The following is a 59,909-nucleotide window of genomic DNA, read 5'->3' as shown; positions in this document are numbered from 1 at the left end:
CAAGGAGATTTTGAGTGATTATATTTAATACAAATGAAGGTAGATTGTGTCTAATTCTGTCCCTTCTTCTAACAATCCTCTGTACAAAAAGCATATTGTTCAGGGCAGGGGGGAAAAGGCAGTTTGGATACACCATAACACAGAATTCAGATTTGCTTGTGCATCATACCTGGATTATTGGTAAGGTCTGTGATGGCACATATTTGGAGTGGAAGCAGCTATGGAAGAGCAGGAAGGTAGATGTAAAAATTAACCCATAATATGAATAGTGAGAAAATTCCCATTTTTAAATCTTTTTTAATGATGATTATTCCATTGTGTGATGAAAGGGAGTTGGCTTTTTTTTTTTCCCCACTATAATTGAGCAGTTGAACAAAAGTGATGGATTATTTGACACTTTTAAGTGTTTTAAGTCGTTCGGAATTCTTACAAACAGAAATCCCCTAGCTTAAGTGAAAGCTATGAATTTAGTGCAAATGCTGCATTGTTGTGTCACATGCGGATGATTGATAGTTCCTTTTGATCTTACAAACTGACTGTGCACAGCTGTGACTACGCAGCTGTCAGCTGTTCTTACAAGGCTAAAACAGAGGGCCAAAGAATGACTGGGTGTAAAACTGAGGTCTGTATTTAAGAGACAGTCTTTGCAAAGATGAAGGAATGACAGATGGGTAGAAATTCCTACTTTTCTGTTTCCACTTTGCCAGTTCTCCTGTTGCCAGCTAAGCAGGCATTTGGATAGAGTCTTGGCAATGTGATGCCCAACAGTCTCCCCTGTGGAACACTGTATATATTGCCTGCTATACTTTCTAAATGAATTCACGTAAGTCAAGGCTTGGGTCTAGGTCACATAATCCAAGTCTTCTAGCTCTGAACAGCATACAAGTCAGGACAACTGTTTCAAGGCTACGTTGTGATTGACAGCTGCTCTTGTGGTGCAGCACGGACACAGGTTGAAACAAGTAAGCCTAATGTGGCTTTAGAACATTGCACATGCCTTAAAAAGGCATGAACATCTTGGGGGTGTTCACGTCTCGTGAAGGATATACAGGCTACTGAGATTGTTTATAGGCCTCTACCATTGAGGTAAACAAAAGTGATGCTTCTGCTAGTTAATAAAGTTTTGTAGCTGTTGTCTCTGTAGGGTAGGCATGAGGTAGTGCCTCTCCAGAAAACATTTGCGTAGAAGGCATGATTTTGGATTGTTAAGACTGAAAGAATTGAGATAGTCTATGGATTTAAAATAACTAATTATTTTGGGAAAATGGTGTATAGTCTTTTAAAAGTGGCACGTACCAAGAATGGTTTGATTCACTCTGCATGTTGAAGTTTCACGGTAAGTAAATGCCAGTTTTATGAAACTAAATGAAGGACAGCATTATTTTCTCTCTCCTCTATGCTGTTGAAAGTTCTCTGTTGGACAGACCTAGTTTACACCTCTCTATTACCTCCACCTTAAGAGTCATATATCATGAAGTATGTTTCCATTTTGAACAGTTTGGGGTTTTTTCCCAGACCCTCTATTTTATTTTAAAAGATATTTTTTGAATCTTTGCACATAAAGATTGTGGAGAAAATCCTTCTCAGCTGGCCCCCTTCCCTTCAAAGTCTATTAAACCAACCACCATTTCTTTCACTGTAGGTCCCCTTTCTTTTATCTGCAGTCCACTACGGAGCTGCTCCACCAATCTAGCTGAAAATACACCTCCTCCCGAAAGATTTTACTAGTCCAATTATTATACTGGCATTTCTAGCACATTTAGACTGAAGTGTAACATCAAGTTAGAGAAAACCAAACATGTAATCTAGGTCTCAATACACTGGCATCTGGACACAGCTCTTCCCGTAAAACACAGAACTGTGTCACCTCAAGCCATCTACCTTTTCTTGGGCTCCCACTTCTAGTTAGGGCATTTGCATTTATCCCGGGTGAAATGTACCAGCCTGTATCACAACTGCTTTGAATTTTCGTTTCACACTTGTAGAGGGCTCTTGTTGCTGGGTTGTTTTGTTTGGGTTGGGTTTTTTTTGCTATTTTTCTTCCATGAACACCCTTAACATTAAAAATAGAGTCTGACTAAGGACATCTGACTTGCTGCTGATACTGTATGCAGTGAGGGAGTTCTCTGCTTGAGATGCTTGTAGTGCAGTACTCATTCCCTGCCACTTCCCCTCCCACTGCAGTTACAGCAAATGGGATAACGTCACGAAGTCATACACAGCTTTCATTTCACAGTATCGCTGCTACTAACCAAGGGCATTATTTGAAATCTTGAAATTTTGCTGCAGAGGTACATGAGTCCTATCCTCACCAGCGATTACACCTCCTCTTCATAGTGCTTTAAAGTGTTTAAAAGTTGTCAGGTTTTGATTGCTTCATCATTCACTGAGGTCAAGGACAGCAGATATTTGGAAAGCGCATGCAGCTACAACATGCCTGAGCTAATGTGGTTTGTGACCTACTTCTGTCTCTGAATTCTTCAGGCTAGAAATACACAGAATTCATGTTTGAAATTTATTTCTTATGGCACTAGAACAAATTCAGTGACTGGATGCCATATACTCAATGAAGTCATTCTACAGTGATGATGGGGATTAAATTGACATGTCTGTACCCAGTGCTTTGTTTTAAGCATGCTAGTTTCAAGATACTGTGAATTCTAGCACCAACAAAGACGACTGGTATGTAATAACAGCATCTGCAGAAAAGAAGACGTGCTTCCCCTGCTGTGGTCAGTCATGTATGCCATATGATCCAGTCTGTAACTCCACAAACTGCATTTCCAACAATTTTTTTAAGTATTATTCCATCTGAAAAAGATGCAGAAAATAATTTTTGTCATCACCACAAATACTGATACTACGTAGCTTTTGTTTTAAAAGAGAAGCCATTAATCTAATATGTTGGTAAGAAAAAGATGTATACATTCAAAGGAAAAAAATAACACGCAGTTGTCAAATATAACCACCTTAAACAAATAAACAAATCTTTCTCAGTGTCCTGAATTAAGTGGACTGACTGAGAGCAATCTTAATATGCAATAATGGTACTGTGCCATTCATAAACTGCAGCTGTGTTCAACACCACCTTTACTGTAATGTCAGAGCAGCATTTCTCAAGGTGATGTCAATGGTAGCCCATTAAGCACCATGAATTGCTTTACAAAGTAACTAAGAAATGACCAACATTGCAGAAATCTAAAGGGGAAAAAAAACAGTGTGAAGAAGTAAATTTTAATTAAGTTTTAGCTTATTTTTATTTAGTTGTATATGAAGCTGTGGTAATACCAAATAAACATTTCTTAGTGTTTTTTCCTAAAAGCATTTGATTGTTCTTCAATTTAAACTCTGCCAGAACACTGTCCTTCAGAAGGAGATTTATGTTCATCCCCTTTTGGTATATTCAAACCTACGTGTCCCAGAAGGAAAAGGCTATGCATGTTTCCTGATAAAACCAAACAGCAATAAGCATGATTCGTAACGTGGTTTAGTGAGGACCATGTTTCATGCAATGGTCAGATCATAAGCGTGCCCTGCATACCGCATGCCCGCATGGAGACACGAATATAATGAAATCTAGCCTGTCCACAGTTCATATTGTGCATACAGTCACAGAGGATTAAATTACATAAACAGTTCTTGAAGCCTTTTTCAGCTTTAAGACCTTCTTCTCCACAGTACCAGGGACAGAGACCACAGCCCGGTATTTTGGGAAACACAACCCCACCACTGTGGGATCTGATTGTCATGCAGAGGGTGTGCGGGTGAAATGCTTGTAGGCAAGGCTACAAAGGTGGATGACCTGCCCACCTCCCTCCTTCCCTCCCCTACAGCCTACTTCTGTCTTGCTGAATGCAAGTGACAACAGCTGACAGAACAAGATTCTGCCACTGCGGCTGATGCACAGATTTAAGCACTGACAACCTGGACAAGAGGACAACTCCCAACGTAACAGCAGCTCTAACACTTTAGAGGTGGCTTTTCTCAATGGGAAGCCATTTAATAGACACACAGGTGTGTGTGTGCAATGGCGATTTACAAGAAAAACACTGTGCAAAGAAAGAACACCACAGGAAATCCATTACCAAGCTAATGTTAACAAGAGAACAGTTGGTTGCCAAACAACAAAAAAGGTCTAACTAATTATTTGTAATAGATTACCTCTTAGAGAGGTAAACTTCACTCTATCAGTCAGCTTGATGATGATCGGGACACAACCCTCCAAAAATCTGTCTTTAGCACTGGACAAATATTGCATCAAAAGTTTCCTTCATAGCTTGACACACCTCGTTTATATAACCTTTTTTTTTTTTTTTTTTAGCTGAGGAGCTTTTTCAGTCATGTTTGTGAGGCACTGCCAAATCGCTGACTTCCTACCGGACATCTGCAGTCACATTTTCAAAAGCTGCTACTGCTGAGGCCACACAGTTGTATTGTTCATATTTTCTGTAGTACTTTGTACAGTGTATTCACTTCTGACATAATGAGAGCCAAGACAGAAGACAGCAAAACTGCCCATCATTCAAAAGACTGAACAGACAACTTGTTAATCAGTGCCAAATGGAACCCTGATTCTTTCTGAAGTTTCTCCATAACTCTTAACTCTTCCAAGCTTTCATGAACTTCCCTGGCAATATTACTGTGTTGCACTGGATCTCAGCACCCTCCTCTTCATTATTTCATTGTGGGGACCTGGATAACAGAATCACAGAATGTTAGGGGTTGGAAGGGACCTCGAAAGATCATCTAGTCCAACCCCCCTGCCAGAGCACGACCACCTAGAGTAGGTCACACAGGAACACGCCCAAGCAGGTTTTGAATGTCTCCAGAGAAGGAGACTCCACAACCTCTCTGGGCAGCCTGTTCCAGCGCTCTGCCACCCTCCCAGTGAAAAAGATTTTCCTTATGTTAATGTGGAACCTCCTGTGCTCCAGCTGGCACCCGTTGCCCCTTGTCCTATTATTTGCCATCACCAAGAAGAGCCCGGCTCCATCCTCCTAGCACTCGCCCTTTACGTATTTATAAACATTAATGTGGTCACCCCTCAGTCTCCTCTTCTCCAAGCTAAACAGACCCAGCTCCCTCAGCCTTTCATCATAAGGGAGATGTTCCACCCCCTTCATCATCTTTGGGGCTCTGCACTGGACTCTTTCCAGCAGCTCGCTGTCCTTCTTGAACTGAGGGCCCAGAACTGGACACATTATTCCAGAGGCGGTCTCACCAGGGCAGAGTAGAGGGGGAGGAGAACCTCTCTCGACCTACTGACCACACCTCTTCTAATACACCCCAGGATGCCATTGGCCTTCTTGACCACGAGGGCACATTGCTGGCTCATGGCCGTCCTGCTGTCCACCAGGACCCCCAGGCCCCTTTCCCCTACGCTACTCTCCAACAGGTCAGTCCCCAACCTAGACTGGTACATGGGGTTGTTCTTTCCCAGATGCAAGACTCTACACTGGCCTTTGTTGTATTTCATTAAATTTCTCCCTGCCCAGCTCTCCAGCCTGTCCAGGTCTCACTGAATGGCAGCACAGCCTTCTGGTGTGTCAGCCACTCCTCCTAGTTTTGGTGGAGCAGAAAAAATTGTAAGAACATGGATTAATACTGAATAAATACCTGCAGTTCTTTGTCCTGCATAATTGCTCCATGAAGTTTAACTGGTGAGTGTAACAGTGCACAAAGTGTGCCCTGTGAAATTCAGTGACCAAATGGTTGAGGCTGGCAGGGACCTCTGGATGTCATCTGGTCCAACCCCCTCCTCCAGCAGGGCCATTTAGACATGGGTGAAGACTCCACCACGTCTCTGGACAACCTGTGCCAGTGCTTGGTCACCCTCATAGGGGCAAAGGGTTTCCTGATGTCCTGCGTTTTAGTGCATGCCCATTGCCTCCAGTTCTGTCACTGAGTACCACTGAAAAGAGCCTGGCTCCATCCCCTTTGCATCATTATTTATACATGCTGATAAGATGTAACCCCCTGAGCCTTCTCTTCTGCAGGCTGAACAGTCCCAGCTCTCTCAGCCTTTCCTCCTATGAGAGGTGCTCCAGTTCCTTCATAACATTGGTGGCACTCCACTGGACTCTTTCCATTGTGTCCATGTCTGTCTTGTCCTGGGGAACCTGGAACTGAACCCAGACTACAGGTGCGGCCTCACCAGTGCTGAGTAGAGGGGAAGGATCACCTCCCCTGACCTTCTGGCAACCCTCCTAACGCAGCCCAGGATGCCATTCACCTTCTTTTTCACGAGAGCACATTGCTGGCTCATATTCAACTTGGTGTACACCAGTGTGATAGGTAGAGACACGGACAATTTAAAGTGTCAAAATCCAATGCGAATTTTATTATATTAGCAAGCGAACAAGAGCAAAGGCAGCGCTGGGCGGCCGGGGAGTCTGCGCTCCGCCAACGGCTCGCAACTTCCCGCCTCGTGTAAGCACATTATATACAGTCTCATTTCCTGCATTCGTGATGTCGCAATCAGGTCGATACTCTGCGCATGTTCCTTCTGTTGCTGGGGGGGGGTCTTTCTCTGCCTCCTGGTGATCCTAAGGATGAAGGCTGAAGGTCTTCCTCGTTGCCCTGTGGGTGGACTTATGCAAGAATGTGACTACTCAACCCCCTCAGCTACGGGTCCTGTTGACTTATGCAAGAATGTCCTTCGGTTGGGCTATCAAGCCTTGCGGGCACATAAATCTTCCATCCATACCTTCCCATACAGGTTTAATGAACAAAGCACAATATGTTACTTATTACACCAGGACCTGCATGGCCTTTTCTGCTACGCAGCTTGCCAGTTGGGTAGCCCCCACCATGTACTGCAGCCTGGGGTTGGTCCCTCCCAGGTGCAGAGCTTTGCACTTCGCCTTGCTGAACTTCATGTTCCTCTCAACCCACTGCCCCAGCGTGTCCAGCTCCCTCTGGGTGGCAGCACGAGCACCTGGCGTATCAGACCCTCCTCCCGGTTCAGTGTCACCAGCAAACTTGCTGAGGGTGCACTCTTGCCCCATCATCCAGATCATTAATGACGTTAAACAGGACAGGACCCAGTATGACCCCTGGGGCGCACTGCTAGTTACTGGCCTCCAACTAGACTCAGTGTCACCACCCTCTGGGTTCACCTTTTATTAGCGCTTGTCCATCCGGGGTACGCGCCCTAGCACAGACCGCGTGCTGCACGAGCCCGGCCACCCGCACACGGGTGACCCGCAGAGCTGGCTGTGGCCCCCAGCCCTCCCACCGTTCTCTCCAGGTGCTGCCCAAGGCACACGGGAACGGCGCTCTCCAGCACGCAGGAAGGTCATTTGTGACTGACGAGAGACACCTGCCAATCCGTCATCTTGAGTTGCACCTTGGCGTGCCCGTCGCATGTCACCCTCGGCGCGGTTTCTCAGTTGGCACACGCAGCCCCTCTCAGGCGGCGCAGCCTGCGCCCCCAACATGCAGCGCGCCACCGCAGCTATTTCTCCGCACTGGGTCATTCTCGCGTAACGTCTCCGGTACTGACTGAGCTGCTTCCGCCTTCACAGACCCGGGCGCCGCCGGGCCCGCCTCCGAGCCCAGAGGCCCCGCTCCTCAGCCCCGCCCGCCCCACGCTCCCGCCGCAAAGGCGGAGTGCACGACGGAGGCTGCGCGCGTGGCCCTGCGGTGTATACGTAGCGCTTCCTTACAGGGCGATACGCTTTAAAGACAGCGCTGTCGACCAGTGGAATTCTTGCATCTAGGAATCGGGGGCGGGATTTCCTGGCGAAGGGGCAGAGGGGTGAGGCTGGTGTGGGTCGGCGGCGGTAGCGGCGCTGGTGCTGTCGTTGTTATGGCTGCTGCTGCCGCCGTATCTCCGGCTGATAAGGAGAGGTAAGGTGGGCCGTGCTCTCCGAGGCAGCGGCAGGCCTAACTGCTGCCCTCACGTCGGAGGCTGCCGGCACGGCCTCGGGGCGGTGGCGGGGCGGGCGGCTGCCTCCGCTCCCGGTGCCGGGCTGGCAGCCCGGGCGGCGGAAGGGCAGGCCAGCTCGGGGCGGCGGGAGGTGGGCCAGGCCTGCGCCCCTGATGACATTTCCAGGTACGCACGATAATTTCGTCGTGGCGTGTATAACGTGGCCGCGCGGCGAAGCTGGTGGAGCAGGGGTGCTGAGCTTCCCCGGCCGGTCCCCGTCGCGGTGAACCGGGGCTGGTTCCCAGAGGCGGCAGTCCGTGTGCGATGCAGCAAGGCGAGGGACCGGCAGCGGGGGCTTATGTTGGGCCGGGGTCACACAGGGCGGTTATTACGATGCTCGTGTTGAAGTGGGAGGTTGAGATTCGGCAGTTCCTGATTCCGGGGTGCTTGAAGCTGTGCCGTTCTGTCATTCTTTTGACGTATCGTGTCATTTAAAGCTCAGAAAAGGCAAAAGGAGCAAGAGGTGGTGGTGGTCAGTGTAGTACGTTGATGGCTGTGAGCATCAGTAATGAGGCTGAAAATTGCCTCTGCAGAGTCTGCCACTTGGGCAGAAGTGTTCCTTGGCTTGTGAAGGGGACTGTAGCTAATGGGAGAAAATACCAGTGAAAAGGTAATTAGGGGGAGAAGAGTAATAAGAGTTGAAATGACTGAGGCTAGTTTTAGAGGCAGCAAGACATGTTTCCTGGGAAGCAGTAAAGATCAGTGATCCTTGTCAGTCTCCAACTAACAGAACATTAGCCTGCTCCAGATTATTTGCTCACTTTCTGCTTCTCTGTTTTGTTATGCTGTCATCACTGGTTATTCAAATGTAGGCATTCTTCAACCTCTCCTTGTAGGCCTCAGCTAGTTGTTTTTTTAATTGTTTAATAAGTATAATTGAGGTTCCATCACTCCCGTCCCCTGTATGTGCTTGACACATTTAAATCTACTGAAAAGTCTTAAGCAAATGTCTAAGTATAGTTTTTTAGAGGCTTTATAACTTACCCAAATCTGTGTTCTTCTCTGTGTGAACAGGGAGGAAAAAAGAAAAAAAAAAAAAAGATAAATCCTTAGTGAAAAAAACCTGCTTCTTGTTTCTGTCAAGAACTTAGTCAGCAGTTAGTGTACTACAACCTCTTCAAGAAACCTTCTTTAATTCTTTTCAGGGAAATATGTATGTTTCCTTCTAGTTCATGAAATGGGTCATTCTTTCAGCCTTCTTTTTTTCTCAAGATCGATAGCGCCATCCTTTGTACACACAGTGCCACAAAAAGCAGTGTCATGCAGGGAACATTTTAGCCAAATGGTCATGCAGTGCCCTGGATAACTCAAAATGGGCTAAGCTGCTATGGGAACATCTGTGTTGTAGCCATGAGATTTATTTTTTCTTTTACTAGGAAAATAGCGCATAAGCAATTACAGTGTTGTTACTATTCAGTTAAACTCACTGTTTTCTCTTTTTAGATTCATCTGCATTTATCCAGCATATTTGAATAACAAGAAGACCATAGCAGAAGGAAGAAGGATACCTATAGAAAAAGTAATTTTGTGGGTGGCAGGGAAATATGATGTTTTGTTTTGCTACGCAGTAGTGTGTTGAGAGTTGGAAAATAAATATCAGAGCTGTTGATCTTTCCTATTCCTCATGGAAAGTAGCTCGACTACTGGAAATTACAGTGTATTTGAAGATAACACAGTGTCAGCATGTGAATTTGGTAGCAGGGCACTGGGTTTAAGTGTCTGCTTTCATGTAAGCAGTACTTTTGGCAAGCAAGTGAAGTCTTGAGAAACTTTATGCACTCAACCTCCTACATAAGGAGTTTGCCAAACTTGAAAGTGACGCAGAAAGGAATAGCTAGCTAATAATTGTGTTTTGGTGACTGACTATATATGTGTATATTCTATGCCCTGTCAGAGAGAACATGCATATGGCACATAGACATGGTAATTGCTGTTGCTTTTCTCTCTAGGAACACTTTTTGATCTTCTCACTCCCTTATAATATTTTTAACAAGCAGTGCTGGGAATATAAAGGGCTTTTCTCACTGCTTAGGTTTGGGGTGTTTTTCTGATAATAGTTAAAAATAAAATCTTTCTTGAGCATGCAATTTGCCAATCAAAGATCCATCCTTTGGGAGGAATCTGCTGCCCTGTGCTGAGAAAGTTTCTACTCTTTTCTCTTTCAATCCTTGCTATAAGTTTGCTGTTGCTGATTCATGGCTTTGAGGGTTTTTTTTTCTAAATATAATAAATGTTATTTCATTTGAATTACTTTTCCTAAACAATTCTTTTACTTCGTTTCCCTGTCCTAATTAATTGTCTCATCTGTTTCCTGTTTTCGTGGTGTCTTAGCTTTTTTAATGTTTTCTAGACCATAGGAGCACTCACAGATGAACTTCTGCAGTAGATTTGTCATTATTTGAATGATTCTTCTCTTTCCTCATCTGCTTTTTCTGGTTATAGAGTATAGGGTGGGAAACTGCTAACTATTCCTGTATAGGTAGTTGATAATTGAAAAATAATTAACTGCAACACATTGTTTCAACAGGCTGTTGAAAATCCCACATCTACAGAAATCCAAGATGTATGTGCAGCAGTTGGATTTAATGTTCTATTAGAGGTAATTTAAAAAAAAATAACAAACACAAACTTTGTATCATATATCTGTTCTTCTTTCATTATATGTTTTCTTATAGACAGGATAAGTTACAATTGAGAAGGTTTTGTTATCAGCCAAGATACTTGCTTGCTTTGAGAAATAACTGACCATAATGACGAAGTGAATGTTGGAAAACTGTATGTAAGGCAGGAATGCCACTTCTAAGCTTATAAAAAGATGACTTTTTAACTGTGCTTCTGAGAAGACTATCCTAGATGCTTAAAAGTGTGTCAGAATAAAAGCTAATTTTGTAAGCTGCAACTCTGAAAATTAAGTTTTAAAAAGGCATATTGTTAATGAAAGGTGATTACCTTTTGGAATGAGTGTCCTATAGGAACAGGATTCTACTGCTTGGGATGTTCGGAGTCCTTTGGAGTTACATTTTAGCCGGAGAATGTTCATTTTTTTACTGCAATACCTGCTTGCTCTTTAAGTAGTTTAAGTTGGTTACTTTTTTCTTAGGGAGTGAGTCTGGGTTTCTAATGACACGATGTTTTGCAATTTGTTTTCTGAAGTAATTATTCATTTAAAATACAGTTGAATTTTTAAGAGTTCAGGTCCTTATTGAAGAGTGTGACTGGTATGGTAATACCAATACAAAATCACTTTGATTTTCGGAAGTCGTCAAATATATTCCTGTTTATGCACACCAGCCTGTGAAATAGCCAGTACCACTAAGAAACCTGTGACATTTTAACAAAAATGAAGGCTGTGAGTATCCAAAAGCAGTGGGCCTGAGACTCTAGCCTGTGACTCTAGGTGTCCAGAAGGGTTTGTGGCTGTAGAGATGAAACAAAAACCTGTGTGATGGCTTACATCTGTTCAGAATTCCAGGCTGCTAAGACTTAGATCAATTGCCTGACAAATTTTGCAGAAAATTATTCAAGTACTTTTATAATAAGTTTCTCTTCTTGTATGATAGAAGAATAAGATGTATCCTAGAGAGTGGAACAGAGATGTGCAGTACAGAGGTAGAGTACGAATCCAGCTCAAACAAGATGATGGCAACCCATGTCTACCTCAGTTTCCAACACGTGAGTAGAGTACCTGGGTTAGGCACTTCAGCTGTTAATAAAACAGAGAGACTTTGTTTATTATGTTATGTTACCAGCTTGTTTAACCAGTTTTACTTTTACAACTTTACATTAACTCTCTTTGCCTGTATAAGTCAACCAAATCAAGTTGGGGTGTGAGCATTGAGCAGAGTTTGTAAAATGCTGTTGTCTTTACTGCTGCTGGTTTTTCAGCAGCTGCACTGAAGGGGATTGTGAGTAATGTTGTGTGATATGTTGAACAAAGCAGCTATTCAGTCTTGGCTTACTGTTTTGTTGACACATAAAACAGAGGATTTGGTATTAAAATGGCTAAATTCCACCTTTTTCTTAGGTTACATACATCAGCTAGGCATCAGTATGGTACCAAATTGATAAAATCCAATGCTGAGTTCAGTTGAGTTTTCTGCTGGCTGTTTTCATAAAACGAAGCAGCTTCCTTTAATGAAATAACAGGAATAGTTCACCTTGAACGACAAGTAATTTAGTTGTTTGCATTTTTCCTGAAAATTAATTAGTGTGTAAGAAGGAAGCAAATATACATCTGAAGAAGTATATACCTTAAGGAAAGAGCAAGAAGAATACTAAATCTAGAGGAGCATGAGAGTGCTGATGGTCAGAAGATGATGTAAAACCATACTCCTGCTGGAAGACAGCAGTGCCTTTCTAAAAATGCTTGTTGCTTTTGTCTGGTTGTTCTGTCCCAGATACTTTAGGCCATTAAGAGGTGAAGGAAAAGAGTAACAGGAAGGATGTAGCTACTTTGGAGATTGTCAGGTTATGTGCGTGTTCCAGTGTGCTCTGACATTTATCAGTCCTGCACTTTTTTAAAATTTAAAAAAAAAAAAAAAAATTGAGTTTTTCACAGACTCCTAGCTACATAGGGGAAGGAAGCAGAATTCCTAGGCTTTATGTCTGCTTTAATGCAGTCTAAAGTAGGGTTGTGTTGTGGTTTAGGCCCACCCAGACAGCAACTAAACATCATGCATCCTCATGCTCACTCCTACCCCCTGCCCCAGTGGGGTGGGGAGGAGAAAATATAACAAAAGGCTTAAGGGTCGAGACAAAGGACAGGGAGGGCTCACTCACCAACTGTGAACACTGGCAAAAAGACAGGTTCAACTTGCGGATAATGACATCTATTTAATTTAAACAACAGCACAAGCACCAATTTACCAATCAAATCGGAGTGGTATAGTGAGAAATACAACCAGATGTTAAAAACACCACCCCCCCCCGACCCCTCCGGTCTCCCCAGGCTCAGCTCTGCTCCCTCTTCCCCCCCAGCAGCGCAGGGGGCAGGGAATGGGGGTCACAGTCCGGCCGGCACAACGTGTCCCCGCTGCTCCTTCCCCCTCAGGGAGAGGGGCCCTCGCAGCCCTCCCCTGCCCCACCGCGGGGTCCCTCTCCCGGCAGACAGCCCTCCAGGGACTGCCCCAACGCGAGTCCTTCCCGCGGGGCCGCAGCTCCCCAGAACCCCCCAGCGCGGGGCCCTCCCGGGGCTGCCGCCCTCCCACCGACGGGCGGCTCCAGCGCGGCCGCAGCCGCGCTCTGCTCCGGGCCCGGTCCCTGCTCCTCCGGCCCGGGGCCCTCCGCGGGCTGCAGGGCGACCTCTGGGCCACCGCTGGGCTGCAGGGGCTCAGCCGCCACCCCACCGCGGGCCGCAGGGGACCCTCTGCTCTGGCACAGCTGCCCCTCTCCTGCCTCACTGACCGGGGGTCTGTATGCTTGTTTGTCCCCCGTCTCTCCTCCACTCCAAGGCTAGCCCAACAAGTTTTTCTCTTCTTAAATATGCTATTGCTGATTGGTGTTGATTGGCCTGGCCTTGGCGAGAGGTGGGTCCAATTTGGAGCTGGCGGAGCTTCTAGAAGCTTCTTATAGGAGCCAGCTCTGTAGCCCACTCCCCTATTACCAAAATCCCACCAGACACACACTGGACACAGGCTGGAGTTTCTAACTTTGAAAATGATGCAAGTGTTCTTAACGTAGTAGACATGCACTGTTTTCTCCCTGTATTTTTAGGTAAATCAGTGATGCTGTATGCTGCAGAAACCATCCCCAAACTGAAAACAAGAACACAAAAGATGGGAGGTAGTGATCAAAGTCTTCAACAAGGAGAGGGAGGCAAGAAAGGTAAAGGGAAGAAAAAGAAGTGAGCTCACATCTGGAGTAATTGTTACATTGTATAGTTGTACTTAGGACAAATGTGGATGGACGTGTTACTTGGTGCCATTTTGAAGTGAAAGATACAAGCAAAAAATAAACAGGTGAAGCTGAATAGAACTGGCTGCTTTTCTTGGGACTGGAATGCATGTAGCTGCCTTGCATCTGTGTAACAATAAATCTGCCTTCACACACAACCTGCAAGTCTGAAGCTAGCATCCACTTTTAAAAGTAGAAGACCTAAGCAAATGGGGCAGGTGGGAGACTTACTCTTTCCACGAGAAATATGCAGCTTCTGATAAATAAATATTCTTATGCAGGCTAGATATCAGAAAACTGGTTGCCTTAGTAAACATTTATCTATGCTAGTGAAGTGATTGTCTTAATTCTGGAGGGTCTTTGTCACTAACACAAAAATGTAAATCAAAATTATGGCTCTGTACGCTTCCCTTGCTAATAATCGTTCACAATTGTCAAATATACTAATAAAGGTGATGTTAATTTTAAAAAATGTAATCTTACAGAATAGTTTTTCCAGCAGTATTAATTTTTCCTCCATAACTTGTTGTAAAGAAGGCAGTGATGTATATTGTAATAGTAACATCATACAGTTTTAAGAAAGTTTGAAACAAATAGCTCCCTTTTGTGTCTTCTGTAACATGGGTTACTCTATCCTGTTTGGGGTTCTTGTTTGAGAGCTTATGAAACGTACCTTTGTATTATACCTGTCAAATACTATTTCAGATGTCTGAGGCTTGTGAGCCATTGCCATTAGCTGTGGCAGAGCTGGTCACATTCTGCTTCTCCTCAAGAGGGGTACTGCATGCTCGGGCAAATTGGGATGGCCACCACGGTGCTGCACGCAGGCCCTGCCCCAGTTGGAGCGGCAGCTGGTCCCGGGGTCCCTCAGGCCTGGGGTGCTGGGTGCCTTCGCTGAGGGCTGCAGGAGTTGTGTGTGCGCTGTGAGCTCGGGGTGCGGCTAAGGAGTTAACACCCCCACTCCTTATCCTCAGCTCTGCCCAACCTACCACAGAGCAGAAACATGGCTGCGCAGAGCAATGCTCAACGTTACAGTGCTTATCTGACCCGCTGTCTCCACAAGTTCTGCCTGGGCTGCATTGTGCGATGGGCAGAGAGGAACATGTTGTGCCCCCTTTGCAGGCCATCAACGCCATCATTTACTCTGTGTGGTCAGAGGAAGATTTTTTTTGGAGGTCTTTCTTAAAGAGCCCTCAGATCAGTTGGTTGCTGACCACCAGGACGAGCAGGGGGCTGTGGAGCCAGTGCCCAGGGCTTATGTGGCTGGGCAGGCCTGTTGCAGGACTCTTTGGAGTTCCTCGAGCCCCTGCTGCCCTGGCTGAACGAGGAGCTCTCGGTGCTGTACTGGGGCCGCTGGTGGGAGGTGGCTGCAGCACAGGGCACCATCCTCCTAAATCTGTGCTGCCACAGGCAGGACGAGGAGGCCCTGGTCTGGGAGCTGCAGCCATTCCTGCAAGACTAGACAGTGACTTTTGTGTCACTCATCACTGTCGCCGCAGACCAGTACAGCCAGCAGATCTTGTGACAGCTGGACTTCCCAGGCTCCCATGCTGCTAAGGAGCAAAACAAGCCCTCAGCCACCCCTGGCCCTGCCGCCTCTCCAGGGGGAACTCCTGCCCCCAACCCCAGAGCACAAGAGGATCCCCACAAGGACCTGGGGCAGGCGGTGGCAGGTCCCTCTGCTGCTGGCCAGGACAGGGACTGCTCTCCTAGGGAACCGCAGCGCCCTGTGAAAAGGAGGGCCAGCGGCTCCCAGGGCTCTTCATCACACAAGAGGCCATGCTGCTGACAACACTAGGGTGCCTCAGAAGCCGGTGAAAGCAGGGCCTGGCCAGCAGCTGGGGTATGCGCAGGCCCCCAAGGGGACTTGGAGGTGCTTGTTAATGAGTGAATTAAGAAAGAAAATAAAACTATAAACCTCAGGAGAAGTCTTAGTCTCTCACTACAAGTAGTGCAGCTGGCATAGCCATTGCTGCCACTCGTGATGCTTTCTCCTCCTCCTGGTGCTGTACACACCTCCCCCCTCAAGTGTCTGCTGCAGCTTCCACACTGTTTATCATAGCTTGCCCTTAGGCCCGTGTCTTGGTTTGAAAAGACAGGTGTCTGTGGAGGAAGGCAGGAGCCTCCCTTGAAATGGAAAGTGCAACCCCCTTCCCTCCAAATTATTATAATTTTGAAATTAACGGGCATTCAGGCAAAGATATGGGGAATAGGAATAACAGTTCTTTACTAACATATATATATATATAACACAAGGCAGGGAAAAACAAACAACCCACTGGTTTACACTGACAGAGTCAGAAATACAACCTGACACCCTGTTAGGGTGGCAGTAGCAGTCCGATAAGATGCTGGCTGCAGTCCTCCTGAAGTGATGGATGTAGTGCTGTTGAAGTAGCTATCAGGTAAAAGAGTCTGGTCTTCCTCCGAAGGTCCAGTGGTAGGTAGGTAGCTCTTGTCCTCTGGAACTCCAGTGGGGGGAAAAGCTCCTCTGGGAATCCAGTGGAAGAAAGGCTGCTAGGGTGTTCAAAATCTCCGTTTTTATTTGGCATGGACTGCTTGGCTCCTTCCCCCCCCTCCCCGGGCGGAGCATCTCACAATGGGATGGGGAGTCGTGAGGCAGTTCCTTGACGGGCCATTAACAGGAGATAGCCCAGGAGCGAGTTATCGATGGGTCAGGCGATAAGGCATTGTTGTGCCCATTAACAGGAGATAGTCCAGAGGGGGGAGGCAGGGAGCACCGCCCCACCTGGTCTCAACAGCTCCTGAAGATGGTAATAGAATATTTTTTTTTCCTTTTGGCACATTTTACACTGTAACCCAGGACAGCCCGGTTGCAGCAATACCCATAGGCAGCGCTGGCACCAGCGAGGGGCAGCAGCTCCTCATCCTCAGCTCTCCCCAACCTGCCGCAGGATGCAAGCATGGACACGGGGACAGAGCGGCACTGCTGCGCTCCTTCAGATGGCGTCACCCACGTGATGCCCTATCACGATCAGTTCTGCCTGGGCTGCATCCTGCGCTGGAACTGACCAGAGCAGAGTGCCCCACTCTGAGGAAGACTGGTAGAGACTGTCAGGTTTTCTGTGCAGAGAGAAAACGAGTATTGACAGCATGTCCTCACATTCCCTGAACGGTTGGCAGATGCCAGCAGCAGGGCAGGAAGAGCTCCCAGCTGCCCAGCCCAAAGCAGCCCCCATCGCCCTGTGGCATCCCCTCCATCTTCTCCACAGGAGATACTGTCCCCAGCTGAGCAGGGGGAGGTGGCAGCGAAGGTCCCTCTGCCCAGGGCTGCAGCTGCAGCCCCTCCATCAGGACCATGATCACTCACCCAGGGGGTCCTGGCGCCACCCAAAGAGGAGTGACAAGTAGTAAATTTAGCAGCAGACAGCAGCTGAGTAGTACACAGCAGATCTGCAAGGCTTGAGGAGTCACCCAAAACTACAGACCAAACACCCAGTTCCTGAGGACGTTTCTGCAGTTTCTTCCATCTTGGCCAAAACCAGCCTCTACTCTGTAGAGCACCAGTCACAACAGGGGCAGAAAGTGGTGGCATCGCCATGCAGAGGCACAAATCACCCTGTTACCAGCCTGCAGGCATCACTGTCTCCATACTCTTAATTCCTCCCCAAGACACCTCCAGCTGATGGTGAGTGCCTTTGCCAAACCATCGCTGCCCAAATCACTACCGGCTTGGCTTTTGTTTCAGTATGAAGTGTCTCATTCCTCTAAAATGGACCTTTTTGTAAGACTTGTCTTATAAACAGTGTTGATGCTGGGGCAGTGCACTCCAGATAGGCACACACTAACATTTCAGAAGATCAGGACAGGACTGACCTGGACAGGCTGGAGAGCTGGGCAGAGAGGAACCTAATGAGGTTCAATAAGGGCAAGTGTAGGGTCCTGCACCTGGGAAGGAATAACCCCACGCACCAGTACAGGCTCCGGCTGGAGGTCGACCTGCTGGAGAGCAGCTCTGCAGAGAAGGACCTGGGAGTTCTGGTGCACAGCAAGTTGGCCATGAGCCAGTCATGTGCCCTTATGGTCAAGAAGGCCAATAGTATCCCGGGCTGCATTAAGAAGAGTGTGGCCAGGACATCAAGGGAGGTTCTCCTCCCCCTCTGCCCTGCCCTGGTGAGGCCAGATCTGGTGTACTGTGTGGAGTTCTGGGCTTCCCAGTTCAAGAGACAGGGAACTACTGGAAACAGTCCAGTGGAGGGCTATGAGGAAGATTAGGGGGTTGAAGCATCTCTCTTATGAGGAAAGGCTGAGGGACCTGGGGCTCTTTAGCCTGGAGAAGAGAAGACTGAGAGGTGACCTTATCAACGCTTATAAATATCTAAAGGGTGGGAAGGGGCCAGGCTCTTTTCAGTGGTGCCCAGTGCCAGGACAAGGGGCAACAGGCACAAACTGGAGCACAGGAAGTTCCACCTTAACATGAGTAAAAACTTTGAAGGTAACAGAGCACTGGAACAGGCTGCCCAGAGAGGTTGTGGAGTCTCCTTCTCTGGAGATATTCAAAACCCACCCGAATGCATTCCTGTGTGACCTGCTCTAGGTGAACCTGCTTTAGGAGGAGGGTTGAACTAGGTGATCTCCAGAGGTCCCTTCCAACCCCAACCATCCTGCGATTCTGTGATCAGAAGCTCAAGAAATGGCTTCTACATGCCCGTGCCTTTCTCTTGGTTGTGCAGCAGAGGGAAGCACGAGGCCTGTGGTGCAACGAACATGCCTTTCCCCCATCCTTGAGAAACCAATGCAGAAACAGAAAAGAGATCACTTTTTAAGGACAGAGCATTCTTCCACCGAACCATATAGAGCCAACAAAATTAGTGGAAAATCAAGTATGTGAGGCAGGAAATATGTGTCATAAATTTATGGCAAATTTGAATAGCTGGCAGTTAGTACTGGTGTTGGGTTTTGCTGGGAGGGGGGGGGGGGGGTGTGTGGCGGTGGTTTGTCCCTGTAATGCTGTGTCTTAGACAATAGCTTAATTGCATGTAGCATGACTGATCTGATGCTGAGAAACAATACCGGGCAGAGGAGTTTTGGTCTGCAATAACTTCTTCTTTACTGCAATGCTGTTAGGATTTCCCCACGTCTCACTGCTGAGGAAACTAGCTGTCATCTGTGCAAAGCCACTGAACACAGTCTTTTATACGTGGGAACCTTGTCAGTAAACTCAGCTATCGACAGATATCGATGACATAAGAGGAGTAATGTTGGGCAGTTTTCCATTCCTCATATTGGAAGAAAATGTTGTGCTTGGAGTATTGGCAAAGTGCAAAATTGATAGAAAAGTTCAGGAAAACAATTTTTTGTATCAAAATGGAAGCTCCATCTTGTTAGTGTGACATATTTGTTATGACATCAGTTTAGACATGTACAGTGAGGTAAGGCAAGGCTTCTTTCAAATGACTAGGTTGAAACTAGTAAGACCAGTCAGGAGAAAGAGAATGAACATGATGGAAGGAGAACAAAAATGAGCCGGCAGTGTGCCCAGGTGGCTAAGAAGGCCAAGAGCACCCTGGCCTGTATCAGAAAGAGGGTGGCCAGCAGCAGTAGGGAAGTGATTGTGCCTCTGGACTTAGCGCTGGTGAGGCCACACCCCGAATCCTGTGTGCAGTTTTGGGCCCCTCACTGCAAGAAGGACGTTGAGGGGCTGGAGCGTGTCCAGAGAAGGGCAACGAAGCTGGTGAAGGGCCTGGAGAACAGGTCTTATGAGGAGAGGCTGAGGGAACCGGGGTTGTTTAGCCTGGAGAAGAGGAGGCTGAGGGGAGACCTTATCGCTCTCTCCACTCCTGAAAGGAGGCTGTAGTGAGGTGGGAGCCGTCTTTTCTCCCAAGTAACAAGTGATAGGACAGGAGGAAATGGCCTCAAGTTGTGCCAGGGGAAGTTTAGGTTGGACACCCGGAAAAATTCCTTCCCCGAAAGGGTTGTCAAGCATTGGGACAGGCTGCACAGGGAAGTGGGGGAGTCACCATCCCTGGAAGTCTCTAAAAGACATGCAGGTGTGTCACTCGGGGACAGGGTGTGGCGGTGGACTCGACAGCCTTAGGTCAACGGTTGGCCTGGGCGCCTTTAAAGGTCTTGTCCACCTGAATGATGGTGTTCTGAGCGCTGTGCGAGCACCGGGCCCTGCGCCTCAGCCCGCGAGCGCCATCTTGTGGGCAGCCGGCCGTTAGCCGCCAGGAGCTGTTCCCGCTTCGCTTCACCGCGAGAGGTGTCCGGCGCGCCGGAGCCAATCAGGACGGCCGACGCGAGCTGCACGCGTGCCCCGCACCGGTCGGAGCAGCGGGCGGTTGCGGGGCCCCTCAGATCGATCGGGCCCGTCAGGCCCCTCAGGCCCCGCAAAGCACTCAGATCCGTCAGGCCCCGTCAGTACTTCTTCAGGGCAGTGGTAGGGAGACTTGTCGCTGCCAGCAGGAACAGAAAAGATCCAGCACCAAGACCTTTCTAGGACTCGCCAGCCTGAGGGCAGCGCAGGGAGACTGGGCAGTCACACCAAGTGGCCACGATGCAGGCTTTCTGATTCATTAGACTGCTTGCCTGCCAGATGTTTTGTGGGCCAGGCAGTAATTCACCGACTTTGTTACTGCCCGCAGCTCTGAGTTGGACTGAGGCTACCAAAACTGTGTTAACTGCGTGGGTTTGACAAGGGGTGGAAGAAAAGAGTAAAGCCAGTCAGAGGCGGCAATAAAGTTGTAGTACTTTCGCCCTTCTCTAATGCCTCGGCGATCAAGCAAACGTTGTTTCCTAAGACAATAGCTTGTTTCAGAGAAGTAGAGTCAAAAATGAAATTTGCTCTGGGGATGTGCTGCTAATGATGAGGTTAGCTGCCAGTCAAGGCTCGGCTTTTCCAGCAAAGGCCTCTAGTAAGAGGAGGTATGAAGAGGTGCGGAGAATTTCTCCAGTAGAATCAGGGGAAGAAACTGTTGCAGGCATTTGTTTCAAATACAGCCTTTTCAGAAACCAAGGGGTTGCCAGGTGCCCAGAACTCTTAAGAAGCCCTCCACCTTACCTAGGTATATTTTGGTGAAATCAGAGTAAGGAGTTATGCAAATGTAGTGTCAGTTGGCGCTGAGAATGGGCATCCAGTTTATAAGCACAGAACTGCTTTGAGCATTGCTAGGCAGGATTTGGATTTTGTGGAAGGAATATCAACGTGGAAGCTGGACAAAATAAACCAACGGGCCCAAAACCAGCAATGCACTTAAACCGGTACATCACCTGAAGTGAAATGGGAGTAGCTGCAATACCTAAACCCGTCCTTCAAGATAATCCATCTCTACCTGGCAATGTGGTACGGCCTCTGGGTCCCAATTAAAGTGAAAACCATGCAGGTGGCTAGCGCTTTCACGCTTTCTTTCGTCTGTCACCTCAGCCCTGACCCGGTCTAGTTCTAAAGCAGATTATAAAGCAGGGATGACTGAGTCCTGGTTCATCATATTCTTTTGAACTTCTTCATAGGTCTCCTCAGTAGCAGGTGAAAAAAGATGACTTGGCTTGCTCTTTAAAGTGCATTTTAACTCCTAAAACTGCAAAGCCACAAACTCAGTTTTCCATTGCTCTTGCATGTCTCTCATTTTGCCTCTCGCAAAGGCAGTCACAAAGAATCTGCAGCTGGCACTTTGCTGCCGAATCCGTGAGCGATGCGTGAGCAAGGCCAGGATCCGGCTCACGTTGCTGTCGGTGCGCTGGCGCTGCGGAGTCGCTTGTGATTTATTTCACTCAGCAAAGACGGCACATACGAACCTGCACGAGCACAGGAATGGATGGCTTGAATCAAAGCGGGGAGCAGCGTGGTCACTCTGGCTGGGCACAGGCACCAGCAGCCTTTATTTGGCGGGTTCCCGTCTGCAGAGGCACTCCTCGGCCCTGCCACCCGCTGCTGACGGCTCTCCCGTTGAGAAGGGCGTCTGCTGTGATGCCTAAGGCCCCTGCCGCTGGGCTCTCCGGGGCTGCTTGCAGCTTCCTCGTGCGGCTGGCGGTCGCTGGGCCTTCCCAGGGCGCTCCAACAGCCTCTTCTCCCCCTTGCTAAAGGACACAGAAGAAAGGGCCTCAGCTCCGTGGCCAAGGAGAAGGGCCCACGGCACCCCAAAGCCTGGCTCGGGCCAGTACTTCTCGCAGGTGCTGCTGAGCCCAGGCCGCTGCTCTGGGCCGTGTCTCGTGGGCCGTTGCGCCCCAGCCTGTCTGCAGTGAAGAGTGCAGATCAGCCGGGCGTGAAGCCGGGCCGGGCTGAGCCTCCGACACATCAGGCATCAGAGCTGAGGGCCAGGCACCCGGGAGTCACGGCGTGGGGAGGGCAAGCACCGCCTGCCTGCTTTGGGAAGGCAGAACCCAGCCGGCTGAGCCAGCCTTCCGTCTTCAGCCCAGACACCTCCAGTGGTGGGAGCCGCCCAAGGCTTTGCCCGGCCTCTGCAGGAGCCAGCACACACTTACACTTCCAGTGCGGTCCCCAGGTGGTGCAGCTCTGCCCGCCCCTCTGTGTCTCTCTGCCTTGCAGTGCTTTGGCATGTCTCCTTCTCCTTTAGCCTCTCCCTCAGCTGCTCGGCATAGGCCTTTCTCAGGAGGTGGGGAGGGCGATCGGGGTCCTCAAACAGGTAGCGGCAACGGCTCTGCAAAGGCAGAAGAGCCTCTCCTAAAGCAGTGCCACCAGTGGCTGGGGCTGCTCGCAAGGCTTCAGCCGAGGCGAGCGGCTTGCGCAGGCTTGGCTTAGTCTTCAAGGTAGCGGTGCTGACCCCCCCAGAGAGAGGTCTGGGCACGAAACTGACCGCTCATGCCACCGCCAACTGCACGCTTTGGCCTGGGGCCCTAGGAACAGCTCCTCCTGCAGGGCAATGTGCAGGGCAGCAGGCAGACGGAAGACCCCTGCCTGGCCAGTTGGCCACAGCGCTGCCGGGAGACCTTCCCTGCAGCCCTCCCAGGGGATGGGGAAGGGGAAACACCCTTTTCCAGGGGGCTGTGAAGTGCATGCTGTACCTGGCCTAGCTCCACCTTCTGCCCAGTTCTGCTGGCATGGTACTGGCGCCACACTTCTGCTTCCACCTCTTGGCGCTTGAATGCCATGTGCAGCCGGAGCTGGTTTTCTTCCCTCTCAGTGTGGAGGGAGCTCGTTCTCTGGAGGCCACACACACACCACACGCAGCGTTAGTCTCCTTGGGCTTGGGCAGGGCAGGGGTGCTGGGACGATGGGCAGGTCCTGCTGCCCCTTGTGCCCCGGCCCAGAGCCCAAAATGTGACACGGGGCTGGCAGATCCCTAGGGCGTACCGTTCCTGAGGGCTGCGGAACAGACGCAGGGAGCCGCAAGTGCGGCCGAGCTGGAGGTTTGCTGAGCTCTGTCGGCTTCTCCTGGGACTTCTGCTGGATTACTGGCAGGAATCTAAAGAGGCAACACAGGCTGAGCTTGTGGGAGCCCAGTCTGAGCCTGTTGCTCCAGGACGGGCATGCAGCCTTCCCCCCGGCTCCGGCACCACCAGCCGGTTCGGCAGGAGGAGCACATGTCCGGCAGCACAAGGTCTCCGGGGCCTTTCGGCATCAGCACAGAAACCCCGGCCAATGGACACCTCTCGCGCATACTACAACAAGGGCACCGGGTGACCCTGCGCCCCCCCACCACACTGCTCCGCCAGCAGGCTCACCTGGCTCGGCCAGCTTCCTTGGCTTTAGCCCGCTCGCCTTCCTTTGCCAGCTGTCTGAATGCAGAAACCCTCCTCTGAGCCAGGGACACCGGATCCAGCACACTCACTGCAAGCAGGAGACAAGAGGAGGGCACAACAGTGTCTTTGGGAGCCTGTGGGCCAGAGAGGAGCGCCCACAGCCCCCTGCCAGCACTCCTCAGCTGGGACATTACCTCTGCGGGCACCCCTGCCCCCAGGCGCCAACTCTGTCCTGGGCTTCACAGAAATGCCAGGGCCCGATGCTGAGTTGGGGGTCTCAAGTGCAAACCTGGAAACAAGAAGGCACCAGCTAGGCAAAAGGGCACCGCGCTTCCCTGGCAGGTGATGCTCATAAGCTTCTGGCAGGCATCTTTGGGAGCCACTGCCAAGTTCTTGGAGGACACAGCTCCCTGTGGGACCGGAGGGGCCCCACGGCCTCCCTCAGCTTCTGACGGTGCTTGCCTGGCCTTCCTGCCAGAAAGCTGATGACGGCAGCACACGCCCTCCTTGCTGCCCCTGCAAACCCTCCTGCCTCTCTCACTCTCTCAGGGCCCATCAGGAGCAGACTGGCTGCTTCACCTGCACTCTCCAAGCTGGGCAGGAACGAGCAGCGGGCAGACAGGGAAGCTCTCCGGGGAAGGAGATGCACTTGCCTAAGCCCAGCAGGAGAGGGGCCTCGGCAAGAGGGTACCTCCACAGCAGGGGCTGAGCAGCTGCTGCTGCCTCGACCAGCCAGGGGCTGCAGAAGCCACCCTGCTCACCTTGGCAGCATGATGATCCCGTCTTGACTGATCCGGCTAAAATTGTCTTTGCCCGCAAAGGCCACAATACTCATCATCTTGCGGTCCTGCAAGGGGACAGGGACACATCAGCAGATGCCCAGGGCACGTAGAAAGGCAGTAAATCTTGCTGCTCAAAGACGCAAAGGCTGCCTCTCAGAAAGCCGCACGCCGCCTTCTCCCTTGACGTCATTAGCCCCTGCCTCAAAGAGGGTGAGGTGCTACCAAGCCTTGGCCTAGCTCATGGAGCAGGTGTCTAGGCCAGGGGCCGCGGCAGGTGACGACGGCAGGCAAGAGAAAGGGGCTGGGGAGAGCTTTGACAGCATTGCCATGGAGCCAAGAGGAGCAGCCCCGGAGAAATGACAAGCTCACCCCAAGAAGAGCTGCCAGCATGTTCCCTGTCGTATCCAGCTCCAGGAGGCAGTCATCAAAGAAGGTCATGCTGACCACTTTTCTTCGCACAGCAAGGATGCCAATGCCCTTGAAGGAGAATTCCACCTCCTTGTTGTCTCGGAGGGCCCCAGCGAAGAAAAGCAGGGTCTCATGTATGCACTGCTCCACGATTTTTTGTTGGAAGTGGATGTCTGCAGCAATCTCCTCAAAGTCGAGCTGAACAAGTGGTGTCTCATCTAGGAAACAAGCGCAAAGCAACCAAGTCACTGCCACCGCAGTTCAGCCGACTCCCAGACTAGGTGCCGTCAGTGGCCAGCACTCAGGCAACGCTCTGCCAGAGGCCATTTTGGCTTCAGCCGCGTGTCCAGAAAGGACCTGATGGTCAGGAGGAGGCAAAGAGAAGCTTTGCCTCCTGCTGCCAGCAACCAGCTGGAGCATAGGGTGAGCTGGGGAGATGAGGCTGGCTCCCCAGGGAGGGTCAAGGTGCTGGGTGGACGACCATGTGCCCCCGCTCCCCCGCTCATCGCTCTCCAGGTCGCAAGAGCCTTTGCTCGGCCATGTCACAGAGATGTCGGCACCAAGGCAAATGCAAGGGCTGTGCAGGGGATGCACCTGTCGTCTTACCAGGAATTTCGGTCTTGGTACACTTGAGCTTGTAAAAGTCCTTCAGAAACCTGCACGGCTGGAACACGGGTCTCTCAACAGGCAAAACCTGGTCCTCTCCCACCGTGGCGCAGCCTGGCACAAGGGCAAATGTCCCAATTTCGATGTCCACCGCCTGAAAATGCAAGCAGGAGGAGGGAGCGTTGTCAGGGCTGCGCAGAGGCGGGAAGGCTGCCAGATGACTGGCATGGCCCCGGGGATGGCGCTCTGTGACCCGCTCCGGATGCCCCAGGGGGCAGGATGGAGCACGGGCAGGAGGTGAGGCTCACCCTCTTCTGCAAGAGCTGTCTCCAGATGTACAGAGACGTGGTAGCCCAGACTCTGCAGATTTCTGGAAAGCAAAGGAAAGGCATGCCGTGCTCTGAGTTGGCAATGGCCAGCCGCCCGGCACCCCCCTCCCCTCCCCACAGAGGCGACAGTGGAGTGCACTCAAGCGCCCCCTTGCCCTGAGCAAACACTCGCACCGCCGGGGCTGCCCAGCTGCGTCCTGGACCGCCCCCAGCCTCCACAAAGCCCATCCTGTGCCCAGGACAAGCCTGGGAAGGAAAGGCAGGCATCAGGAGTGTTTTGGGGAAGGGGATCCCGCCCTTTGACACGGGCAGCGGTTAAGAGGCCTGGGCTACCAAAGCCGCCCTCGAGCCCCAGGGCACCATCAGGCAGGGCTCTTCTTGCAGCCGCCAGTCCCCTCCAGAAGACCACCACCACAGCCCCAGCCTCAGGTTTTCCACAGCTCGTCTCCACTTCATCTTGGCTCCGACAGAGCTCCTGCAAGGGCCCTCCCTCCAGGGCCTTACCGCTGGTGGTGAGCTCCTTGAGGGTTGGGAGGTCGTTGGGCCCCAGGGGGTTAAAGAGCAGGTACGTCATCCTCTTCCTCTCCCTGCACTGCAGCCGCTGGGAAAGAAGTGCTTGTCCTAAAACCCCTCTGCTCCTCTCCTCCTCCTCCTTGCCACTTCCGCAAGCGTGCCGGCCTCCAGCGCTCTCCCGCGGCCTCCCCTCGCCTCCTGGCAGCAGGGCAGCTCCTGCGGAGCAGAGCGCTGGCGAGAGCAGCCCCCCGGTGTTGCCCGGGCGTTGCCGGGAGTGTGGCCGGGGGCACGGTGGGGAGAGAGAGTTGTTGCTGTGGTGCGGGTGTCCCACTGTGACGTCACAGGCCACCTCGCGGCCCCACCCACCTTTGTCCCCAGGGGGGAAGAAAGTAATTAGGGCTGTTTAGTTTGGTGGGAGGCTGGAGAAAGTGAAGTGCAAGGAAATGTCCTCACATAGATGTTGAAGGGAAGACACGGCCAAGACTTGGTGACTGGTATGAAACACTGGAAGTTGAAAGTGGTGCTGCGCTAGCCCCAGACGTGTGTGCGGAGGTGTGAGCGCCACGGGGGTGGACAGCCCGTTGTGACATCACACATCACAGGCAGTCACAAAGAATCTGCAATTGGCACTTTGCTGCCGAATCCGTGAGTGACGCGTGAGCAAGGCCAGGATCCGGCTCACGTTGCTGTCGGTGCGCTGGAGCTGCCGAGTCGTTTGTGATTTATTTCACTCAGCAAAGACGGCACATACAAACCTGCACGTGCACAGGAATGGATGGCTTGAATCAAAGCGGGGAGCAGCGTGGTCACTCTGGCTGGGCACAGGCACCAGCAGCCTTTATTTGGCGGGTTCCCGTCTGCAGAGGCACTCCTCGGCCCTGCCACCCGCTGCTGACGGCTCTCCCGTTGAGAAGGGCGTCTGCTGTGATGCCTAAGGCCCCTGCCGCTGGGCTCTCCGGGGCTGCTTGCAGCTTCCTCGTGCGGCTGGCGGTCGCTGGGCCTTCCCAGGGCGCTCCAACAGCCTCATCTTCTCCCCCTTGCTAAAGGACACAGAAGAAAGGGCCTCAGCTCCGTGGCCAAGGAGAAGGGCCCACGGCACCCCAAAGCCTGGCTCGGGCCAGTACTTCTCGCAGGTGCTGCTGAGCCCAGGCCGCTGCTCTGGGCCGTGTCTCGTGGGCCGTTGCGCCCCAGCCTGTCTGCAGTGAAGAGTGCAGATCAGCCGGGCGTGAAGCCGGGCCGGGCTGAGCCTCCGACACATCAGGCATCAGAGCTGAGGGCCAGGCACCCGGGAGTCACGGCGTGGGGAGGGCAAGCACCGCCTGCCTGCTTTGGGAAGGCAGAACCCAGCCGGCTGAGCCAGCCTTCCGTCTTCAGCCCAGACACCTCCAGTGATGGGAGCCGCCCAAGGCTTTGCCCGGCCTCTGCAGGAGCCAGCACACACTTACACTTCCAGTGCGGTCTCCAGGTGGTGCAGCTCTGCCCGCCCCTCTGTGTCTCTCTGCCTTGCAGTGCTTTGGCATGTCTCCTTCTCCTTTAGCCTCTCCCTCAGCTGCTCGGCATAGGCCTTTCTCAGGAGGTGGGGAGGGCGATCGGGGTCCTCAAACAGGTAGCGGCAACGGCTCTGCAAAGGCAGGAGAGCCTCTCCTAAAGCAGTGCCACCAGTGGCTGGGGCTGCTCGCAAGGCTTCAGCCGAGGCGAGAGGCTTGCGCAGGCTTGGCTTAGTCTTCAAGGCAGCGGTGCTGACCCCCCCAGAGAGAGGTCTGGGCACGAAACTGACCGCTCATGCCACCGCCAACTGCACGCTTTGGCCTGGGGCCCTAGGAACAGCTCCTCCTGCAGGGCAATGTGCAGGGCAGCAGGCAGACGGAAGACCCCTGCCTGGCCAGTTGGCCACAGCGCTGCCGGGAGACCTTCCCTGCAGCCCTCCCAGGGGATGGGGAAGGAGAAACACCCTTTTTCCAGGGGTCTGTGAAGTGCATGCTGTACCTGGCCTAGCTCCACCTTCTGCCCAGTTCTGCTGGCCTGGTACTGGCGCCACACTTCTGCTTCCACCTCTTGGCGCTTGAATGCCATGTGCAGCCGGAGCTGGTTTTCTTCCCTCTCAGTGTGGAGGGAGCTCGTTCTCTGGAGGCCACACACACACCACACGCAGCGTTAGTCTCCTTGGGCTTGGGCAGGGCAGGGGGGCTGGGACGATGGGCAGGTCCTGCTGCCCCTTGTGCCCCGGCCCAGAGCCCAAAATGTGACACGGGGCTGGCAAATCCCTAGGGCGTACCGTTCCTGAGGGCTGCGGAACACTCGCAGGGAGCCGCAAGTGCGGCCGAGCTGGAGGTTTGCTGAGCTCTGTCGGCTTCTCCTGGGACTTCTGCTGGATTACTGGCTTCTTCTTTAAAATGACTAGGTTGAAACTAGTAAGACCAGTCAGGAGAAAGAGAATGAACATGATGGAAGGAGAACAAAAATGAGCCGGCAGTGTGCCCAAGTGGCTAAGAAGTCCAACAGCACCCTGGCCTGTATCAGAAAGAGGGTGGCCAGCAGCAGTAGGGAAGTGATTGTGCCTCTGGACTTAGCGCTGGTGAGGCCACACCCTGAATCCTGTGTGCAGTTTTGGGCCCCTCACTGCAAGAAGGACGTTGAGGGGCTGGAGCGCGTCCAGAGAAGGGCAACGAAGCTGGTGAGGGGCCTGGAGAACAGGTCTTATGAGGAGAGGCTGAGGGAACCGGGGCTGTTTAGCCTGGAGAAGAGGAGGCTGAGGGGAGACCTTATCGCTCTCTCCACTCCTGAAAGGAGGCTGTAGTGAGGTGGGAGCCGTCTTTTCTCCCAAGTAACAAGTGATAGGACAAGAGGAAATGGCCTCAAGTTGTGCCAGGGGAAGTTTAGGTTGGACACCCGGAAAAATTCCTTCCCCGAAAGGGTTGTCAAGCATTGGGACAGGCTGCACAGGGAAGTGGGGGAGTCACCATCCCTGGAAGTCTCTAAAAGACATGCAGGTGTGTCACTCGGGGACAGGGTGTGGCGGTGGACTCGGCAGCCTTACGTCAACGGTTGGCCTGGGCGCCTTTAAAGGTCTTGTCCACCTGAATGATGGTGTTCTGAGCGCTGTGCGAGCACCGGGCCCTGCGCCTCAGCCCGCGAGCGCCATCTTGTGGGCAGCCGGCCGTTAGCCGCCAGGAGCTGTTCCCGCTTCGCTTCACCGCGAGAGGTGTCCGGCGCGCCGGAGCCAATCAGGACGGCCGACGCGAACTGCACGCGTGCCCCGCACCGGTCGGAGCAGCGGGCGGTTGCGGGGCCCCTCAGATCGATCGGGCCCGTCAGGCCCCTCAGGCCCCGCAAAGCACTCAGATCCGTCAGGCCCCGTCAGTACTTCTTCAGGGCAGTGGTAGGGAGACTTGTCGCTGCCAGCAGGAACAGAAAAGATCCAGCACCAAGACCTTTCTAGGACTCGCCAGCCTGAGGGCAGCGCAGGGAGACTGGGCAGTCACACCAAGTGGCCACGATGCAGGCTTTCTGATTCATTAGACTGCTTGCCTGCCAGATGTTTTGTGGGCCAGGCAGTAATTCACCGACTTTGTTACTGCCCGCAGCTCTGAGTTGGACTGAGGCTACCAAAACTGTGTTAACTGCGTGGGTTTGACAAGGGGTGGAAGAAAAGAGTAAAGCCAGTCAGAGGCGGCAATAAAGTTGTAGTACTTTCGCCCTTCTCTAATGCCTCGGCGATCAAGCAAACGTTGTTTCCTAAGACAATAGCTTGTTTCAGAGAAGTAGAGTCAAAAACGAAATTTGCTCTGGGGATGTGCTGCTAATGATGAGGTTAGCTGCCAGTCAAGGCTCGGCTTTTCCAGCAAAGGCCTCTAGTAAGAGGAGGTATGAAGAGGTGCGGAGAATTTCTCCAGTAGAATCAGGGGAAGAAACTGTTGCAGGCATTTGTTTCAAATACAGCCTTTTCAGAAACCAAGGGGTTGCCAGGTGCCCAGAACTCTTAAGAAGCCCTCCACCTTACCTAGGTATATTTTGGTGAAATCAGAGTAAGGAGTTATGCAAATGTAGTGTCAGTTGGCGCTGAGAATGGGCATCCAGTTTATAAGCACAGAACTGCTTTGAGCATTGCTAGGCAGGATTTGGATTTTGTGGAAGGAATATCAACGTGGAAGCTGGACAAAATAAACCAACGGGCCCAAAACCAGCAATGCACTTAAACCGGTACATCACCTGAAGTGAAATGGGAGTAGCTGCAATACCTAAACCCGTCCTTCAAGATAATCCATCTCTACCTGGCAATGTGGTACGGCCTCTGGGTCCCAATTAAAGTGAAAACCATGCAGGTGGCTAGCGCTTTCACGCTTTCTTTCGTCTGTCACCTCAGCCCTGACCCGGTCTAGTTCTAAAGCAGATTATAAAGCAGGGATGACTGAGTCCTCGTTCATCATATTCTTTTCAACTTCTACATAGGTCTCCTCAGTAGCAGGTGAAAAAAGATGACTTGGCTTGCTCTTTAAAGTGCATTTTAACTCCTAAAACTGCAAAGCCACAAACTCAGTTTTCCATTGCTCTTGCATGTCTCTCATTTTGCCTCTCGCAAAGGCAGTCACAAAGAATCTGCAGCTGGCACTTTGCTGCCGAATCCGTGAGCGATGCGTGAGCAAGGCCAGGATCCGGCTCACGTTGCTGTCGGTGCGCTGGCGCTGCGGAGTCGCTTGTGATTTATTTCACTCAGCAAAGACGGCACATACGAACCTGCACGAGCACAGGAATGGATGGCTTGAATCAAAGCGGGGAGCAGCGTGGTCACTCTGGCTGGGCACAGGCACCAGCAGCCTTTATTTGGCGGGTTCCCGTCTGCAGAGGCACTCCTCGGCCCTGCCACCCGCTGCTGACGGCTCTCCCGTTGAGAAGGGCGTCTGCTGTGATGCCTAAGGCCCCTGCCGCTGGGCTCTCCGGGGCTGCTTGCAGCTTCCTCGTGCGGCTGGCGGTCGCTGGGCCTTCCCAGGGCGCTCCAACAGCCTCATCTTCTCCCCCTTGCTAAAGGACACAGAAGAAAGGGCCTCAGCTCCGTGGCCAAGGAGAAGGGCCCACGGCACCCCAAAGCCTGGCTCGGGCCAGTACTTCTCGCAGGTGCTGCTGAGCCCAGGCCGCTGCTCTGGGCCGTGTCTCGTGGGCCGTTGCACCCCAGCCTGTCTGCAGTGAAGAGTGCAGATCAGCCGGGCGTGAAGCCGGGCCGGGCTGAGCCTCCGACACATCAGGCATCAGAGCTGAGGGCCAGGCACCCGGGAGTCACGGCGTGGGGAGGGCAAGCACCGCCTGCCTGCTTTGGGAAGGCAGAACCCAGCCGGCTGAGCCAGCCTTCCGTCTTCAGCCCAGACACCTCCAGTGATGGGAGCCGCCCAAGGCTTTGCCCGGCCTCTGCAGGAGCCAGCACACACTTACACTTCCAGTGCGGTCTCCAGGTGGTGCAGCTCTGCCCGCCCCTCTGTGTCTCTCTGCCTTGCAGTGCTTTGGCATGTCTCCTTCTCCTTTAGCCTCTCCCTCAGCTGCTCGGCATAGGCCTTTCTCAGGAGGTGGGGAGGGCGATCGGGGTCCTCAAACAGGTAGCGGCAACGGCTCTGCAAAGGCAGAAGAGCCTCTCCTAAAGCAGTGCCACCAGTGGCTGGGGCTGCTCGCAAGGCTTCAGCCGAGGCGAGCGGCTTGCGCAGGCTTGGCTTAGTCTTCAAGGCAGCGGTGCTGACCCCCCCAGAGAGAGGTCTGGGCACGAAACTGACCGCTCATGCCACCGCCAACTGCACGCTTTGGCCTGGGGCCCTAGGAACAGCTCCTCCTGCAGGGCAATGTGCAGGGCAGCAGGCAGACGGAAGACCCCTGCCTGGCCAGTTGGCCACAGCGCTGCCGGGAGACCTTCCCTGCAGCCCTCCCAGGGGATGGGGAAGGGGAAACACCCTTTTCCAGGGGGCTGTGAAGTGCATGCCGTACCTGGCCTAGCTCCACCTTCTGCCCAGTTCTGCTTGCATGGTACTGGCGCCACACTTCTGCTTCCACCTCTTGGCGCTTGAATGCCATGTGCAGCCGGAGCTGGTTTTCTTCCCTCTCAGTGTGGAGGGAGCTCGTTCTCTGGAGGCCACACACACACCACACGCAGCGTTAGTCTCCTTGGGCTTGGGCAGGGCAGGGGGGCTGGGACGATGGGCAGGTCCTGCTGCCCCTTGTGCCCCGGCCCAGAGCCCAAAATGTGACACGGGGCTGGCAGATCCCTAGGGCGTACCGTTCCTGAGGGCTGCGGAACAGACGCAGGGAGCCGCAAGTGCGGCCGAGCTGGAGGTTTGCTGAGCTCTGTCGGCTTCTCCTGGGACTTCTGCTGGATTACTGGCAGGAATCTAAAGAGGCAACACAGGCTGAGCTTGTGGGAGCCCAGTCTGAGCCTGTTGCTCCAGGACGGGCATGCAGCCTTCCCCCCGGCTCCGGCACCACCAGCCGGTTCGGCAGGAGGAGCACATGTCCGGCAGCACAAGGTCTCCGGGGCCTTTCGGCATCAGCACAGACACCCCGGCCAATGGACGCCTCTCGCGCATACTACAACAAGGGCACCGGGTGCCCCTGCGCCCCCCCACCACACTGCTCCGCCAGCAGGCTCACCTGGCTCGGCCAGCTTCCTTGGCTTTAGCCCGCTCGCCTTCCTTTGCCAGCTGTCTGAATGCAGAAACCCTCCTCTGAGCCAGGGACACCGGATCCAGCACACTCACTGCAAGCAGGAGACAAGAGGAGGGCACAACAGTGTCTTTGGGAGCCTGTGGGCCAGAGAGGAGCGCCCACAGCCCCCTGCCAGCACTCCTCAGCTGGGACATTACCTCTGTGGGCACCCCTGCCCCCAGGCGCCAACTCTGTCCTGGGCTTCACAGAAATGCCAGGGCCCGATGCTGAGTTGGGGGTCTCAAGTGCAAACCTGGAAACAAGAAGGCACCAGCTAGGCAAAAGGGCACCGCGCTTCCCTGGCAGGTGATGCTCATAAGCTTCTGGCAGGCATCTTTGGGAGCCACTGCCAAGTTCTTGGAGGACACAGCTCCCTGTGGGACCGGAGGGGCCCCACGGCCTCCCTCAGCTTCTGACGGTGCTTGCCTGGCCTTCCTGCCAGAAAGCTGATGACGGCAGCACACGCCCTCCTTGCTGCCCCTGCAAACCCTCCTGCCTCTCTCACTCTCTCAGGGCCCATCAGGAGCAGACTGGCTGCTTCACCTGCACTCTCCAAGCTGGGCAGGAACGAGCAGCGGGCAGACAGGGAAGCTCTCCGGGGAAGGAGATGCACTTGCCTAAGCCCAGCAGGAGAGGGGCCTCGGCAAGAGGGTACCTCCACAGCAGGGGCTGAGCAGCTGCTGCTGCCTCGACCAGCCAGGGGCTGCAGAAGCCACCCTGCTCACCTTGGCAGCATGATGATCCCGTCTTGACTGATCCGGCTAAAATTGTCTTTGCCCGCAAAGGCCACAATACTCATCATCTTGCGGTCCTGCAAGGGGACAGGGACACATCAGCAGATGCCCAGGGCACGTAGAAAGGCAGTAAATCTTGCTGCTCAAAGACGCAAAGGCTGCCTCTCAGAAAGCCGCACGCCGCCTTCTCCCTTGACGTCATTAGCCCCTGCCTCAAAGAGGGTGAGGTGCTACCAAGCCTTGGCCTAGCTCATGGAGCAGGTGTCTAGGCCAGGGGCCGCGGCAGGTGACGACGGCAGGCAAGAGAAAGGGGCTGGGGAGAGCTTTGACAGCATTGCCATGGAGCCAAGAGGAGCAGCCCCGGAGAAATGACAAGCTCACCCCAAGAAGAGCTGCCAGCATGTTCCCTGTCGTATCCAGCTCCAGGAGGCAGTCATCAAAGAAGGTCATGCTGACCACTTTTCTTCGCACAGCAAGGATGCCAATGCCCTTGAAGGAGAATTCCACCTCCTTGTTGTCTCGGAGGGCCCCAGCGAAGAAAAGCAGGGTCTCATGTATGCACTGCTCCACGATTTTTTGTTGGAAGTGGATGTCTGCAGCAATCTCCTCAAAGTCGAGCTGAACAAGTGGTGTCTCGTCTAGGAAACAAGCGCAAAGCAACCAAGTCACTGCCACCGCAGTTCAGCCGACTCCCAGACTAGGTGCCGTCAGTGGCCAGCACTCAGGCAACGCTCTGCCAGAGGCCATTTTGGCTTCAGCCGCGTGTCCAGAAAGGACCTGATGGTCAGGAGGAGGCAAAGAGAAGCTTTGCCTCCTGCTGCCAGCAACCAGCTGGAGCATAGGGTGAGCTGGGGAGATGAGGCTGGCTCCCCAGGGAGGGTCAAGGTGCTGGGTGGACGACCATGTGCCCCCGCTCCCCCGCTCATCGCTCTCCAGGTCGCAAGAGCCTTTGCTCGGCCATGTCACAGAGATGTCGGCACCAAGGCAAATGCAAGGGCTGTGCAGGGGATGCACCTGTCGTCTTACCAGGAATTTCGGTCTTGGTACACTTGAGCTTGTAAAAGTCCTTCAGAAACCTGCACGGCTGGAACACGGGTCTCTCAACAGGCAAAACCTGGTCCTCTCCCACCGTGGCGCAGGCTGGCACAAGGGCAAATGTCCCAATTTCGATGTCCACCGCCTGAAAATGCAAGCAGGAGGAGGGAGCGTTGTCAGGGCTGCGCAGAGGCGGGAAGGCTGCCAGATGACTGGCATGGCCCCGGGGATGGCGCTCTGTGACCCGCTCCGGATGCCCCAGGAGGCAGGATGGAGCACGGGCAGGAGGTGAGGCTCACCCTCTTCTGCAAGAGCTGTCTCCAGATGTACAGAGACGTGGTAGCCCAGACTCTGCAGATTTCTGGAAAGCAAAGGAAAGGCATGCCGTGCTCTGAGTTGGCAATGGCCAGCCGCCCGGCACCCCCCTCCCCTCCCCACAGAGGCGACAGTGGAGTGCACTCAAGCGCCCCCTTGCCCTGAGCAAACACTCGCACCGCCGGGGCTGCCCAGCTGCGTCCTGGACCGCCCCCAGCCTCCACAAAGCCCATCCTGTGCCCAGGACAAGCCTGGGAAGGAAAGGCAGGCATCAGGAGTGTTTTGGGGAAGGGGATCCCGCCCTTTGACACGGGCAGCGGTTAAGAGGCCTGGGCTACCAAAGCCGCCCTCGAGCCCCAGGGCACCATCAGGCAGGGCTCTTCTTGCAGCCGCCAGTCCCCTCCAGAAGACCACCACCACAGCCCCAGCCTCAGGTTTTCCACAGCTCGTCTCCACTTCATCTTGGCTCCGACAGAGCTCCTGCAAGGGCCCTCCCTCCAGGGCCTTACCGCTGGTGGTGAGCTCCTTGAGGGTTGGGAGGTCGTTGGGCCCCAGGGGGTTAAAGAGCAGGTACGTCATCCTCTTCCTCTCCCTGCACTGCAGCCGCTGGGAAAGAAGTGCTTGTCCTAAAACCCCTCTGCTCCTCTCCTCCTCCTCCTTGCCACTTCCGCAAGCGTGCCGGCCTCCAGCGCTCTCCCGCGGCCTCCCCTCGCCTCCTGGCAGCAGGGCAGCTCCTGCGGAGCAGAGCGCTGGCGAGAGCAGCCCCCCGGTGTTGCCCGGGCGTTGCCGGGAGTGTGGCCGGGGGCACGGTGGGGAGAGAGAGTTGTTGCTGTGGTGCGGGTGTCCCACTGTGACGTCACAGGCCACCTCGCGGCCCCACCCACCTTTGTCCCCAGGGGGGAAGAAAGTAATTAGGGCTGTTTAGTTTGGTGGGAGGCTGGAGAAAGTGAAGTGCAAGGAAATGTCCTCACATAGATGTTGAAGGGAAGACATGGCCAAGACTTGGTGACTGGTATGAAACACTGGAAGTTGAAAGTGGTGCTGCGCTAGCCCCAGACGTGTGTGCGGAGGTGTGAGCGCCACGGGGGTGGACAGCCCGTTGTGACATCACACATCACAGGCAGTCACAAAGAATCTGCAGCTGGCACTTTGCTGCCGAATCCGTGAGTGACGCGTGAGCAAGGCCAGGATCCGGCTCACGTTGCTGTCGGTGCGCTGGCGCTGCAGAGTCGCTTGTGATTTATTTCACTCAGCAAAGACGGCACATACGAACCTGCACGTGCACAGGAATGGATGGCTTGAATCAAAGCGGGGAGCAGCGTGGTCACTCTGGCTGGGCACAGGCACCAGCAGCCTTTATTTGGCGGGTTCCCGTCTGCAGAGGCACTCCTCGGCCCTGCCACCCGCTGCTGACGGCTCTCCCGTTGAGAAGGGCGTCTGCTGTGATGCCTAAGGCCCCTGCCGCTGGGCTCTCCGGGGCTGCTTGCAGCTTCCTCGTGCGGCTGGCGGTCGCTGGGCCTTCCCAGGGCGCTCCAACAGCCTCATCTTCTCCCCCTTGCTAAAGGACACAGAAGAAAGGGCCTCAGCTCCGTGGCCAAGGAGAAGGGCCCACGGCACCCCAAAGCCTGGCTCGGGCCAGTACTTCTCGCAGGTGCTGCTGAGCCCAGGCCGCTGCTCTGGGCCGTGTCTCGTGGGCCGTTGCGCCCCAGCCTGTCTGCAGTGAAGAGTGCAGATCAGCCGGGCGTGAAGCCGGGCCGGGCTGAGCCTCCGACACATCAGGCATCAGAGCTGAGGGCCGGGCACCCGGGAGTCACGGCGTGGGGAGGGCAAGCACCACCTGCCTGCTTTGGGAAGGCAGAACCCAGCCGGCTGAGCCAGCCTTCCGTCTTCAGCCCAGACACCTCCAGTGGTGGGAGCCGCCCAAGGCTTTGCCCGGCCTCTGCAGGAGCCAGCACACACTTACACTTCCAGTGCGGTCCCCAGGTGGTGCAGCTCTGCCCGCCCCTCTGTGTCTCTCTGCCTTGCAGTGCTTTGGCATGTCTCCTTCTCCTTTAGCCTCTCCCTCAGCTGCTCGGCATAGGCCTTTCTCAGGAGGTGGGGAGGGCGATCGGGGTCCTCAAACAGGTAGCGGCAACGGCTCTGCAAAGGCAGAAGAGCCTCTCCTAAAGCAGTGCCACCAGTGGCTGGGGCTGCTCGCAAGGCTTCAGCCGAGGCGAGAGGCTTGCGCAGGCTTGGCTTAGTCTTCAAGGCAGCGGTGCTGACCCCCCCAGAGAGAGGTCTGGGCACGAAACTGACCGCTCATGCCACCGCCAACTGCACGCTTTGGCCTGGGGCCCTAGGAACAGCTCCTCCTGCAGGGCAATCTGCAAGGCAGCAGGCAGACGGAAGACCCCTGCCTGGCCAGTTGGCCACAGCGCTGCGGGGAGACCTTCCCTGCAGCCCACCCAGGGGATGGGGAAGGAGAAACACCCTTTTCCAGGGGGCTGTGAAGTGCATGCCGTACCTGGCCTAGCTCCACCTTCTGCCCAGTTCTGCTGGCCTGGTACTGGCGCCACACTTCTGCTTCCACCTCTTGGCGCTTGAATGCCATGTGCAGCCGGAGCTGGTTTTCTTCCCTCTCAGTGTGGAGGGAGCTCGTTCTCTGGAGGCCACACACACACCACACGCAGCGTTAGTCTCCTTGGGCTTGGGCAGGGCAGGGGGGCTGGGACGATGGGCAGGTCCTGCTGCCCCTTGTGCCCCGGCCCAGAGCCCAAAATGTGACACGGGGCTGGCAGATCCCTAGGGCGTACCGTTCCTGAGGGCTGCGGAACAGACGCAGGGAGCCGCAAGTGCGGCCGAGCTGGAGGTTTGCTGAGCTCTGTCGGCTTCTCCTGGGACTTCTGCTGGATTACTGGCAGGAATCTAAAGAGGCAACACAGGCTGAGCTTGTGGGAGCCCAGTCTGAGCCTGTTGCTCCAGGACGGGCATGCAGCCTTCCCCCCGGCTCCGGCACCACCAGCCGGTTCGGCAGGAGGAGCACATGTCCGGCAGCACAAGGTCTCCGGGGCCTTTCGGCATCAGCACAGACACCCCGGCCAATGGACGCCTCTCGCGCATACTACAACAAGGGCACCGGGTGCCCCTGCGCCCCCCCACCACACTGCTCCGCCAGCAGGCTCACCTGGCTCGGCCAGCTTCCTTGGCTTTAGCCCGCTCGCCTTCCTTTGCCAGCTGTCTGAATGCAGAAACCCTCCTCTGAGCCAGGGACACCGGATCCAGCACACTCACTGCAAGCAGGAGACAAGAGGAGGGCACAACAGTGTCTTTGGGAGCCTGTGGGCCAGAGAGGAGCGCCCACAGCCCCCTGCCAGCACTCCTCAGCTGGGACATTACCTCTGTGGGCACCCCTGCCCCCAGGCGCCAACTCTGTCCTGGGCTTCACAGAAATGCCAGGGCCCGATGCTGAGTTGGGGGTCTCAAGTGCAAACCTGGAAACAAGAAGGCACCAGCTAGGCAAAAGGGCACCGCGCTTCCCTGGCAGGTGATGCTCATAAGCTTCTGGCAGGCATCTTTGGGAGCCACTGCCAAGTTCTTGGAGGACACAGCTCCCTGTGGGACCGGAGGGGCCCCACGGCCTCCCTCAGCTTCTGACGGTGCTTGCCTGGCCTTCCTGCCAGAAAGCTGATGACGGCAGCACACGCCCTCCTTGCTGCCCCTGCAAACCCTCCTGCCTCTCTCACTCTCTCAGGGCCCATCAGGAGCAGACTGGCTGCTTCACCTGCACTCTCCAAGCTGGGCAGGAACGAGCAGCGGGCAGACAGGGAAGCTCTCCGGGGAAGGAGATGCACTTGCCTAAGCCCAGCAGGAGAGGGGCCTCGGCAAGAGGGTACCTCCACAGCAGGGGCTGAGCAGCTGCTGCTGCCTCGACCAGCCAGGGGCTGCAGAAGCCACCCTGCTCACCTTGGCAGCATGATGATCCCGTCTTGACTGATCCGGCTAAAATTGTCTTTGCCCGCAAAGGCCACAATACTCATCATCTTGCGGTCCTGCAAGGGGACAGGGACACATCAGCAGATGCCCAGGGCACGTAGAAAGGCAGTAAATCTTGCTGCTCAAAGACGCAAAGGCTGCCTCTCAGAAAGCCGCACGCCGCCTTCTCCCTTGACGTCATTAGCCCCTGCCTCAAAGAGGGTGAGGTGCTACCAAGCCTTGGCCTAGCTCATGGAGCAGGTGTCTAGGCCAGGGGCCGCGGCAGGTGACGACGGCAGGCAAGAGAAAGGGGCTGGGGAGAGCTTTGACAGCATTGCCATGGAGCCAAGAGGAGCAGCCCCGGAGAAATGACAAGCTCACCCCAAGAAGAGCTGCCAGCATGTTCCCTGTCGTATCCAGCTCCAGGAGGCAGTCATCAAAGAAGGTCATGCTGACCACTTTTCTTCGCACAGCAAGGATGCCAATGCCCTTGAAGGAGAATTCCACCTCCTTGTTGTCTCGGAGGGCCCCAGCGAAGAAAAGCAGGGTCTCATGTATGCACTGCTCCACGATTTTTTGTTGGAAGTGGATGTCTGCAGCAATCTCCTCAAAGTCGAGCTGAACAAGTGGTGTCTCGTCTAGGAAACAAGCGCAAAGCAACCAAGTCACTGCCACCGCAGTTCAGCCGACTCCCAGACTAGGTGCCGTCAGTGGCCAGCACTCAGGCAATGCTCTGCCAGAGGCCATTTTGGCTTCAGCCGCGTGTCCAGAAAGGACCTGATGGTCAGGAGGAGGCAAAGAGAAGCTTTGCCTCCTGCTGCCAGCAACCAGCTGGAGCATAGGGTGAGCTGGGGAGATGAGGCTGGCTCCCCAGGGAGGGTCAAGGTGCTGGGTGGACGACCATGTGCCCCCGCTCCCCCGCTCATCGCTCTCCAGGTCGCAAGAGCCTTTGCTCGGCCATGTCACAGAGATGTCGGCACCAAGGCAAATGCAAGGGCTGTGCAGGGGATGCACCTGTCGTCTTACCAGGAATTTCGGTCTTGGTACACTTGAGCTTGTAAAAGTCCTTCAGAAACCTGCACGGCTGGAACACGGGTCTCTCAACAGGCAAAACCTGGTCCTCTCCCACCGTGGCGCAGGCTGGCACAAGGGCAAATGTCCCAATTTCGATGTCCACCGCCTGAAAATGCAAGCAGGAGGAGGGAGCGTTGTCAGGGCTGCGCAGAGGCGGGAAGGCTGCCAGATGACTGGCATGGCCCCGGGGATGGCGCTCTGTGACCCGCTCCGGATGCCCCAGGGGGCAGGATGGAGCACGGGCAGGAGGTGAGGCTCACCCTCTTCTGCAAGAGCTGTCTCCAGATGTACAGAGACGTGGTAGCCCAGACTCTGCAGATTTCTGGAAAGCAAAGGAAAGGCATGCCGTGCTCTGAGTTGGCAATGGCCAGCCGCCCGGCACCCCCCTCCCCTCCCCACAGAGGCGACAGTGGAGTGCACTCAAGCGCCCCCTTGCCCTGAGCAAACACTCGCACCGCCGGGGCTGCCCAGCTGCGTCCTGGACCGCCCCCAGCCTCCACAAAGCCCATCCTGTGCCCAGGACAAGCCTGGGAAGGAAAGGCAGGCATCAGGAGTGTTTTGGGGAAGGGGATCCCGCCCTTTGACACGGGCAGCGGTTAAGAGGCCTGGGCTACCAAAGCCGCCCTCGAGCCCCAGGGCACCATCAGGCAGGGCTCTTCTTGCAGCCGCCAGTCCCCTCCAGAAGACCACCACCACAGCCCCAGCCTCAGGTTTTCCACAGCTCGTCTCCACTTCATCTTGGCTCCGACAGAGCTCCTGCAAGGGCCCTCCCTCCAGGGCCTTACCGCTGGTGGTGAGCTCCTTGAGGGTTGGGAGGTCGTTGGGCCCCAGGGGGTTAAAGAGCAGGTACGTCATCCTCTTCCTCTCCCTGCACTGCAGCCGCTGGGAAAGAAGTGCTTGTCCTAAAACCCCTCTGCTCCTCTCCTCCTCCTCCTTGCCACTTCCGCAAGCGTGCCGGCCTCCAGCGCTCTCCCGCGGCCTCCCCTCGCCTTCTGGCAGCAGGGCAGCTCCTGCGGAGCAGAGCGCTGGCGAGAGCAGCCCCCCGGTGTTGCCCGGGCGTTGCTGGGAGTGTGGCCGGGGGCACGGTGGGGAGAGAGAGTTGTTGCTGTGGTGCGGGTGTCCCACTGTGACGTCACAGGCCACCTCGCGGCCCCACCCACCTTTGTCCCCAGGGGGGAAGAAAGTAATTAGGGCTGTTTAGTTTGGTGGGAGGCTGGAGAAAGTGAAGTGCAAGGAAATGTCCTCACATAGATGTTGAAGGGAAGACACGGCCAAGACTTGGTGTCTGGTATGAAACACTGGAAGTTGAAAGTGGTGCTGCGCTAGCCCCAGACGTGTGTGCGGAGGTGTGAGCGCCACGGGGGTGGACAGCCCGTTGTGACATCACACATCACAGGCAGTCACAAAGAATCTGCAGCTGGCACTTTGCTGCCGAATCCGTGAGTGACGCGTGAGCAAGGCCAGGATCCGGCTCACGTTGCTGTCGGTGCGCTGGCGCTGCAGAGTCGCTTGTGATTTATTTCACTCAGCAAAGACGGCACATACGAACCTGCACGTGCACAGGAATGGACGGCTTGAATCAGAGCAGGCCATTTTGTTCAAAGACAATTTTCAGCATAAAACTACATTCTGTGAGCTCCTAGGAGGGGAAGAGAAAAATGCTCTAATGCTTCTATTGTTGTATAAATCAAGTGCATGGCTCCAATTTGAATGCGATGGTCTGGCTTTCAAACTTAACCTTGGAAAAAAAGATGAAGGAGACACTGAATTCAGCTGACAGAGAGGCAAATACAAAATTAGCGTCATGGAAACAAGTTTTTAAAAAAGTAGGAAAGACGACGTGACTTAAGTGTTTAGATTCTAATAAGCACCTAGTCTGCAGACCTAGTGTCACTCTCTTTTGCTATAAAATTGCAAAGATCTTCTGCTTCTTCGAAAATGTCTTTTATTCTTTTTTTTATTCCCGTGTGGAGAGAAGGAAATGAGAAATGTTGACAATTTTGATAGCATGAGGAAATCTATGTGCATTTAATTGTTATCTTACGTTTGGTTTTATGAATGACATATCTGAACTATCCATTTTACTATGAAATCCTTGGGGGTTTTTGCTGAGCGCTCCGTATGCCAAAATTTCTCTACTTGTAACACGTTGCATACTGCCCTGCGGACCTATTTCTGTTGGCACGGACAGGGGAAACGTGGGTTGCTCAGCACCCAACCAGCACATGAGTGGACATGGATCGGAAATGGCTGCCACGTACAGTCAATGACAGTGAGACTGATTTAAAGTGTGATACAGTCCTTGTCTCCCTTGCGTCCGAGGAGCTGCAGAAAGCACCAACAGACACAATAAAGAGGGTCAAATTGATTAGCTACTGACAAAGGGGAATGCGTATGCAGAATCCCAATTTCTTGACTACTCAAAAATGAATGCAACTGGAACCGTCCCCAGAATTGCCACGAGCCAGGCAGCCAGTCCAGTTGCCTAATTCAGTGTCTTGCCTTAAACAGCAGCCTGTGTTCATCCGTGGATGTAGGATGTCCATTCTATCAGAAGTTACCCTAATACCGTAGCAGCTGGACGTTGCTCTATGCCTGCAAGCGGAAAAGTTACATCCCTTCTAAACCGTTTCGGATTTTGTGGTGTAACTTTGGATGTTCTCGTTATCTACCCCGTATTAGGTGAAGAAGAGCTAAGTCAGAAGGGATATTAAGTATATAGGCTGAGAAAAAAGGTAGACATTATTTCTGTATTTCAGGAGTAGGAGAGATTCTAGTGCTGCAGTTTTGAAGTTAGCTGTGAAATCTGTAGCTTCTTGCAGACTAATAGCATATTGGTACGTTTATTCATAAGGAGACTGAAAAGAAAGTCGCCGTTTGTGCTTTTAATCCTACAGCCCTCATAAGATCCTGGATATTTCCTATTGGTTGAAAGCTTGTTGAAATGGTGGGGAATTGGGACGTGTTGTGCTGAAAACTGCATTTCCGCACGCTGAAAACACTGGAGGGGGGGGGGGGGGGGGGAGGGCCGGGTGCGCAGGGAAAGAACAAAAACGATGTTTGACTTTATTTCTCAGTGAAAAGCCATTGGACTTCGGGGTAAATAGTTCTGTACTTTGCCTTATCGTTCATAAAGCTCTTTTCTGATGTTCAAAGGGGGTAGTAACAGGGAGAGTTTTCACACTGGGTTTGGGGGACTCGTTTAACTCAGCAATAATCTGTGACACTCTGCTTTTAGAAATTCTTACCTATGCTTTTGTTTGGGATTATTTTGTTTGTTTTGAGGCAATTTTGGAGCAATGGTTCAGGTACCTTTGGAAATAGCAGAAACTAAGTACTAAGGCACCAGAATGTCTTTACGTGGTGATGACAGAGAAAGAGGAGAGGTGAACATGATAATGGTAATTCTGAAAATAATAATGACAATCAGAGTAAAACCCGGTTATTCTGCTTTTTCATTGATACAATAGGAAGAGAGTAATTTTTGATTGGTATGTTTCTCAAGCCCAGTTGGGAACATTGGCTAACTTCCTAATAAAAGCTTCTACCTGATTGAATGGCGCTATGCTCCTGCTTTCTCTTCTGTATCTTACATGGAAAATGCTTTCCAGGGCACCTTGCGTTCTATAAAAGCAAAGTGAGTTAAATTAAGGCATTTTAAGTTTCATGAAGGACACACCTAAAAGAAGGATGGCCTTTTTAAACTCTCTTTTTTTGCCTTCTCTTGAGATTGTGTGAATATTTGATACTGCTGAGCAGCAGGACCATGGTTCAGACAGACACTTGACAACATGCCTCATTTGAAGCTATGGCTTCACCAACTAAAGAGCCAGCGAGGACTTGTGGGACCCTCATTCAGTTTTTAACCTGATGCAGTCATTTAAGGCAAAAGGTCTGTCGATACTAGTAGCACTTCCCAAATGTTTTCCAAATGTTTAGAACATCTCACAAGTTGAGGCAATGTCTGGCAGGGGTGCTGCGTTGCACAGCTTCATGTCTGTGTAGCCTTCCATGCAAGTACCTTTGCCATCTCTGGTACTATGAAACTCTGTCAGCGGAAGTCGGAGCGAGAAGTACAAAAAAATAAAAGCCTGGGAAAAACGGGCTAACCCACTTCTGATTCCCAGTGGTGATTTCAGTTAAGCAAGTACCTGAGTGTTTCCAGGATTGCTCCTATTTACCCCTTTTCTTTTTCGTGTCAGTTATGCTGTGATCAGTATAAGCGTGTAACAGACATGAAATGTGTCTAGACTGTTCCTACATTCAGGAGCATGTCTCCCTCAGCTTGCCTGCATGTGAGGATGTGCTTATTGGGGTTTTCTCTTTCCCTGGTCTCTTTGGTTTCCATTAAGCAAATCGGAAAGATAGAATCATTAGGTTGGAATAGACCTCGCAGATCATCAAGTCCAACCGGTGACCTAACACCACCATGCCCACTAAACCGTGTCCCAAAGTCCTACATCAGCACCTGGTCTGAACACCTCCAGGGATGGCGACTCCACCGCTTCCCTGGGCAGCCTCTTCCAATGTTTGACCACTCTTTCAGTGAAGAAATTGTTCCTACTGTCCAATCTGAACTTCCCCTGGCACAACTTGAGGCCATTCCCTCTTGTCCTGTTGCTTGTTACTTGGGAGAAGAGACTGACCCCCACCTCACTAGAACCTCCTTTCAGGTAGTTGTAGAGAGCAATAAGGTCTCCCCTGAGCCGCCTCTTCCCACAACTAAACAACCCCAGTTCCCTCAGCTGCTCCTTGTAAGACCTGTTCTCCAGACCCTTCACCACCTCCATTGCCCTTCTCTGGACACACTCCAGCACCTCAGTGGTCCTTCTTGCAGTGAGGGGCCCAAAACTGCACACAGGATTCGAGGTGCAGCCTCACCAGTGCTAAGTCCAGAGGCACAATCACTTCCCTACTGCTGCTGGCCACACTCTTTCTGATACAGGCCAGGGTGCTCTTGGCCTTCTTGGCCACCTGGGCACACTGCCGGCTCATGTTCCGCCGGCTGTCAACCAGCACCCCCAGGCCCTTCTCCACCGGGCAGCTTTCCAGCCACTCACCCCCAAGCCTGTAGCACTGCGTGGGGTTGTTGTGACCCAAGTGCAGGACACAGCACCTGGCCTTGTTGAACCTCATACAACTGACCTCAGCCCATCGATCCAGCCTGTCCAAGTCCCTCTGCAGAGCCTTCCTACCCGCGAGCACTTCGACACTCCCGCTTAATATCGTGTCATCTGCAGACTTACTGACGTTGCGCTCGATCCCCTCATCCAGGTCGTTGATGAAGATAGTAAACGTATTAAACGTGTACCGAACTTGTACCCATTCAAGCAATCAAACAACACCCAGGGCGTTCCCCTCCCTGCTGGTGAGGGGCTATCGGGTGAAAGAGCAACTGTTAAGAGTTTAGCCCCAGGTACAGGCTAAACACAGACACAGCCGCTGAGCTAACCTGGCCCCACCTGGTGTTAGAGCAGGGGTCCAGTCGGGGGAGCGGGGAAACAGCTTTTGGGCAAACACCTCTTTGGGACAGTGCTGTGCCGCCTGGACGTCGCTGGGAGCAAACTGACAGATCAGCTCTTTTCTTTCTTGTCTGAGCCAGGCCGCCAATGAAGATATTAAACAAGACCAGCCCCAAAACTGGGCCCTGGGGAACACCACTTGTGACCAATCGCAACTGGGTTTAACTCCATTTACCAGGACTCGCTGGGCTCGGCCAGTTTCTAAGCCAGTGAAGAGTACACCTGTCTAAGCCGTGAGCCAACACCTTGTCCAATAGGATACTGTGGGAGACCGTGTCAAACACCTTACTGAAGTCCGGGTAGACAACGTCCACAGCTTTTCCCTCATCCACTAGGCACGTACTCCCAAAGCCTGATGTCCTCTCTCACGTCCATACAGCTCAAAAGGTTTTGTCAGTTTGCTAGGCCTAAAGCCGGAGGTCCCATCAGAGCAAATTTTATTTCATCGAATCCTTTACGACATTCTGGAGCCCGTTCCAATCATTCTGCTGGCCCTTTAATAAATTCATAGAAAGCTTTGGCCGTGAGTCCAAAATCAGGTATCCACAGGCGACACCACCCAGCCATTCCTAAGAAGGGTCTAAGCTCTCTCTTGGATGGAGGGGGCGGGGGGAGCAATCTGACAGATTGCCTCTTTCCTTTCTTGTCCGAGCCTCTGTTTTCTTTGAGATATTTCAGATCCCAGAAAGGTGACGCTTCTGTCCACAATTTGTACTTTCTTTCTTGACAGTATCTAGGTAATCGCAGGAGGTTCAATAATCTGACAGTTGCATCTTTACATTCTTCAATTGTACCTGCTCCTGTTAAAATATCATCTACATATTGTATCGGTCTTCTCACTTTCCCATTGTTCCAGTTCTTCTGCAAGTACATTACCAAAGACTGTGGGGCTGTTCTTGAACCCTTGAGGAAGCACTGTCCAACATAACTGCGTCTTTCGTCCTGTCGTGGGGCTCTCCCATTTGAAAGCAAATAACTTCTGGCTTTGCTCATCCAGGGGAGCACAGAAGAAAGCGTCCTTTGAATCCAATACTGTAAAATAAACGTTAGAGTCTATTATCACGGTCAAAAGAGTAGAAGGGTTAGGTACCCCAGGATGGACGTCGATCACTATCTGGTTAACTGCTCTTAAATCCCGCACTGGTTGATATTCTTGAGAGTGTGGCTTTTTAGCAGGCAAAATTGGAGGGTTGTATTCTGACTGACACTCTCGCACCAATCCGTATTTAAGAAAATTCTTTTATAAGGGGTTCCCACTCAACACAAGATTCCAGCTTCATAGGACGCTGGTTTCATTTTACCGATTTAACTCCAGGTTTCAGTTCTACTTTTACCAGTTCTGCTGACTTCGCTCTCCCAGGCTTGTCAGTCACCCAGACGAAATGAATCACGGCATCCGTAATCTCGGGGGCAGCATCTGCCGGTTCTTCACCACTCTCATTGTCGCCCTCCACCAGCTCCCGGGGGGGAACTCCTGCCCCCCCACCTGGCCACCTCCAGCAGCTCTGCAGAATCCGATGTGGAGGACCAGCACAGCACAGCACATTGGAGGCCGCCCTCCGTGGGGGGTCCCGGCCGCCCTGCATCTGCACCCGTCCATGCAGAGCAGGAGCAGCCCCAGGAGGAGCCGTTGGCAGCAGGTCCCTCTGCCCAGGCCTGCAGCTGCAGCCCCTCCGCTCCCGGCCGGGGCAGACTGCTCTTGCACAGGGCCTCGGCACCCCCCAAAGAGGAGGGCCCGCAGCCCCCACGACTCTCCCCTGTCCTGCAAGAGGCCGTCCCTCTGGTGGCACTAGCGGGGCTCCATCAACTCTTTGTTGGAGAAAAGGAGATAAATTCCGATTTGCCTGACAAAGTCTCTGGGGCTGCTGCTTTCTCCCCCTTCTCCTGGTGCCTTTCCCTGACCCTGCGCCCTGCCGTCGGCCAAGGGACTCCAGAGCCCCAGGGCCATGTTGGCATTGCCTCCTCCTGCAGGAAAGCATGCAGCAGCCCCGGTAATGGAAAAGGTTCTGAGAAAGCACCAGGGTGATGCTGAGAGAGGAGTAATGAGTGAAGGTTGACCGGGCATTCCTCAAACAAGAAGAGGAGAACTCTGCTAGTGCCTAACGGATGCGTTGGCTCAGATCAGCGGAGCACCTGAAGGGTACCAAGACCAGTGCAAAGTGTGCGTGTGGTGGGGGGAGGGGGAGAGAAGGAGAAGAGCCTCCTCCTTTTTTTTCAGCTGGTAGCTTGGCTCCAGCGTTACTACTCTTCTCCGTAAATGTCATCTCAAACACGCCACTTGCTAGATTTGGTTGTAATGGCAGCATCTGCAACTGTTGGGAAGCAGCAAGGCTGCAGTATCTGTTGTGAAGACAGAATTACCAGCTGTAATGCGATACAGCATACGCTTTGTTGTAGCACCACTTCAAAACAAATGGGGTTTGCAGATTCTTCCTCTGGGGAATTTACTGCCTGTGCTTTTTTGAGTATTCCTCCTATACTGGCTCTTAAAGTGGAGCAAAAAGTAGGTATTTCTACAGAGGGAACCTCCCCAGTTTCCATTGTACCATCCTGCGTCTATAAACAAAGCAGAGGGCAAACCTCAAGCAATAATTTTAACGATGTGTTCCGGTACCATTACTTCTCTGCATATATGGTTAATTAAACTTTCGGCACAGGACCTTCAGAGAACGAAAACAGGGTAGTGGAAGGCGAATGGAGTGCACGAGTGAAGGAGCACAATGCGGTGCTAAGGTGGATTGGGAAGGAGGAAGAAAGGACTATGGCGTGGTGCCTCAGAGCCCAGTGTGAAGGTGTCCAGTTCCTAAACAGTGTTCATATATGCGAAGGGAAATTCCACCTTTGCAGAGGGAAACAACAGCCGTTTGGCTGTGCAGCTGCCTTCCTCTGTACTTCTTCAGGGCAGTGGTAGGGAGACTTGTCGCTGCCAGCAGGAACAGAAAAGATCCAGCACCAAGACCTTTCTAGGACTCGCCAGCCTGAGGGCAGCGCAGGGAGACTGGGCAGTCACACCAAGTGGCCACGATGCAGGCTTTCTGATTCATTAGACTGCTTGCCTGCCAGATGTTTTGTGGGCCAGGCAGTAATTCACCGACTTTGTTACTGCCCGCAGCTCTGAGTTGGACTGAGGCTACCAAAACTGTGTTAACTGCGTGGGTTTGACAAGGGGTGGAAGAAAAGAGTAAAGCCAGTCAGAGGCGGCAATAAAGTTGTAGTACTTTCCCCCTTCTCTAATGCCTCGGCGATCAAGCAAACGTTGTTTCCTAAGACAATAGCTTGTTTCAGAGAAGTAGAGTCAAAAATGAAATTTGCTCTGGGGATGTGCTGCTAATGATGAGGTTAGCTGCCAGTCAAGGCTCGGCTTTTCCAGCAAAGGCCTCTAGTAAGAGGAGGTATGAAGAGGTGCGGAGAATTTCTCCAGTAGAATCAGGGGAAGAAACTGTTGCAGGCATTTGTTTCAAATACAGCCTTTTCAGAAACCAAGGGGTTGCCAGGTGCCCAGAACTCTTAAGAAGCCCTCCACCTTACCTAGGTATATTTTGGTGAAATCAGAGTAAGGAGTTATGCAAATGTAGTGTCAGTTGGCGCTGAGAATGGGCATCCAGTTTATAAGCACAGAACTGCTTTGAGCATTGCTAGGCAGGATTTGGATTTTGTGGAAGGAATATCAACGTGGAAGTTGGACAAAATAAACCAACGGGCCCAAAACCAGCAATGCACTTAAACCGGTACATCACCTGAAGTGAAATGGGAGTAGCTGCAATACCTAAACCCGTCCTTCAAGATAATCCATCTCTACCTGGCAATGTGGTACGGCCTCTGGGTCCCAATTAAAGTGAAAACCATGCAGGTGGCTAGCGCTTTCACGCTTTCTTTCGTCTGTCACCTCAGCCCTGACCCGGTCTAGTTCTAAAGCAGATTATAAAGCAGGGATGACTGAGTCCTGGTTCATCATATTCTTTTCAACTTCTACATAGGTCTCCTCAGTAGCAGGTGAAAAAAGATGACTTGGCTTGCTCTTTAAAGTGCATTTTAACTCCTAAAACTGCAAAGCCACAAACTCAGTTTTCCATTGCTCTTGCATGTCTCTCATTTTGCCTCTCGCAAAGGCAGTCACAAAGAATCTGCAGCTGGCACTTTGCTGCCGAATCCGTGAGGGACGCGTGAGCAAGGCCAGGATCCGGCTCACGTTGCTGTCGGTGCGCTGGCGCTGCGGAGTCGCTTGTGATATATTTCACTCAGCAAAGACGGCACATACGAACCTGCACGTGCACAGGAATGGATGGCTTGAATCAAAGCGGGGAGCAGCGTGGTCACTCTGGCTGGGCACAGGCACCAGCAGCCTTTATTTGGCGGGTTCCCGTCTGCAGAGGCACTCCTCGGCCCTGCCACCCGCTGCTGACGGCTCTCCCGTTGAGAAGGGCGTCTGCTGTGATGCCTAAGGCCCCTGCCGCTGGGCTCTCCGGGGCTGCTTGCAGCTTCCTCGTGCGGCTGGCGGTCGCTGGGCCTTCCCAGGGCGCTCCAACAGCCTCATCTTCTCCCCCTTGCTAAAGGACACAGAAGAAAGGGCCTCAGCTCCGTAGCCAAGGAGAAGGGCCCATGGCACCCCAAAGCCTGGCTCGGGCCAGTACTTCTCGCAGGTGCTGCTGAGCCCAGGCCGCTGCTCTGGGCCGTGTCTCGTGGGCCGTTGCGCCCCAGCCTGTCTGCAGTGCAGATCAGCCGGGCGTGAAGCCGGGCCGGGCTGAGCCTCCGACACATCAGGCATCAGAGCTGAGGGCCGGGCACCCGGGAGTCACGGCGTGGGGAGGGCAAGCACCGCCTGCCTGCTTTGCGAAGGCAGAACCCAGCCGGCTGAGCCAGCCTTCCGTCTTCAGCCCAGACACCTCCAGTGGTGGGAGCCGCCCAAGGCTTTGCCCGGCCTCTGCAGGAGCCAGCACACACTTACACTTCCAGTGCGGTCTCCAGGTGGTGCAGCTCTGCCCGCCCCTCTGTGTCTCTCTGCCTTGCAGTGCTTTGGCATGTCTCCTTCTCCTTTAGCCTCTCCCTCAGCTGCTCGGCATAGGCCTTTCTCAGGAGGTGGGGAGGGCGATCGGGGTCCTCAAACAGGTAGCGGCAACGGCTCTGCAAAGGCAGAAGAGCCTCTCCTAAAGCAGTGCCACCAGTGGCTGGGGCTGCTCGCAAGGCTTCAGCCGAGGCGAGAGGCTTGCGCAGGCTTGGCTTAGTCTTCAAGGCAGCAGTGCTGACCCCCCCAGAGAGAGGTCTGGGCACGAAACTGACCGCTCATGCCACCGCCAACTGCACGCTTTGGCCTGGGGCCCTAGGAACAGCTCCTCCTGCAGGGCAATCTGCAAGGCAGCAGGCAGACGGAAGACCCCTGCCTGGCCAGTTGGCCACAGCGCTGCGGGGAGACCTTCCCTGCAGCCCACCCAGGGGATGGGGAAGGAGAAACACCCTTTTCCAGGGGGCTGTGAAGTGCATGCCGTACCTGGCCTAGCTCCACCTTCTGCCCAGTTCTGCTGGCCTGGTACTGGCGCCACACTTCTGCTTCCACCTCTTGGCGCTTGAATGCCATGTGCAGCCGGAGCTGGTTTTCTTCCCTCTCAGTGTGGAGGGAGCTCGTTCTCTGGAGGCCACACACACACCACACGCAGCGTTAGTCTCCTTGGGCTTGGGCAGGGCAGGGGGGCTGGGACGATGGGCAGGTCCTGCTGCCCCTTGTGCCCCGGCCCAGAGCCCAAAATGTGACACGGGGCTGGCAGATCCCTAGGGCGTACCGTTCCTGAGGGCTGCGGAACAGACGCAGGGAGCCGCAAGTGCGGCCGAGCTGGAGGTTTGCTGAGCTCTGTCGGCTTCTCCTGGGACTTCTGCTGGATTACTGGCAGGAATCTAAAGAGGCAACACAGGCTGAGCTTGTGGGAGCCCAGTCTGAGCCTGTTGCTCCAGGACGGGCATGCAGCCTTCCCCCCGGCTCCGGCACCACCAGCCGGTTCGGCAGGAGGAGCACATGTCCGGCAGCACAAGGTCTCCGGGGCCTTTCGGCATCAGCACAGACACCCCGGCCAATGGACGCCTCTCGCGCATACTACAACAAGGGCACCGGGTGCCCCTGCGCCCCCCCACCACACTGCTCCGCCAGCAGGCTCACCTGGCTCGGCCAGCTTCCTTGGCTTTAGCCCGCTCGCCTTCCTTTGCCAGCTGTCTGAATGCAGAAACCCTCCTCTGAGCCAGGGACACCGGATCCAGCACACTCACTGCAAGCAGGAGACAAGAGGAGGGCACAACAGTGTCTTTGGGAGCCTGTGGGCCAGAGAGGAGCGCCCACAGCCCCCTGCCAGCACTCCTCAGCTGGGACATTACCTCTGTGGGCACCCCTGCCCCCAGGCGCCAACTCTGTCCTGGGCTTCACAGAAATGCCAGGGCCCGATGCTGAGTTGGGGGTCTCAAGTGCAAACCTGGAAACAAGAAGGCACCAGCTAGGCAAAAGGGCACCGCGCTTCCCTGGCAGGTGATGCTCATAAGCTTCTGGCAGGCATCTTTGGGAGCCACTGCCAAGTTCTTGGAGGACACAGCTCCCTGTGGGACCGGAGGGGCCCCACGGCCTCCCTCAGCTTCTGACGGTGCTTGCCTGGCCTTCCTGCCAGAAAGCTGATGACGGCAGCACACGCCCTCCTTGCTGCCCCTGCAAACCCTCCTGCCTCTCTCACTCTCTCAGGGCCCATCAGGAGCAGACTGGCTGCTTCACCTGCACTCTCCAAGCTGGGCAGGAACGAGCAGCGGGCAGACAGGGAAGCTCTCCGGGGAAGGAGATGCACTTGCCTAAGCCCAGCAGGAGAGGGGCCTCGGCAAGAGGGTACCTCCACAGCAGGGGCTGAGCAGCTGCTGCTGCCTCGACCAGCCAGGGGCTGCAGAAGCCACCCTGCTCACCTTGGCAGCATGATGATCCCGTCTTGACTGATCCGGCTAAAATTGTCTTTGCCCGCAAAGGCCACAATACTCATCATCTTGCGGTCCTGCAAGGGGACAGGGACACATCAGCAGATGCCCAGGGCACGTAGAAAGGCAGTAAATCTTGCTGCTCAAAGACGCAAAGGCTGCCTCTCAGAAAGCCGCACGCCGCCTTCTCCCTTGACGTCATTAGCCCCTGCCTCAAAGAGGGTGAGGTGCTACCAAGCCTTGGCCTAGCTCATGGAGCAGGTGTCTAGGCCAGGGGCCGCGGCAGGTGACGACGGCAGGCAAGAGAAAGGGGCTGGGGAGAGCTTTGACAGCATTGCCATGGAGCCAAGAGGAGCAGCCCCGGAGAAATGACAAGCTCACCCCAAGAAGAGCTGCCAGCATGTTCCCTGTCGTATCCAGCTCCAGGAGGCAGTCATCAAAGAAGGTCATGCTGACCACTTTTCTTCGCACAGCAAGGATGCCAATGCCCTTGAAGGAGAATTCCACCTCCTTGTTGTCTCGGAGGGCCCCAGCGAAGAAAAGCAGGGTCTCATGTATGCACTGCTCCACGATTTTTTGTTGGAAGTGGATGTCTGCAGCAATCTCCTCAAAGTCGAGCTGAACAAGTGGTGTCTCGTCTAGGAAACAAGCGCAAAGCAACCAAGTCACTGCCACCGCAGTTCAGCCGACTCCCAGACTAGGTGCCGTCAGTGGCCAGCACTCAGGCAACGCTCTGCCAGAGGCCATTTTGGCTTCAGCCGCGTGTCCAGAAAGGACCTGATGGTCAGGAGGAGGCAAAGAGAAGCTTTGCCTCCTGCTGCCAGCAACCAGCTGGAGCATAGGGTGAGGCTGGCTCCCCAGGGAGGGTCAAGGTGCTGGGTGGACGACCATGTGCCCCCGCTCCCCCGCTCATCGCTCTCCAGGTCGCAAGAGCCTTTGCTCGGCCATGTCACAGAGATGTCGGCACCAAGGCAAATGCAAGGGCTGTGCAGGGGATGCACCTGTCGTCTTACCAGGAATTTCGGTCTTGGTACACTTGAGCTTGTAAAAGTCCTTCAGAAACCTGCACGGCTGGAACACGGGTCTCTCAACAGGCAAAACCTGGTCCTCTCCCACCGTGGCGCAGGCTGGCACAAGGGCAAATGTCCCAATTTCGATGTCCACCGCCTGAAAATGCAAGCAGGAGGAGGGAGCGTTGTCAGGGCTGCGCAGAGGCGGGAAGGCTGCCAGATGACTGGCATGGCCCCGGGGATGGCGCTCTGTGACCCGCTCCGGATGCCCCAGGGGGCAGGATGGAGCACGGGCAGGAGGTGAGGCTCACCCTCTTCTGCAAGAGCTGTCTCCAGATGTACAGAGACGTGGTAGCCCAGACTCTGCAGATTTCTGGAAAGCAAAGGAAAGGCATGCCGTGCTCTGAGTTGGCAATGGCCAGCCGCCCGGCACCCCCCTCCCCTCCCCACAGAGGCGACAGTGGAGTGCACTCAAGCGCCCCCTTGCCCTGAGCAAACACTCGCACCGCCGGGGCTGCCCAGCTGCGTCCTGGACCGCCCCCAGCCTCCACAAAGCCCATCCTGTGCCCAGGACAAGCCTGGGAAGGAAAGGCAGGCATCAGGAGTGTTTTGGGGAAGGGGATCCCGCCCTTTGACACGGGCAGCGGTTAAGAGGCCTGGGCTACCAAAGCCGCCCTCGAGCCCCAGGGCACCATCAGGCAGGGCTCTTCTTGCAGCCGCCAGTCCCCTCCAGAAGACCACCACCACAGCCCCAGCCTCAGGTTTTCCACAGCTCGTCTCCACTTCATCTTGGCTCCGACAGAGCTCCTGCAAGGGCCCTCCCTCCAGGGCCTTACCGCTGGTGGTGAGCTCCTTGAGGGTTGGGAGGTCGTTGGGCCCCAGGGGGTTAAAGAGCAGGTACGTCATCCTCTTCCTCTCCCTGCACTGCAGCCGCTGGGAAAGAAGTGCTTGTCCTAAAACCCCTCTGCTCCTCTCCTCCTCCTCCTTGCCACTTCCGCAAGCGTGCCGGCCTCCAGCGCTCTCCCGCGGCCTCCCCTCGCCTCCTGGCAGCAGGGCAGCTCCTGCGGAGCAGAGCGCTGGCGAGAGCAGCCCCCCAGTGTTGCCCGGGCGTTGCTGGGAGTGTGGCCGGGGGCACGGTGGGGAGAGAGAGTTGTTGCTGTGGTGCGGGTGTCCCACTGTGACGTCACAGGCCACCTCGCGGCCCCACCCACCTTTGTCCCCAGGGGGGAAGAAAGTAATTAGGGCTGTTTAGTTTGGTGGGAGGCTGGAGAAAGTGAAGTGCAAGGAAATGTCCTCACATAGATGTTGAAGGGAAGACACGGCCAAGACTTGGTGACTGGTATGAAACACTGGAAGTTGAAAGTGGTGCTGCGCTAGCCCCAGACGTGTGTGCGGAGGTGTGAGCGCCACGGGGGTGGACAGCCCGTTGTGACATCACACATCACAGGCAGTCACAAAGAATCTGCAGCTGGCACTTTGCTGCCGAATCCGTGAGCGACGCGTGAGCAAGGCCAGGATCCGGCTCACGTTGCTGTCGGTGCGCTGGCGCTGCAGAGTCGCTTGTGATTTATTTCACTCAGCAAAGACGGCACATACGAACCTGCACGTGCACAGGAATGGACGGCTTGAATCAGAGCAGGCCATTTTGTTCAAAGACAATTTTCAGCATAAAACTACATTCTGTGAGCTCCTAGGAGGGGAAGAGAAAAATGCTCTAATGCTTCTATTGTTGTATAAATCAAGTGCATGGCTCCAATTTGAATGCGATGGTCTGGCTTTCAAACTTAACCTTGGAAAAAAAGATGAAGGAGACACTGAATTCAGCTGACAGAGAGGCAAATACAAAATTAGCGTCATGGAAACAAGTTTTTAAAAAAGTAGGAAAGACGACGTGACTTAAGTGTTTAGATTCTAATAAGCACCTAGTCTGCAGACCTAGTGTCACTCTCTTTTGCTATAAAATTGCAAAGATCTTCTGCTTCTTCGAAAATGTCTTTTATTCTTTTTTTTATTCCCGTGTGGAGAGAAGGAAATGAGAAATGTTGACAATTTTGATAGCATGAGGAAATCTATGTGCATTTAATTGTTATCTTACGTTTGGTTTTATGAATGACATATCTGAACTATCCATTTTACTATGAAATCCTTGGGGGTTTTTGCTGAGCGCTCCGTATGCCAAAATTTCTCTACTTGTAACACGTTGCATACTGCCCTGCGGACCTATTTCTGTTGGCACGGACAGGGGAAACGTGGGTTGCTCAGCACCCAACCAGCACATGAGTGGACATGGATCGGAAATGGCTGCCACGTACAGTCAATGACAGTGAGACTGATTTAAAGTGTGATACAGTCCTTGTCTCCCTTGCGTCCGAGGAGCTGCAGAAAGCACCAACAGACACAATAAAGAGGGTCAAATTGATTAGCTACTGACAAAGGGGAATGCGTATGCAGAATCCCAATTTCTTGACTACTCAAAAATGAATGCAACTGGAACCGTCCCCAGAATTGCCACGAGCCAGGCAGCCAGTCCAGTTGCCTAATTCAGTGTCTTGCCTTAAACAGCAGCCTGTGTTCATCCGTGGATGTAGGATGTCCATTCTATCAGAAGTTACCCTAATACCGTAGCAGCTGGACGTTGCTCTATGCCTGCAAGCGGAAAAGTTACATCCCTTCTAAACCGTTTCGGATTTTGTGGTGTAACTTTGGATGTTCTCGTTATCTACCCCGTATTAGGTGAAGAAGAGCTAAGTCAGAAGGGATATTAAGTATATAGGCTGAGAAAAAAGGTAGACATTATTTCTGTATTTCAGGAGTAGGAGAGATTCTAGTGCTGCAGTTTTGAAGTTAGCTGTGAAATCTGTAGCTTCTTGCAGACTAATAGCATATTGGTACGTTTATTCATAAGGAGACTGAAAAGAAAGTCGCCGTTTGTGCTTTTAATCCTACAGCCCTCATAAGATCCTGGATATTTCCTATTGGTTGAAAGCTTGTTGAAATGGTGGGGAATTGGGACGTGTTGTGCTGAAAACTGCATTTCCGCACGCTGAAAACACTGGAGGGGGGGGGGGGGGGGGGAGGGCCGGGTGCGCAGGGAAAGAACAAAAACGATGTTTGACTTTATTTCTCAGTGAAAAGCCATTGGACTTCGGGGTAAATAGTTCTGTACTTTGCCTTATCGTTCATAAAGCTCTTTTCTGATGTTCAAAGGGGGTAGTAACAGGGAGAGTTTTCACACTGGGTTTGGGGGACTCGTTTAACTCAGCAATAATCTGTGACACTCTGCTTTTAGAAATTCTTACCTATGCTTTTGTTTGGGATTATTTTGTTTGTTTTGAGGCAATTTTGGAGCAATGGTTCAGGTACCTTTGGAAATAGCAGAAACTAAGTACTAAGGCACCAGAATGTCTTTACGTGGTGATGACAGAGAAAGAGGAGAGGTGAACATGATAATGGTAATTCTGAAAATAATAATGACAATCAGAGTAAAACCCGGTTATTCTGCTTTTTCATTGATACAATAGGAAGAGAGTAATTTTTGATTGGTATGTTTCTCAAGCCCAGTTGGGAACATTGGCTAACTTCCTAATAAAAGCTTCTACCTGATTGAATGGCGCTATGCTCCTGCTTTCTCTTCTGTATCTTACATGGAAAATGCTTTCCAGGGCACCTTGCGTTCTATAAAAGCAAAGTGAGTTAAATTAAGGCATTTTAAGTTTCATGAAGGACACACCTAAAAGAAGGATGGCCTTTTTAAACTCTCTTTTTTTGCCTTCTCTTGAGATTGTGTGAATATTTGATACTGCTGAGCAGCAGGACCATGGTTCAGACAGACACTTGACAACATGCCTCATTTGAAGCTATGGCTTCACCAACTAAAGAGCCAGCGAGGACTTGTGGGACCCTCATTCAGTTTTTAACCTGATGCAGTCATTTAAGGCAAAAGGTCTGTCGATACTAGTAGCACTTCCCAAATGTTTTCCAAATGTTTAGAACATCTCACAAGTTGAGGCAATGTCTGGCAGGGGTGCTGCGTTGCACAGCTTCATGTCTGTGTAGCCTTCCATGCAAGTACCTTTGCCATCTCTGGTACTATGAAACTCTGTCAGCGGAAGTCGGAGCGAGAAGTACAAAAAAATAAAAGCCTGGGAAAAACGGGCTAACCCACTTCTGATTCCCAGTGGTGATTTCAGTTAAGCAAGTACCTGAGTGTTTCCAGGATTGCTCCTATTTACCCCTTTTCTTTTTCGTGTCAGTTATGCTGTGATCAGTATAAGCGTGTAACAGACATGAAATGTGTCTAGACTGTTCCTACATTCAGGAGCATGTCTCCCTCAGCTTGCCTGCATGTGAGGATGTGCTTATTGGGGTTTTCTCTTTCCCTGGTCTCTTTGGTTTCCATTAAGCAAATCGGAAAGATAGAATCATTAGGTTGGAATAGACCTCGCAGATCATCAAGTCCAACCGGTGACCTAACACCACCATGCCCACTAAACAGTGTCCCAAAGTCCTACATCAGCACCTGGTCTGAACACCTCCAGGGATGGCGACTCCACCGCTTCCCTGGGCAGCCTCTTCCAATGTTTGACCACTCTTTCAGTGAAGAAATTGTTCCTACTGTCCAATCTGAACTTCCCCTGGCACAACTTGAGGCCATTCCCTCTTGTCCTGTTGCTTGTTACTTGGGAGAAGAGACTGACCCCCACCTCACTACAACCTCCTTTCAGGTAGTTGTAGAGAGCGATAAGGTCTCCCCTGAGCCGCCTCTTCCCACAACTAAACAACCCCAGTTCCCTCAGCTGCTCCTTGTAAGACCTGTTCTCCAGACCCTTCACCACCTCCATTGCCCTTCTCTGGACACACTCCAGCACCTCAGTGGTCCTTCTTGCAGTGAGGGGCCCAAAACTGCACACAGGATTCGAGGTGCAGCCTCACCAGTGCTAAGTCCAGAGGCACAATCACTTCCCTACTGCTGCTGGCCACACTCTTTCTGATACAGGCCAGGGTGCTCTTGGCCTTCTTGGCCACCTGGGCACACTGCCGGCTCATGTTCCGCCGGCTATCAACCAGCACCCCCAGGCCCTTCTCCACCGGGCAGCTTTCCAGCCACTCACCCCCAAGCCTGTAGCACTGCGTGGGGTTGTTGTGACCCAAGTGCAGGACACAGCACCTGGCCTTGTTGAACCTCATACAACTGACCTCAGCCCATCGATCCAGCCTGTCCAAGTCCCTCTGCAGAGCCTTCCTACCCGCGAGCACTTCGACACTCCCGCTTAATATCGTGTCATCTGCAGACTTACTGACGTTGCGCTCGATCCCCTCATCCAGGTCGTTGATGAAGATAGTAAACGTATTAAACGTGTACCGAACTTGTACCCATTCAAGCAATCAAACAACACCCAGGGCGTTCCCCTCCCTGCTGGTGAGGGGCTATCGGGTGAAAGAGCAACTGTTAAGAGTTTAGCCCCAGGTACAGGCTAAACACAGACACAGCCGCTGAGCTAACCTGGCCCCACCTGGTGTTAGAGCAGGGGTCCAGTCGGGGGAGCGGGGAAACAGCTTTTGGGCAAACACCTCTTTGGGACAGTGCTGTGCCGCCTGGACGTCGCTGGGAGCAAACTGACAGATCAGCTCTTTTCTTTCTTGTCTGAGCCAGGCCGCCAATGAAGATATTAAACAAGACCAGCCCCAAAACTGGGCCCTGGGGAACACCACTTGTGACCAATCGCAACTGGGTTTAACTCCATTTACCAGGACTCGCTGGGCTCGGCCAGTTTCTAAGCCAGTGAAGAGTACACCTGTCTAAGCCGTGAGCCAACACCTTGTCCAATAGGATACTGTGGGAGACCGTGTCAAACACCTTACTGAAGTCCGGGTAGACAACGTCCACAGCTTTTCCCTCATCCACTAGGCACGTACTCCCAAAGCCTGATGTCCTCTCTCACGTCCATACAGCTCAAAAGGTTTTGTCAGTTTGCTAGGCCTAAAGCCGGAGGTCCCATCAGAGCAAATTTTATTTCATCGAATCCTTTACGACATTCTGGAGCCCGTTCCAATCATTCTGCTGGCCCTTTAATAAATTCATAGAAAGCTTTGGCCGTGAGTCCAAAATCAGGTATCCACAGGCGACACCACCCAGCCATTCCTAAGAAGGGTCTAAGCTCTCTCTTGGATGGAGGGGGCGGGGGGAGCAATCTGACAGATTGCCTCTTTCCTTTCTTGTCCGAGCCTCTGTTTTCTTTGAGATATTTCAGATCCCAGAAAGGTGACGCTTCTGTCCACAATTTGTACTTTCTTTCTTGACAGTATCTAGGTAATCGCAGGAGGTTCAATAATCTGACAGTTGCATCTTTACATTCTTCAATTGTACCTGCTCCTGTTAAAATATCATCTACATATTGTATCGGTCTTCTCACTTTCCCATTGTTCCAGTTCTTCTGCAAGTACATTACCAAAGACTGTGGGGCTGTTCTTGAACCCTTGAGGAAGCACTGTCCAACATAACTGCGTCTTTCGTCCTGTCGTGGGGCTCTCCCATTT

General features: G+C 53.2%; 2 protein-coding genes across 3 annotated transcripts; one reads left to right on the top strand and one right to left on the bottom strand.

The window, feature by feature from the left end:
- Positions 1-7,774: 7,774 nt before the first annotated feature.
- Positions 7,775-14,312, top strand: SRP19 (signal recognition particle 19). 2 transcript variants are annotated; one of them, XM_086479735.1, is made up of 5 exons: positions 7,775-7,851; positions 9,374-9,449; positions 10,458-10,529; positions 11,491-11,602; positions 13,643-14,312. In XM_086479735.1, exons 1-5 carry the CDS (start codon positions 7,811-7,813, stop codon positions 13,774-13,776), a joined length of 435 nt encoding a protein of 144 aa, XP_086335861.1. In that variant the 5' UTR covers positions 7,775-7,810; the 3' UTR covers positions 13,777-14,312. The 2 variants fall into 2 exon arrangements, with proteins under 2 accessions (XP_086335861.1, XP_086335862.1); XM_086479736.1 differs by lacking the exon at positions 10,458-10,529.
- Positions 14,313-26,926: 12,614 nt separating this feature from the next.
- On the bottom strand, positions 26,927-35,461 carry LOC147413265 (uncharacterized). The gene is made up of 13 exons (XM_086480080.1): positions 35,392-35,461; positions 34,867-34,928; positions 34,559-34,712; positions 33,914-34,170; positions 33,524-33,609; positions 32,957-33,051; positions 32,745-32,850; positions 32,374-32,485; positions 32,085-32,222; positions 31,545-31,720; positions 28,396-28,528; positions 28,107-28,244; positions 26,927-27,160 (listed from the first exon to the last, which is right to left on the bottom strand). Exons 1-13 carry the CDS (start codon positions 35,459-35,461, stop codon positions 26,927-26,929), a joined length of 1,761 nt encoding a protein of 586 aa, XP_086336206.1.
- Between the last annotated feature and the right edge of the window lie 24,448 nt (positions 35,462-59,909).

The sequence above is a fragment of the Leptosomus discolor genome, chromosome Z (assembly GCF_034619465.1).
Source record: "Leptosomus discolor isolate bLepDis1 chromosome Z, bLepDis1.hap2, whole genome shotgun sequence".
Classification (NCBI taxonomy): domain Eukaryota; kingdom Metazoa; phylum Chordata; class Aves; order Leptosomiformes; family Leptosomidae; genus Leptosomus; species Leptosomus discolor.
The sequence above is the reverse complement of the archived record's forward strand: the minus strand, read 5'-3'. Positions and strand labels throughout refer to the sequence as shown.

Coding starts and splice junctions, on each gene's coding strand:
- SRP19 (XM_086479735.1), top strand. CDS start 7,811: ATGGCTGCTGCTGCCGCCGTATCTCCGGCTGATAAGGAGAG. Junction 9,450..10,457: donor GAAGGATACCTATAGAAAAA/GTAATTTTGTGG, acceptor TTGTTTCAACAG/GCTGTTGAAAATCCCACATC. Junction 10,530..11,490: donor GATTTAATGTTCTATTAGAG/GTAATTTAAAAA, acceptor CTTGTATGATAG/AAGAATAAGATGTATCCTAG.
- LOC147413265 (XM_086480080.1), bottom strand. CDS start 35,461: ATGACGTACCTGCTCTTTAACCCCCTGGGGCCCAACGACCTCCCAACC. Junction 34,929..35,391: donor CAAGGAGCTCACCACCAGCG/GTAAGGCCCTGG, acceptor TTTGCTTTCCAG/AAATCTGCAGAGTCTGGGCT. Junction 32,223..32,373: donor TTCCGCAGCCCTCAGGAACG/GTACGCCCTAGG, acceptor TGTGGCCTCCAG/AGAACGAGCTCCCTCCACAC.